At 33.3% G+C, this 72089-nt stretch overlaps 1 protein-coding gene across 7 annotated transcripts; it reads left to right on the forward strand.

Annotated features, from left to right (window-relative positions):
• Positions 1–28917: 28917 nt before the first annotated feature.
• Positions 28918–57093, forward strand: LOC108328700 (chromatin modification-related protein EAF1 B). Of its 7 annotated transcripts, none has more exons than XM_052873801.1 (23): positions 28918–29356; positions 30756–30944; positions 31049–31103; positions 31186–31283; positions 31419–32817; positions 32917–33036; positions 33174–33434; positions 34220–34393; positions 34988–35068; positions 35231–35288; positions 35384–35895; positions 36052–36105; positions 41349–41406; positions 41504–41700; positions 41798–41851; positions 41961–42041; positions 45569–45751; positions 45856–45975; positions 50107–50198; positions 50387–50599; positions 50701–51085; positions 51349–53128; positions 56707–57093. In XM_052873801.1, the coding sequence occupies exons 2-22, from the start codon at positions 30802–30804 to the stop codon at positions 53038–53040; spliced, it is 6030 nt and encodes a 2009-aa protein (XP_052729761.1). In that variant the 5' UTR covers positions 28918–29356; positions 30756–30801; the 3' UTR covers positions 53041–53128; positions 56707–57093. The 7 variants fall into 7 exon arrangements, with proteins under 7 accessions (XP_052729761.1, XP_052729760.1, XP_052729759.1 ...); XM_052873800.1 differs by having other exon boundaries at positions 28919–29356; positions 30753–30944; positions 51349–53122; XM_052873799.1 differs by having other exon boundaries at positions 28919–29356; positions 51349–53122.
• Positions 57094–72089: the final 14996 nt, after the last annotated feature.

Genomic DNA, 72089 nt, shown 5'->3' on the forward strand with positions numbered 1-72089 from the left:
AATTGGCGAATGCAATTCTTTGTTCCTGTCTATCATGTTTGATTCCATGCTTAAGTCTGATTTTAGTTTTACAGTCTAAGATGGCGAATAACTTTAATAATTTGACTTCGATTCATATATAAAAGAATTCGACAATTTTGATCTTTATAACTTTAATTGTTGAACTTTGATTTCAACATGTATTAATACTTTTACCATTGATAAACAAAAAAAATTAGCCAATTTTTTTAATATGCAAGTAACTTGTTATGTTTTTTATTATTAATATGAAATAGTCTGTTAGCTATATAAATACACTAAATAGAGTTTACAAACTTTACGTAAAAAAATTATTTTGGAAATAAATTTCTTGTTTAGACCATCTAAAACATGATATTAATATATAGAAATAAAACAAATTTTATATGCATTTGTAGGTTGAGTTCTCTACCTGTGAGATAGACATGTGCATTACCTTTTTCATATGCATTGTATCATCTCAGGAACACATATATGGCAGACACTCTATTATGTATGAGCTGGTATATTTTTCAACCAATTTTGTGCATTTTGTTAAATTTAATGTAATGCAACTTTAATGCCTATGTTTCAACCAATTTTGTACATTTTGTTAAAGTTAGTATAATGCAACTTTAATAATGCCTATTAGTTTCTCACTAGAAACGTCGATTCTTTAAAACTTAACTATGTTTATTAACAAATAGTAATAGACTACATTAGTAGCTAATAGAATGTATATACTAAGACCATCTCGATCTAACATAATATGCTTAATTTGTCTGTATTTTGCATTAAATGACATATTTCGTAAGAAAATAAATAATTAATGTTACATATATGCTTATATGGCCCAAACTATATACCTTGGAATAAATTAGTATAAGGGTATTCCTATAAGAGAATTTCTTTTTTATATCTTTTATTTCTTAGATTAATTTTTTATACCTTTTTCCTTAGATTGATATAAGTCGTGAAACTGATGTAAATTTTACTTATGTAAAAATGTAAAAAAAAAATAACATATTAAAGGGTGTATTCAATTGACATAAAAGATTTTTAAAGACTTCCTTTTATTAAAATCGTATTGTAGAATTTAATTAAGATTTGTAAATATTAAAATAAATTTTATGGTATTCAATCAAGATTGTCATGATTTTTCTAGAGAAAAACAAAATTGGCAATATTCGATTAAGATTTTTAAAAAGTATGCAAATTTCAATGAATTATTTTGTTGATTGGAACTTTATGGATTTTGTGTGAACTTTTATTTGTGTTTACATTCTCGTGAAATTTTTCACTCGATAATGCTAGATGTTTCTATTCTCATGAAGACTTTTCTCAATATCACAACAATAATAGTAGAGTACTCTATTAAAATTTCAAACGTTTTGCTACGTGGAAGTCACTATTTTCTGTGTTTTGTTTTTACTTGAGTAGTTACTTTCTACCATGAATTCTATATGATTGTGCAATCAATTAAAATATTATTTTTCTTATTCAGCTTTATATGTGATGACGCTCTTTGACTTACTATTATTTTTAACATTATCCTGTAATAATAGTACTATCATGATTCAATTTAAGCAAAATGATACATCCTCGGTTATGTTCAAATAAGTTCAAAATTCTATTAAGAAATATGTGGAAAATAACAAACAAGAAGGAATAAATTAATAAAAATATATATTTAAATTATTTACATTTTTATTTTAAAAGTAAATTCTCTATAATAAAATTATCAATTGAGTCTTATTCTTACATGCTATCAAGATTTCTATGCTCATACTTCAATGTTTGAGATATAAAAGATATTTTTATATGGTTCAAGAAAGTATTTACCAACACTGAAGTTAGTTAATACGATCTAGGTAACTTATATATTTGTATTAAGCTAAAAGTAAAATTTATTTGATAGTAAGTTACCTTTATATACTTACTCTTTATCTAGCTAGGCTTACCATATCCATTTTAGGTTTTGTTTAGATATTACAGTAAATGTCGTATACTGTAATAAATATTGTATCATGACTTTAGATTGACATATTATTACCCTATATGGGTCGAGATGACCATGGCTAGTTTGGTCTAACATGATCTTCACTCATATGTAAAAGGTCTACTTGTAGGTCAAATGACCTTGATCCTACACAATACACTAGCCCTAAGCTCGCTATTGTACATTATAGTGTAATAAGAGTCTTGTACCGAAATAGCAGCTACTTATTTACAACAAATCATCTTTATCATTATATCTCATGAAATCGCTAATGACAAGTTTCCAGGATTTGAAAAAATGAAAAGGAAAATATTGACTTAATTAATACCTTGACAAAAGTGTTGTTTGATCGTGTAGGTCAGATGAAAGGTCAAAACATCCTGGCCATTAGATGAAGAAGATCTAACGATTGAAAAATGCCAGTATAATCTCTCCTTGTTGCAACTCTCGGCAATAGAATAAAAGTGGAGACATGAAGGTCCCCACCAACCCGATAGTAAAGGGAGCAAGCCGAGATAAAGTTGATTTTGTTTATCCATCAGGTATGTCGCAATCATCTACTACTTCTTGCAATTCTATATTGAGGTCTAAGGGTTTTGAGGATGAGGAGGCTATTCAAACGCCGACTTTATCCTCACTTACGGTAGCGATCATAGTCGCACATATAGCGATAGTGGTGTCAATGCCCTCCTTTGTACATATTATGAGTGGGTAAATCCCACGGTTAGTTACATGTGTGTGTTCCTTTTAATGAGTTTTCCATAGGGTGTTAAAGGTTTTAAATGTAGTGTGTACCCAATTGCACCCTAACAATTGGGCTTCATTGCAAGGATTTTGGATTCTTTGTTGAGTGGTTGACCTAAAACCTACACCCCAAGTGTTCCTTCATATTAAAGAATCCTCTTTTAGAGCCATGTACACCAACATTAACTACCTCTTGAATTTGCTCCAAATCTTCCTTGATTGATGTTGATAGGGGGAGCAATATGAGTGATGAACTCACTCCATGATGTGTTTGTTTTTTATGATGACAACACATTGACTGTAACAACACAGATGTTGTCATGTCACTACAGAAATATGTTTCTATGTGATGCATACTATTACTTAATGCTTATTGCTAAAAAATGCATATGTTAACATGTTGTTGGTTGTGCATACTATTGCTTATGATGTGTTTATATTTTTTTATGCATACTATATGTTATGTGTGATGAAAACCACAAGCACAAAAGCATATATGCATGACACGATTACATTATTGTTCTAATCAATTAAGGTCATCAGACAACTTATGTTTTGAAATGTGGCAAAACAGTAAGTTTGAATCGATTACATTAGTTCTTAAATCGATTAAAACTCGTGTCTTTGCATATATCATTTTCAAATGTGTTGTGATGAGTTTTTGAAGAGAAAAAGTTTTCAAAATCTGTGTCAAGCTTAATCGATTACAAATTTTATGTAATCAATTAAATCTGTTATCTTCTGAAAATTGTTTTTAGCTTAGTCATAACTACTATAACGGTCATATTTTTGAATATGTTTGACTAGCATTAAATGCAAATCGATTACATTAATTGTGCATTCAATTCAGAGCCGTGTTAGTTGTAATTTTGCCACACCTAGTTTTTATGTAACTCATTACATTACTAGCATAATCAATTATTTTGCATCTGATATGATGAAAACTATAAATTGACGCATTGCTTGTAATTAAGAAAGACTTTTGATCATTTACACACTTTCATATTTGATAGTTTTGATCTGAGAAAGATCTATAGATTACATAGACGCTCCAAGAATCAAGAAGTGAAGATCTTGAAGAAATTTGAAGGATTCTTGAGAGAAAATTTGAGAGCTTGACTGATTGATCTTATTCGCACTGCTGAGGTATATTTGTTGTAATCAGAAAAGGTTTCTGCACTTGTTGATTGTGTTGTGTCCCTGATCGTGCGCGACAGGAAGAAGAGTGAGGAGCTCTAGGAATTTGAGAGGGATTTCATAAAGGGTTTCTGCAGAAAGAATGTGTGATTCTGTGTGTGCAGGCGTTTTCTTTTCTATATTTGATTGTGAGTGGGAAAGGTGTTTACATTGTGAGAGTGTGTTTACTGTAAAACCTTTGGTGTAATTCTCAAATCATTATAGTGAAATATCCTTCAATCTAAGGTTGATTAGAAGGGTGACTGGATGTAGGCATTGAGGCCGAACTAGGATAAAAACCTTGTGTTTGTACTTCTTTCCTTATCTCTTTTACTTTAAACTGCATACACGTTTACTTACATCACAAGAAATTTTTAAAGATCATTCTAACTTTGCAAAAATATTTGAAAAGCATTCATTTTTATAAATGACCAATTCACCCCCCCCCCCCCCCTCTCTTGGTGTTCAACTACTAAGAAAGTGTATTGATATAAGTGCGTGCATGTGTGCTTGAATATGTTGTAACTATTGTGGAAGCCTCTAAATAGTCTTGCTCTATAATTTGGTATGTTGTGTAATAAGCTTATTCTATGAGAGAATGACGTCATTTGATATCTCAAGTATCCCCTTTTTTAGTGCAAGCTTAATCCTTTGAGAACTACTATGATTGTGAGCAATCATAATTAATATTCTTAGTGGATTAATAAGGTGCTCTATAGATGATCTTGCTTATAGGCTTTAAAAGTAATCTTTGTGTCGAATGTGAGTCCAGTAAAGAAGGTGTACCTTTGATCATACTCCTCTAACCCATGACTTGGAAATTTCTCAATAAATTTTGGAACCTTTCCCAAGCTTCTCCCACATTTTCTTGTTGATCAAAGGTGTTGGTGACAATTTGGGTCAACTTTACTTTCTTAGGAGGAAAATATTTCTCCAAGAATTTGTGGTCAAGTCTTCCCATCTAGTAAAATTGTTGCATTGAAAATACAACGACAATTAACATGCCTTCCTTATAAGAGAAAAGGCAACTACCACCAAATTGATAGTGGCATTAAGCACACCTTGATATTGTGTAATGTTGATAATCATGATGAACTAAGAATGATATACATAAGGATCTTTTAGGGAAATCATCCAGCTACAAAGCCTTTGGCTAAGAGGATAGAAGAAAATAAAACCGCAAGGAAGAAAACTCTACATTCGAAAAGGAGAACACTAGGATTTTCTTTTTTTCTTCTTAGTCTCGTACAAATTGTACAAATTGTATGTGTATTTTCTTCTTTTGCATTTTGTAAAATTTTATAAAAACGTAAGAGACTCTTGATAAGTGTGAAAAAGAGTTGTTTTTACACTTATAAATGATCTCAATCTTCTAATTATTCATGTTATTACTCAGTGAAATGTTGTAATAGGAAGTAGATTGTTTTGTAAATTATTGTACAGGAAAGGATGTATAGTTGGGAGCTGTCAGCCAATTTTCGCATAGCGCACCATTACTTATGCGCTGTGCGAATAACATCAGTTGAGAGGCAGCAGTTACACGAAATTCGCTTAGCGCACACACACCTGTGCGCTGTGCGAATTAATGAAGTTATTGGTTTTAAAAGACGTGACAGAAAGGCAGAAACCATCTTCTGACATACGGATAGAGAGAAAAAAGACTGGAGAACTCAGGAGACGATCAGGAGACCTTTCAAGACATCAAGACTTCACTTTATGCAAGGAATTGCTGTAAAGAGTACGTTTGAGATGTCTAGGATAGGCTAAATTTTCTGTTCATTGGAATTGGTTGTATGATGATACGTTAATGTAAATTTCCTGTGCAATATAAATTGTGTTCATATGCTTTTCTTGTTTACTTTTTATTTTATTTTACGGAAGTAAAACATACTTGTTTTTATATTCAAATTGTACTGGGAAGTAAATTTGAGTATTAACGCAAGAAAAGCAACCAGAAGGAAAGATGCTAGGAATAGTTTCATTCTCCTGGTCATCAATAACATCAGTTCTTAATGCAAAGTTTATGTTTAATTACTTAAGGAATTAATAATTAAACATAATTCTTTAGAACTTGTTTTAAGGAATTAAACCAAGATACTGTGATGTTGATGTTTGAATGCAAGTTATATTGCTCAGAATAGTTACTGTAATGTGGTCATGAAGTCAATTCCAATGAAGCTTTAATTAAATTTTAATTTCAATTTTAAATTGTCATCTACTTTGAAACTATTAATTCACTTATATTTTGCTGTTCAATTGACTTTGATAAATAATTTTTAATTGAAATACGTAACACAAATTCCCTTGGGAGAACGATACTCTTTTACTTATTCTGGTATTACTTGGAACGATTTGGTATACTTGCCAAAAAGTTATCAACTCTCCTTTAGGCCATAATTAAGCCTTGATTTGGCTTAAAAATTCATCCAAGAACACCTTAGAATCATGAAGTCTTAGACCAAATAAAATAAGCCTAAAATAAACTAATTTGGGGCATTAGTTCTGAGGCTCATATGTGTGACATCCCTAACTTGTTAGTTTCACATTTTTATGTGTCATGAAGTGCTAAGAGACTAGTGATAACGTTGTTGTTGATGCAGTCAAATTATCACTACTAAACCAAGACAACTTCAATATTGTCAAATTAACCGTTAACAAACTATATAGGATTAAGTTAACCCTAAGTTGTCTCTCCACGAACACAAAATTAATTTATAACAAATTAGTTCTTATAAAAACTATACAAAAAGTGTTTGTCAAATAAAATAAGAATTGTAATAAAAGAAGATAAAGATAAACAAAATAAATAAAAGATTAGATAAAAAAATTAAATAAATAAAAAGTAAAATTAAAAAAATAAAAAGAGAAAAAATAATAATAAAGAAAATATCTTGATTCCACTGTTTTTTTAAAATATGATTCATCATTGTTTATCTAAAATATTATTGTTCAATTAATTATTACCTTAGATTTTCAAATTAATCAATGTAAATTCTCAATTAATTTGTTGGTGTTCTCACTATTAACCAAATGACATTCTCAATTAAAAGCAAGAACTTTCTATATTGATCATAGTAAATTTAACCAAAGTACATTCTCAATTGAATATTACTATGCCTAATCATATATATTATTTTACCTGTTATATCAAATAAAAAAGCTAATTAATCAAAGTAAATTCTTGATTAATTCTTGTTAAAGTTTTCACCTTTAACCATAGTACATTCTCAATTATTGGCAAAAACTCATTCAATCACATGAAAGTTTCTAAATTTAATCAAAGTAAATTCTCAATTAAAATTAAAAATCCTTAGACTCATATGATTGATGTGTTATGTAGATTTAACACCGTGCTAATTATCTATAATGTAAAAATCATTACTTTTTACTTTATTAAAAGGCAAAATTCATAGATAAAAGTAAATCACAACAAGAATTAAAATAACAAACAAATTTATTCATCTAACCTTAGAATCCAATTAAGAAATTATAATAGAATCAACTCTAAAGGCTTAGAATTCCATGAAATGAAAGATATAACATAAAAATTAGAAGAATATATGGTGGAGAATGTGAAATATGGTGGAGAGGACGAAATTAGGTCCCCTAAAGAGTTCCTAAGCCCCCCTAATGTGTTTCTTAAGTCTCTTTATATAAAAATTGGATCGAACTTTGTTTTAAGTTTACCTGTTCCTGTAATCTTCTTTCTGATAATGTAATTTTCTCTATTTATCTTCTAAATAAACCAATATCTTCAAGATATATTTGTTGTTGTGGAGATCTAAAAATATTTAAGATATTTGCTAGATTCAACATTATTTTGCAAATATTATTTTTTTTATATTTACTAATATAGTTAAGTAACGTAATTATCTAAAAATATCAAATAAAATATTTAAAGATATATTTTCCCCAATTTATCTTTTATCATAAATATTTATCAATTTTCAAAGCCCTTTTCATAAAAAAAATAGAAAAAACAAAAAAGGTCCAATTTTTATTTCCCATTCCTTCTTCCTAACTTAGCCAAATTTCTTCCCTTTTACATGCTTTTCTTACCTTCTTCATGCAACTCTTCACTTGACTTATTATTTTGATTATTTTCTATTCTTAGATTTATCTTTAAAGTGTCATGAAATTTTAACTATTTTTTTCCACACCTTCATAAGCTCAACTTAGCTGTTATTGAACTAACACACCTCAAAATATCCAAAAAATATTTATGCAACTAAAAAGTTATCTTTAACATGTTTTTGTATCTCATGCTCGATAAATCTAAAATATCATTTTAAAGTACGAAAACCAATTAAGAATTCATGATTAAAGACATAAATATACATTCATCAATTCGACATCCTTAATCAATTTATAACTCACCTTAATTGAATGAAAATTGATTTCCTTAAAATGTTTATCTTTTTGTTTATATGGTCATACATAATAATAGTATTCTCCTAATTCTTCTTCAAAGATTGATGGGAGTCGCACCCCATATAAATTTGATGTGCAAATAAGAATGCAGTATAATACCAGGAAGTGACTCCTAGGTCGTCTCTCAAGGACCAAATGTGGTTCAGGACTTAAGTCAAACACGTAGTGGGGGGGGGGGGGGGGGGGGGGGGGGTTCAAAGTGTTTTTGTGACTAGAAATGAACTAAATTAAAGCATGAAAGAGAAGTGCAAAACATAAATACCGTACGGTCCTACAGTTGGAAACTAAAGTTCACCGAACGATCCTACAGATGACTGAACGGTCCTAACATGGAAACTAAAGCATGAATACCGAATAGTAAAAGTAAAACTAGACAGTACAGGAAAGGCCGAACGGTTCTACATGGAGACCGAACAGTGTGAAGGTAAAACTAGCTCATGGAAATGAAAATGAACACTTGAAACAAGCCGAACGGTGTTAAGGTTGACCGAATGGTATTAAACATAAACATAAGAAAGCCGAACGAAATAAAAGAAGGACTGAATGGAAATTAAAACTGGAGAACTAAACAAATGGACGCAGAACAAAGCCGAACGGTCTCTAACAGCAAAGCATGTTAGAGACCGAACAGTGCAAATCAAAGACTGAGCGGCATGCAGTAAAAGCAGAAACAGTAAACGTGCAAAATCAAAACGCAACAGAAACGAAATTTGCAGAAACAAAACGCTGAAACAGTGTAGAAAACGGAGAAAATGAAATTGTAGGAAACGTAACGACGCTGAATTAGAATGCACTAAATTAACTTAAACACAAAACGCAAGTCCAGAAACACCAAATAAGAACGAAGCAGCGATTGAAAAATGAAATGAACAATAAACATGAAACCAGAACGCAGCAATGCATGAAGATGGCAATGAATAGTAAAAGACCGAATGTATAGTAGAAATGAATAAATGAGCAATAGGAAATCAATTGGCAGCAGCAAGTGAACAATAAATGCAGGAACGATTTCAACTCTTAAATTGCACTGTAAACAAGATTTAATACATGAAAATGGAAATGAAAGCCAAAACCTAAACCACCCCCAAGGGGAAAAAGAAGAAGACACTCCCCAGAATAGAAAACTGAGTGGCGGCTGGGAGACGTTTTTTGATAAATCTGCTTTTACGATTTTATATGACCCAAAAGACCAAAATGCCCTCCTAATGGGCTTGTCCTCCCAAATGACCTAAAATTGGGCCTAAAGTCCTAAAGTTTGACCCAATCACCTTCTAAAACGAAACTACACTACTAACGTGGGCACCCTCTTGAAGTCCCAGAATGTGCTTTCAACATTGTTGTTGATCACTACATTAGATCGTTCGGTCATTAAGGGCTCAAACCGTTCGGTCATTCAGCAATGCTCTACAATCTCTTTCTGTGACCGCTCGGTGCAGGAATTATCAAATATCATTCGGTCATGCACTCTCACACAATAGCACTCTGTTGTTCAGTGTAGGCTCGCTCTTTGAGCATTCGATAGTTATCCATAGACTGTTCGGTTCTGTGGTTGTGCTCAACCATGCGGTGCGATGCTTCAGAAGATCGTTCGGCCCAGGCTTCACCACATCGTTCGGTACTCATTCACAGACCATTCGTATACTCTTCCATAGACCGTGCGGTGATTCATTGCTGCACCGTTCGACATAGGCGTTCCACAAACCGTGCGGTGCTCGGTCATTCAGTGCCTTAAACCATTCGGTCCTGGAGTGTTCTTCCATTCGGTTCAGTCCTGCTCGGCCAAAGTCCTTTGTCGTTCGGTTGAACAAGTACTGATGTAGGTCAGGAACTGGTGATCGGTGCAGACTTCAACAGACCGTTCGGTCAATACTCTCATGCAGCTTCCAAGATCGTTTGGTCAATCACAGACCGTTCGGTCAAGCAATGACCATTCGGTCAAGCCTTTGTGTGCAATAAGTTCTCTTCCTTTCAAACAGTGATTGTCCTGTAAAATATTAATTGAAAGAATTAAGCCCAAATAATTCAAATTAATTAGAATAAGAATTAGTCTTGAAATTAAGCCGAAACAGTGAAAATGCAACAATAATTAAGAATTAAGCACAATTCAATAACAAAATATGGTGCGAAAAGCTAAGTGAATAGTAGAAAATAATGACTCATCAAGAATCCTTCCTTGAAAAAAAAAATATGTGTTTCTTATAAGGAACTTGGTAATTTAATAATTTTCAATCTCTCTTAGAGTATTTCCAAAGGAAAAAAAAGGTTTAAAATATATATATATATATATATATATATATATATATATATATAAAAACATTTGAAACACTTAATCTTAGATTTCTTGAAGAATAATTAATTTTAAATATTGTGTTTTAATTGACATTTTTCCAAATAATATTAATCGAACTTTAAATAAAATCATTCACTAAAATTAACTTTGTAATCCATGTTAGATGATAAACATTCTAGATAGATGGGTTGCACTATATGCTCTTGTTAGATGACTCTAATTAGACAGTTTAGGTTGTTAAAAATAATTAGACAACTTGGTTAATCATCCATGAACATTGTTTTGATGATATTATAAATTACATAGAAGTTTCATGAACGTTCTAACATGTGTTTTATGTTGGTGAACAAGGTCATTAGTCGTCTATAAATAATACACTGATAGATTGTTTAGTGATCCTATAGACAATATTAGCAAGATGAATTAGATATTTTCATGGTTTAAAGATGTTGGGATTATAAGCTTAATGAATAAATAAAGTTTTCTTGAAGATTGAGAAGGGAAGATTGTACATGGCAAATCATTTAGGTTATGTGTTGCTAAAGTCGTTTAATTAGTGTATCATTGCAGCCATTTGATGCTGTGTATTATTGAAATCGTAATCAATTTATGGTTAGACTCGTCCACTATGTGTGAGATATTATACTCATCTAGTAAGTATACTGTTAGAATTTTCTATGCTTTAGATACTCATTGGATTTTGTATTGCTTTGAACCTTAAGAAAATAGAATTTGTTACTTGGGAAATCTTTTGAGTTGGATTTTTTTTGCACCAGATTGTATCAATTTGAATCATCCAAATCACTAAATCTCTTACAACAAAGGTTGTTTAGATTTCACTTCCATGTTGAATATTTACAGGAGAATTTAATAATAAGGATTGATGCAAAATCTCTTCAATTGAATTTGGTGACTTTGGATTGATTAAATCAAATCCCAATCTTTGCATCAATGAGAAAAAAATTTGATAACCAAAGATTACTATAAATAAATGTCCAACAAAGCTTGATCTATTAACCACCAACAATCCTTGTTTCACTTGTTAATGCATCATTGCATCATTGTTTACTTTCTTAATCGTAATTCCATGCGTTGTCTTCCACAATGAAGGTTACACCTTATAGACTGATTGTATTGTGATTTCATAGTTAACTTTCGGGTTATGTGTAATTAAAGTGTTGTTCATAGTTAACTTTGGGATTTTGATTTATGCTCTTAGGATTATTTTTAAGTGGTTTTTTATAATTCAATCTTATTCTTTAATTACTATTATTTTTATATTTTTTAAATTCTAATAACCACACGTTTAGATAAATAAGTAAAACTTCACATGTATACGCTTGAAATGTTTGAGATATAAACAAAACTTTGCTTATGTAAGCTTGGAACGAGTGAGCACCTTCAATATTGGTATGCTTGAAACATTGAAAGAAATTAATCAAGTGACGTTTGTGTGGTTGATTTAAACCTATGTATTTGTTTGTTTAATTTAAGAGGTAAAAGAATAAAACTTCGCTCATATACATTTCAAACGAATAAAATATAAATAAGAATTTCATTCATATATGCTTGGAATGGGTGATAGACTTAAAAAATTATTTGATGCTCCATTGGTTAGTTTGAGACTTGTTTATAACTTCAATGAAGAATAATTATTAATAATTGATGAAAAATTTAACTATGAATGAACTAGAGGATCAATCTGCCTTTATATATTTGTTTTCTTTTTTTAGACTTATTATAAACTCACTCTTTATTGTTATTTCATGTTCTTAACCTTATTGAAAATTCTTTTAAGCACCGGTTATATTAAAATTCCTATCGAATTGTTGGGAGATGACTTGAGTTAACTAAACCTATTTGTCTCATTTTGAATATAGTGGATGGTCTACTCTACTTAATTTGATCATAGGATCAACAATGACCAAGGTTCCATCATTTTGGCATAGGGAGCTAGGGTGGAAGTCTTCAAAAGATAAGTTGTCTTTTTTTCTCTTTCTTATTTAATTTCTTGTCTTGTTTTTATTTCCTTTGAGTTAATATGAAACTCAAAATCACACTTAGAATTTTATAAATCTAGCCATCCTAATGCAAGTTCCTCCAATATTGATACTCTTTCCCTCAGGCATAGTAATGACCTACTTATAATATTATTTACCAACTCAAAATATGTTGACTTAAAACCTTATTAAGAAAACTTTTGATATTAAGAACCTTTAAATTTTCAATTTTTCACCCATTCATGTATTTGATCAATGTTCATTGCATCAATTTGTTAGGTTCTTCTTAGGGAAACACTTGACATCAATAAGTCATAACACAAACATATAAGAGATCAAAATACCATTTTCAATATAAAACCTTAAGACAATTAGTTTATAGGTCTTATTTATTATATGTTACTTATCGTGCTCATTCCTACACAATTTGAGACTAAAACTTACACTTATAATTCTAATAATAATGTTAAATTTTCAAGGCCCACATTGTTCATATGATCAACCATGGTATGTCTCATTTGTGGAGGTTGCTCTTCTATCATTGTTCAAGTGTGGTGAGTGTAGTTTGCAAGGTCTTATATTGTCTTCTTTAGAGTGCATAGATCCCTCTAAAGGTATTCTAAATCTTAGAATCAAGAAGGAATTCAATACTTGCACATCTACCTTGCATAAATAAGAAAAACTACTAAAGGTATTCTAAATCTTAGAATCAAGAAGGAATTCAATACTTGCACATCTACCTTGGATAAATAAGAAAAACTACTAAGAGAAAAACAAGTGAGATACGATAACAAAAATTCAAACATTAGTAATTTAAAATACGTAAATAAATAAGTTCGTATATGTGCAAAAATTGAAATTAGATTATCAAACCCTATAAATTTTTTTTATAAATAATTATGTAGTTATGCAATGCAAGTCTAAGGCAACAACGTTAATAACTTATCAATGATTTGAAAAAAGTACCAAATTGTTGCAAGTAATAAATCGACAAAAGTCCAAGTATCAAATTCATATAGACTTAATATAATTATTTAATTATAGATAAAATTAAAATAGCAATATTCAAGATTTAAAAATAAAAGAAAATACAATAATAAAAAAGACTTGAATAAAAATATGATAAAGATCTAAATAGTTCAAATGTAAAGAAATATTAGAGTTTGACTTCACTAACTCATTCCATTCAATTCCTTTCTATCCTTATCCAATCATTTCAAGTACTTAGTTAAATCAAACATTAAGGTCAAAGACTTATAAATGACACTAGGCCTTACCTCCATTCATAGGGGTACATGGTATTAGTACTTTTATTGATCGTAATTAAAATATGGTTTCTTAACCTAAATTAAAGTTATAAAATCATAATTTAGAGTATTAGTCCAAATAAGTATTAAACGTAAAGTAAAAAATATAATTTAATCACTTAATCTTGTTGAAAGGAGAAAAAGAATCACATTGGCTAACGGAATCCTTTAGAGTTCATGAAGTCTATTAATTCAGTCTTAAAATATTCCCCTCCATTGTCTGATCCAATAACCTTAATAGATGTGTTAAATTGTGTAACGATCACATGATATAAGAAACGAACCACATCACATACATCACTTTTATGCTTAAGCAAATATATCCAGGTTACCCGAGTACAATCATCAACAAACTGAGAAACCATTTTTTTCATTATGTGTAGATTGTGGGGCAGGGCCCTAAACATTTATGTGAATTAATGAAAAGGGAAAATCAGTTTTGTTATTGCTTAACGGAAACACAAGTTTCACAAAAAAATCAGAAATATTGCATTTATGAAATAATGATGGAAATAATTTTTTTAAATAACCAAAAGAGGGATGTCCCAACTGTCTATGCCATAACCAAATATCCCTTTTGTTTTTAACATGTATGTGATCATTCGCAAGACAAGCCAACCCTCTTTTATGGGTTTGTTGTGAGACATTTTCAAGATAATATAGTCCTTCACTCTCTCTACCACTGGCAATCTTCTCCTTGGAAAGAATGTTCTGAAAAAGACAATGGGTTGGGTGAAACAAGGCAACACAAGAATGTGATTTGGTTAACAAGCTGACGGAGATAAGATTACAGTTTAATGTAAGAACAAATAAAACATCAGGAATCGATAAGGAGAGTGAGAGAGATACAAGACCTATACCTTTAATAGGAGATGAGATCCCATTGGAATTAATAATAACAGTTTTAGAACAATTAGAGGAAAATTAGTAAATATATGAGGATCACAAGTCATATGATTAGTAGCACCTGAATCAATTATCCAATCACTACCCTTAGTAACAACAGAAAGATTAAGGGCAGAGTTACATATGCCTGACTTGGTCACAAATCCAGCCGCAATAAAAATATAACTCTTGGAAGTCGCGGAAGTTCCAGAATCATGTTTCTCCGATTGATTTTTATTGGAAGAAGTCATCAGAAATATTTAATGACAAAAAGAAGCATTGATTCCTATATTGTAGAGGATAACGGTGTTTGGCTCTTAATACCATATTAAAAGGTTTAAAGAATAATTTTAATGTATTATTTCAAATAGTAGAGTACCCTATATATACATACAAGGATCCTATAATTCTTCCTCTATTAAAGGAATGATAGGTGCACAAATCTGCACAAATTATAATAATATATAAATTATAACTAACAATATATTTGATTGCCTTATATTCGTTAATAGAATATTTGACATATTTTAACATGTTGGAAGTCTCACATCGACTAGAGATAAGACCAATTTAAAGTATATAAGTGGGTGCAAACCTCACCTTACAAGCCAGTTTTGTGGGGTTGAGTTAAGCTTCAAGTCCACTTCTTAACATGGTATCAGAGTTATGGTTAGAGTCTATCCTAGCATTATTGGTTGTTTGTTGGGCATATTGTTCCACCCATTATCGGGCCGCTATTGGACCACCCATTAATGTCTAATCTCACGCTCGAGATGTATATACCTCGGTGTGAGGGGGGTGTGTTGGAAGTCTCACATCGACTAGAGATAAGGCCAAATTAAAGTATATAAGTGGGTGCAGACCTCACCTTACAAGCCGATTTTGTGGGGTTGAGTTAGGCTTAAAGTCCACTTCTTAACAGATCTATTCTCTAAACGATTTTGTCTTAACATGGTTAGGATTGAGAGGATCCCTTTTAATTGGTAGCTTAGTTAAGTGGTGAGTTCTTAATTTGTTGAAGTCAAAGAATGATTGACTCCTTCTGGGCATAGAACTCGTTGAACTACGTTTAGGTGTGCTTGATTGTGGATATTAGTTTCTTAGACTAGTTAGTGCAGAGGATGGCTAAATCCCACTAGTAAAAAATGACGTTTTAAACTCGGACATTATGACTCGGTTTTTATGGAACCGAAGCATATCAAAACGCGGTGGCAGTCTCGTAATTTTAAAAGCATTATATGTCTCGGTTGTTAAGCAACCGGTGTCTAAAGAAAATACTGATTCGGTTGCCAGAGTGAACCGAGGCCTAATCCTCACGTACCAAAGATACGGCCTCGGTTGGAAGATAGAACCGAGGCATATTGGGCTTGGACTAGGGGCCTTAAATCGAGAGAAACCAGTCTGGGTAGAAAAACTTTTCCCCAAAATTCTCCTCCTCTTCCCCTCTTCTCTTCCTCTTCTCTTCTCTTCTCCTGCGACGACCTCTTCTTCTCTTCCTCTTCTCCTGCGACGTGCGACGACGGTGGACGCGAGGACGCAACGAGGACGCGGCGGCGGCGAGGACGCTCTTCTCTTCCTCTTCTCTTCTCCTGCGACGACCTCTTCTTCTCTTCCTCTTCTTCTGTGACGTGCGACGACAGTGGACGCGAGGACGCAGCGGCGGCGAGGACGCGACGACGACGAGGACGCAGCGGTGACGGAAGGAGGTGACGGTGGGCAGATTTGCGCTCATGGAGGGGCGGCGGGCAGATCTGGGCGCATGGAGGGCAGATCTGCGCGCATGGAGGGGCGGAGGGCAGATCTGTGACGAGCGGAGAACCACCCGAGGACGGAGAATTCGTGGAAGGAGGGGGAGCAGAGGAAGTCAATGACGGTGGTGAGGAGGGTGGGGATGGCGGAGGATATGAACACAACAGCCTAATCTGGAGACTTGGAGGTGGCTCTTGAAGTGGTTGATGGTGGATGCTAGCAAGCTTCGTGGGGGAGATGGTGGTGGTCGGAGATGCTTCTGTCGACGGTTTAGGTGGCGCGAAGAAGCTTAACCACGCCGTTGGTGGTGGTCGGAACTGCATGGATAACTGGCCTCTAACCACGCCGTTGGGGGAAGAATAGAGAAACCTGGCTCTGTTTCACCATGTGCGAAGAGGAAGAAATTTGGGTATGCCCTTTGCTTTGTGACACGTATTTTGCTTCTCTGGCTTTGGACATGGATGATGTTGTGTTGCTGATTGAGTATGGACCGCTGTTTGATTGATTCCTGTTACAGTTTTCTTGTTTGTTTTAGATTTTTGAGCTGAAATTGGGAGAAATCTTGGGTTTGTTTGGCATGAGAAAATGATTGAGAATGAATGAACCGAATGAGAATGAATGAACCGTGAATGAACCGAGTCTGAAGTATGAAAAAATAAAAAAAAAATACACTCTACTGCCTCGGTTATCTAAGAACTGAGGCATATTCCTGTCTCGTTTTATCTCGACCTATAACCGAAGCATAAAGTTTAACCTTTTTACCTCGCCCAGATATTTCTCTGTTGTAGAATCGATGCCTATAAACATAAACAACCTATGCCTTTTCTCTTTATTGTACTAGTGTCCCTCTAGATAGGTAGCATTTTGAACTTATGGTGATGTGTGGAAGCTTAGGCTCTAGAGTGAATAGTTCAAAGGATGGTTGAATATCTCTGGACATGTAACTCCACAAACTAAGACGTTGGTGTGGTTTGTTATGAATAGTTATATATATATATATATATTTATTGTAATTTTGGTTTCCACTTAAAATAAACAACTGATCGTAGTGTTGAGGAAAATGCAAAAACACTAAAGAGATGGTTAATATTAGGAGATGTTTTAATCTTCTTTTTTTTCAATAAAATTTATGTTTGTAAAACAATGATTTTTATTGAGATTCCCAATAACCAACAATAAAAGTTTATTTTAATTATGTAATTCATGTTAATTATAAATTTTAGGACGAAAAAAAATTATGGCATTACATCTTTTGTATTAATTTTTGTTTTTGTCCTTATATTTATTTATAACATTCTAATCCACATCTAATTATTTATTTAAATTTCTTTTATGTACGTTATTATACTCTTATTTCTTGATCTAAGAGCATTCTTTAAGTTAATTATTAGCTTTATAAATATATCATAATTCAATTTTACTAAATTTGTTTCATTTTGTAATTTAAACATTGAGGCATAAATTCATCCATTTACATTGATTTTTTTAAGAGAAAGATAAAAAGGGATTATTTAACACATGCCAAATTGATGAAAATCAAGACTCAATCTTTTGTAACCCATTGGAGATGTGAAAGGTCAACAAGAAGTCGTCTTATGAAAATCATAAACTAATCAAATTAATTTCTAGAAGCCAATCTAGTTAAATTAAAGGCTAACAAATTTCAAGAATTATATTCCATATATTTTGTAATCATCAAATTAGTAAAAAGTTGAACTCCTCCAATCAATTTTATTTCATTCTAATTAATTTCAAGATTAGTTTATGTAATAATGCTTTTGGTCAGTCCTCTATAAACAGAGACTTAGAAACAAAACAAAATGTACACTACACTGGGTTAGGGCAAACTGCCTCTCTTCTTTATCCTTTATTTTCTTATAATTTTGAGTTGTATTGTTTAAGACAAATAACAAGGAACCTCAACTTCATAATTAGTTTTCTTATTAATATATTTTGCATTTTCTATTTAATCTTCTAGTTTTATATTATGTAAGTTGTTTTATTCATCCATGCTCTTGGTCTAGTTTTATATTATGTAAGTACTTTATTTTATATTTATTATATCCATAATTTATTTTATTATATTTAAACACAGTTTCCATATTTAATAATACATCATTTTTATACCTACGTCATTCACCATCAACTTTAATACATTGCAATCATTATCGAATTGATATCTAATTTATTTATTTATTTATTTATTTAATATTACACTCACTTTTCTGTTAACAATTTCAACGTTAGTTTCGTGTGCATTCAATTTTTCACATAATTGGATTTCAATAAATTTTCAACTTAATTTAAATTTATAATTATTTTATTAATTTTTATAGGTGGTCATTCAATTATTTCTAAACATCTTTATTTATTTATAATTTTTGGTTTATGTGAGAGCCGACAGATTTAAAGGAAATTGGAGCGGGACATGTGTATGCACTGGATTGGACCGTCCGGTTTTGAGAGTAGTATATAAATGAAAGTTTCAAATTTTGTCTCATTCTCTACATACACTCTCTCTCTCTCTCCAACTTTCTGATCTTCTCTTTTCTCCTCCTTCTCTTTAAATATCTTCATCAGTTAATCAACTATTCTTCGTTCAGGAGGAGTTTAAGTGATCCTTGAGCGGAAGGATTTCTTGTCAACCAGTTAATTCAGTAATTTGAGTCAGTAAGTTTCATATTCTCTTCTTAGTGTTTCGGTTTTCTGGTGCATGCAAAGGAAATTTCGTTGCATGTGTTCATTAGCTTCTTCTTCTCAATTCTTGAAGTTCAAACAATTTCCTAAAGGTGTAAAAGCTTTTTGTTCGGTCAAGAGGTAAGGGAAGCTAGTTAATTTAATTATTTGATTGATGATGGATGAAAATGATGTTTGATGGCTTTGCATGTGTGCAAAATTGAATGATTTTGTGTTTGGTATTGTTATTGAAGACTCTTAAGTGTTGTATTCATGTTGATTGTGATTCTGCATAATTCTAGTTCAGTGGCCGAGTGATATTGGGAGGAAGTGTGATAGTGAAGATGGAGAATTTGTGTTAGGTGTGAGTTTGGTCTGTATAATATAAATTGGGAGGATTAGAAGTTGGGAAAAACGAAGGAAATTGGTAAAGATTTGGTGTTGATCATAATTCTACAGTCATTCTGCAGAATTATGCAGTTCGCTGAGGGTCCTTCGTTGATCGTTCGACTTTCTTCTTGTGTTCGGTCTTAAATGAGTTCTACTTCTGTAGAGCTTTTCAGTTAATGACCGATCGGTCTTGTACTAGTATTCTATTTTAGTTATAACGATTGTTGTTAGTGAGGTGTGTGGTCTCTTAAGTAGCGATCGGTCTTTGTGGGTTGTGCGATCTCTTAAGTAGCGATCGGTCTTAGTGGGTTGTGGGATCTCTTAGTAGCAATCGATCTTAGTGGGTTGTGGGATCTCTTAGTAGTGATCGGTCTTAGTGGGTTGAGTGATATCTTAAGTAGCGATCGGTCTTAGTGGATTGTGTGGTCTCTTAGTAGCGCTCGTTCTTGCACTAGTGCTCAACCTCGTACTTGCATTCGGTCTAAAATGTGTTCGGCCTAAGTTATAGGTGTTCAGCCTAAGTCATAAGCGTTCGGTCTAAACTTAGTATTTGGACTAGTAGTAGTAATCGGGCATGATGTGGTACTCGGAATCCTCTAGTTGTCAGTCATTAATAGCGCTCGGTTTTCTATTCAGTTGTATCTATTATTGATTGTTCGGTCTCCAACATTCACAGGGTGTTTGATCTTATTATTCTATGTTGGTGATTTTTGTTTGGTTTATATTCATAGTTATTCCGGTGTGTTGTTTTAATTAAACGATTCAATTGCTTTGATGGCTTATGTATGTATTATCATAATGGTGTAAAAAGGAAAAGTATGGTATGATAATTGTAATATGAATGTGAAAGAGAATTCCAAGGAGGAATGTCTCAATAATTTGGTATCAAGGTGGTTGTAAAGTAGGAATATGGACAACGAAATCCATAGCGTTCATCCTGACATTCTAATGATTACCAAGTCTCAAGTAGAGATGGGTAAGTCATGTCATGAGAATAGCAGGAAGTCCTAGCCTATAGGGTCTTAGGTGAGTTATAACGGATTAACCCTAGGTGGCAGCGATAGTTTTCCAGTTACTACACCCCCGGGTGCACGAACTGCCCTAGCTACATATTCATACAATCCGGATGGTCAAGTCAAGTAGTCGGTCCTTGCATGAATTAATGTGTTCGGATTTGGTTTGTTTGAGTGGTCGGTCATTGCATGAAGTTGCTTAGTTGGATGTTACATAATTATGTATTTGTTGAACTTGCCTGATAACTTAATCAATTAAATTACTCTAGCTTACCCTTCTTTTCTATCTTGTTCATGTTTTCGTTCGGTACTCTTTAATAGCAATGATCACCTCGTGGGTGTGAGCAGAGGGAGGCGAGTGTTCGTTGGAGGAAGCACTGGACAGCGAAGACCCAGTGGTGTAGTCTATGACCGTTCGGTCATAAAAATATAGTATGTATAGACCGTTAGGTCATGTATATAGTTTTGTAGTTAGGGTAGATTTTTGTAAAGTTTAAATTTATAGTTATTTTGTGGATAACTGTAAGTTAACTTTATTTCTAGAAACTGTTCTACAATATTATGGTGAAATTAGTTTGGACTATATTTTTGGGATGTTACAATTTCAATTTAATTGAACATTTTAGATTAGTATTTTCATTCACTTTGTGGTTTCTTTCAGATTCTCGTAATCATTATAAATACATGTAGTTTTGTTTAAAATAAAGTAAAAGTAAATATTTTTTATATTTGGTGAACTTGGTTAAAAGAAAGCTATCTGCATGTTGCATTATTATTTTTATGCCTTTTGAATTTATTTGGAAGGTAAAAATTATTGGTCAAGGAAAAATGATTTGCTAACAGTGATCACATTTTGTGATCTTGAAAAATGTCCAAGAGTATATTAGTTGAGAAAGAGTCTTAGGTTTGGTTGTGATAGAGTTGAGATCAAACCAATGAATAAGTGTCTATGTTTGGGATGTCATAGTTTGGTACACTACAGGATGAAAGACAAAACCATTGTAGGGTCTAAGGAAGCTTTTACTAAGTAGGTGAATATCTAGATACTTTAGAATAGTATCTTGGACTAGGTTATTCATTAGGCAAATTTAAGACTATTTGATACTTGTTCAACATCACTAAGATTAGATGGTGAGTATATATCTCTTTTGTAGGCTAATACATAACTAATATATTAAAAATAAATATGATTGTATCAATACTTTTAATGAGAATTACACAATTACCTAATAATTTATATTGAGATTTGTTATAGTTTTACTATAGTTTTAGCTAAACACTAAGCAAACTTTAGTTCCCAATTGAGATTTAGTTTTCATGATTAAAGATTAATCGTTTATATTACATCTTTGATTGTCCGATCAAACAATTTAGAAAAATTATTTTTCATACTTTGTTATAATGTGTACATTGAAGTTTATTCTTAACTTTGATAAAATTGTGGTTGAGCCAGTTTTATGTTGTTCTTCGAATATGTATTTGACTGTGGTTATGAGTGAGTAGTTTTATTTTTGTGTTGTCTTGGGAATTAGATTTAATAGAATCATTAAGTGAATTGATCTTAGTTATATAATTGAGATCCAATAGTCTATGCTTAGCAATGTTAAAAATCTCAAGTGGATTCTTGGAAGAAATAAATGAAGCTCGAGAAAGGGATCAAATTTTATAAGAAAAGTTGACAACAAAAATAGAAGGAAAAGAATATGAATTTGAAAAGGATTTTAGTAGAATTATCATGTTTAGAGATAGAATTTCTATGCCAATAGAAGAAAAGCTTAGAAAACTAATAAAAGGGAGGAAGTTTATAATAGTAGCTTAAGTATTCATCCAAGCGCCCCCAAAAATGTGCAAGATAAAGAAAATCTTTTGGTGGTTTGGGACGAAGAACATAGTGATGGAGTTTGTTGCATGAATCCTTAGATGTTAGAAATGGGAAATCATATCCATAAATTTGTATGACATGTTTACCAAAGAATATGTTTGATCATGATGCAATTTGGATCATTGTGGATAGATTAACAAAGTCTACTAACTTTCTATATAGATTTTAGAATAGCTTATAAAGAGCCTTGGGAATAAAAGTCAGGCTTAATTCAACTTATCACGCTTAGATTGATGGATAATCTTGTAGACTATCCAATATTTAGAGGCCTTGTTGAGAGTCTATATTTTAGAAAAGTTTGAAGGTGGGATCAATTTAAACCAATAATAGAGTTTACTTATAACAATAGTTTCCGCTTAAGCATAAGAATGACTCCATATGGGGCTATATATGGGAGAAGATGTAGAATCGTATTGTGTTGGTATGAGAATGGACATTCCTTAATTTTGAGTTTAGATATAATTCAACAAGCAAATAATAAGATTAACATGATTGGGGGAAAAAATGAAAACTTCTCAAGATAGAAAAAATATTTATTATGACAAACGAAGGAAACTCCTTGAAGTTCAAGAAAGGAATTATGTTTTCTTGAAAGTTACACCTATAATTGGAGTTGGTAGAGCTCTCAAATTTATAATACTTTCACACGAATTTATAGGGCCTTGTCAAATCCTTAAATGGATTGGTTTTGTTACATATCAAATTGTTTTACATCAAAGCCTTTCGAAACTTCATAATGACTTTCATGTGTCTCAATTTCATCAATATATTCATGACCCTCTTGTTAGAATCAAATGAGACAAAACTCGTTAAATGAATTGTATTTAAAACTTTTGATGCAAATTGACACTATTATAATAATATTGTATTAACCAAATTATGTTTACTGCCCACACGATACAAATGTGAATAATAATGTTTACTCTCAAGAAGTTGAAGTAGTCGATCAGAAAATATATATCTCATGTATTGAACAAATAATATAATAATTTATTTTTTTAATATTTCGTTTAATCTAAAGTGTGTTCGTGCATTGACTAATGTTATTGACATAAATATTGGATATTGTTGCTAAATAACTATTACATGATTCATAAATTTTTCTCTAAGATAAAATTTTCTAAACGTTGGAGAGAAAATAAAATTAAAGTATTCTAAATCAAGCTCTCTCTAATTCATACAAGGAAGAAAAAAAATTAAAGCTTCAATGAAAATATGTTGAATTTGAAGATCAAATTGAAGAAATTATTAACCAATTCCTTCAAAAGCAAAATGATGAGAAGATGTTGGAAAATGTTAATGCCAAATCAAATCAATCAGATTCAACAATTTCCAACAAATACCATTTCAAGGACTATAATGTTAAAATTGTAATAGCTATTACCTTTCAACCAAGAAAGAGCTTAAATTAGTTACCTCAAAACTTTGACAATTTTCAACTTTCAAAACAATTTACAGTAATATCCTTCTTAACCAATTAACAAAATTTGTATCAGAAGCCTTAACAAGTTCCAAATATATTACAAAGTGATAAAGAAAGAAATTTTTAAGTAAGAAAAAAAAGCAAGACAAATTTTATACTGGTTTGATTTAGAAGAATCTACATCCGGTTTATTTCTAGCAACCTTAGGTAGAAATTGTTACTAGGATCAACCGTTTTTAGAATTATAGATTCACCTAAATAATCCTAAAACTAAGATCTAGATAAATTCTTAAAGAAACACTTTAAGAACCACATATCTAAATATGGGTGATGTTGCACTTAATCACCACACACTACACCTTAAGAGACGATTTACTACACAAAAGGAATGAAAATACAAGAAAAATATGAAAAAGATCACTTGATATGTAAATTTTACATATCAAACCTATGTCAAGCAAGAAGTCGTTCAAACAACTCAATCTTGGTTAAATCTGGGTGAACACATGAATTCTAGTTGATTTTTCTCTAAATATAACTTTATTCTCTTTCTTTAATGATTTTAATTTGGAAATGAGTTGGCTCACTAGCTCACTTAAATAATTTTTTTTAAATAAAAAAAATTACAAAGTTTCTATAATTCAAATCTAAACAAATTTCACTCTCAACATGGGTGTTTAATTAATTTTGAAAATAAGGAATTTAAATAATTTTTTCAAGCAAAAAAAAATAATAAATATTTTTTTATAAAATTAAAACTAAATTTTAATACAATAAAATTAGGTAGGTGGGTTGGTGGGCCAACCCAGCCCACCACGGGTTCAACCCGCATGAGCCGGGTTTAAATGAGTCGGGTTGAAATCTGATTCGCATAAAAAAAATACAATTTTTTAAAACTCAACCCGACTCAACCCGACTCGAACCCGTGGTGGTCCGGGTTGACCCGTGGGTTGTGACCCATTTTGACAGCTTTAATATGGATGATACTATATTAATACTTTGTAAAAAAAAAAAAAAGCTAAAAATTAAAATTGAAGCAAAGTAATTTAAAACTGAAGCAAAGTAGTGAGGCTCAGATTTCATATAATGTATCGGATATGAAAAGAGAACATAAGATGTCGAAATCCGATTCTTCCTTTATCGGATTTCGATATTTAATATTTTGATTTTCGGATTTTGATATTCGATTCATTTTTTTTACGATTAGATTTTAATATTCGATTCTTTATTCATCGGATTGACATATCCGACTAGATTTACGACTTTTAATATAAATTTATGCACTTTTTGACGTGAGAATATGAAGAAAAACACTCTCAACTCGAATGCCAACCACTACCTCCAACTATCTCGAACCATCACTAGATGCCTCAAACACAAACAACCTTAACAAAAATCCTCTCAAATATCTCTCAATCTTATTACTAAACGTAGGAAGGAGAAGAAATGAAATGGGGTGCAAGCTCGAGTCTTCGTGAAGATTGAAATATATATTCAACGTTGCTTCAATCAATGTATCTTAACCATTTCGGTCAAAAAAATTAATGCACAACGACCTTATTAGTTAGGAGGGCATTTGTGGAAATTAGGGGTGCAGGGTGAAACCTTTGAAGGTACGGGTGAAACGTATAAAGCCAAAAAGCCCCTTATTAGAAAAGCCAACAAAGATAAAATATCCCCAAAAGCCTTATTGGTCAAGGTCAGCTCATGGGTATTTTTTTTTGAAAAAAAAATTAATATTCATTTTGAATAAAAAAAAATACAATTAACTCCTAATCTATTATAAATATAATTATTTTTAATTTGTCAAATATTTTTAATTTATCAAAGAACTGTGTACAAATAATCACCTCATATAACTTCAAATCTAAAAATCAATACACATAATATTTTACATTTATTTAATATTACCATTTTTTATTATTTTTCTTTCTAAAAATATAATAATTTTCTCTTTTAGGATTATTTTACCTTTATAATATATCTCAAATAAATATAAATATATATAACTTTACTTCTCCAAATGTAAGAAAAAAATAAACGTTAATTAAAAAATCAACGAGAACAAAAGTTCACAAAAATGGGTTAGGGTTGGCCCATAGGCCATGGGTCAATTTGACACCTCTAAGCTAAGAAAGTTTGTACTAAATAGGTAAATAACTGAATAATTCACAATGACACGCTAGATTAGGATATTCATAGGTCAAACTTAGGATTATCTGATACCTTCGTAGCGTCATCAATGTCAGGTAGTGAGTGTATATCTTTTATGTGGGCTGATAAATGGTTGATATTCTCAAGAAAGAAATAGTTATAATTGTATCAATATGTTTATTGAGAAATACTTAACTACCTAACTTCCCAACATAACTTTTGATGTTCATAGTAGATCATTAAAAGTGAAATATGTATCCATATGTGTAATAAAATGAGATCGAGTAAGATGATTGTAAGTAATCCTAGGACTCTATCTTCTGTATTGTTTGTTGAGTTTATTGAGATTGATATTTAAGGTTAACAAATAACATACTCATTTTCATATGTTTTCTTTCACATGTACTTTTATAAGTAAAGGGAAATAATAAGTTTTGGTCAATTTAATCAAAACTAGGTAGAGTGTATTAGGAAAAGCAAGGTGATCACATAAAAGATCAAAATCTAAAAAAAAAATTGAAGCTTGGAGGATTCTATGCAAAGCTTATCTAATGTTACATAAAGCACTAAGTGATGCAAAGTTCAAATGACCCTATGCATAAGTTGTTCTAGAATGTAAGTGACTAGATGAATTGCAAGCTAAAATGAAGACTAAATGCTACACAAAGTCTAGAAGACATCAATATGATAAGTAGATGTAGTGTACATATGGAATCATAAGAACAAATTTGGATTGTTTAATTTTATACTTGTTGACTCATATCTCAAAATGATTCTAACTAAATGAACTAAATTTTTGAGTTTGTATGTTCATTTTGATAATGCTGGTACTATGAAGAGTTGCAAAAATTAAAGATATCCTACACAAAATATATTGACTACTACAACAAAATATATTAGCCAAAAGACAATATACTTTGACAAAGCATTGTCACAAGGATGTTAAGTAATTTTACATGAATTTATTATTGTGCAAACAACATTTTTATATATGAAGTTTTCAATTTTGCCACACACATACGTGTGGAAAGGTAGTTATTGGCAAGACGTTGTAAAACTCCTTATAAGAAATGTTCATGGCTTTGTTTGTAGACTATGTTGAAGGAGAGAAAGGACATTACCATGCATTTACTATTATTTAATAGTTTTCACCCACTTGCTTTATTTACACTACAAAACGATATGTTTACTTTATTGCACTTAATAACAACTATCTTTCTCTTTTTTCATGGGAATGAATGAAGAAAATCATTTAAAAAAATAACAATAAGTGATAGTTATAGGTTTTCATATTAATTTACCAACATCAATAACAATAAAAACTACCTAAATTAGCTATACTTTTGACTTTTATATAAGGTAACTAAACACTTCAAAATAATTATTACAAGTGTTAAATTAAAATTTTGCGAGATAAATTTATCTTATAATACCAAATAAAAAAAATTTTAATTAGCATCCCTTATAAAGAACTTTTTTACAAACCATCCCGCCATCACTTCAATTATCCTTATCACTAAAAGTAAACCTATGCAATGATAAGTAGAAAAGGTAATTAAGTAATAAAGATTGGTTAAAAATGAAAGAGGAGAGGGAAGAGAGGTGGCGGGAAGAGAGGAGTGAAGTTTATTTTAGGAAAGAAAATAGAAAAAATAAAAAAGAATGAATAATTTCAAATTATAAAAAAAAAATTTAAACTTTCCATGATAACAAACACTTTAAGATAGTCTAATGTAGTTAAACTCCTAACTCAAGTTAAGATACTGCTTTACTAACATTCCTAATGTCACATTCATTATCTAATTTTTTATGATAACATGTCTCTTAAAGTCAGTAGAAAACATAGTTACGAAAATGTACATAAAAAATCATTTAAGAATTATCAATTATTTTGATAGATTTTATATGCTTCACTTCATTCATTACTAAAACTACTTAATTACTATTATTATCATTTAAAATTGGATAATCCAACACTTCAAACTTTTTATCACAAACTACTTTAATTACCCTTATCACTAAAAGTAGACTAATGCAAGGTTTAAGTAAAAAATGAGAGGGGAGTAAGGTGATTGGTAGTGGAGGAATGAAGGATAATTTAAGAAATAAAAAAAGAAGTAAAAATAAAATAAAAAATTTCGAATTATAATTTTTTTTAAAACTTCAATTATTAAAGCAATATGTTCCAGGATGGAAAACATAAGATCCTTTTAATGTAATAAAACTTTTTATTTAAGATGCTGTTTTACTAACTTACTAATGTCTTATTCATCATATATTTACTTGGATAATCAACAATATTTATAAAAGTATAAATAAATAAAAGAAAATTATTTTAAAAAAATTATCAAGGATTTTCATGGAGTTCGCTCTCATCATTGATTACTAAAACTACTTAATTACTATTATTATTATTTAAAATTGGATACTCCAACACTCCAAAATTCTAATAATTTTAAGTTTATGATTCAAAATTTTAACAGATAAGTTTCACTGAAGGATGAACATAAAAGAATGTTAGTGATCTAGATTACTAAAAATTAGGCAATCCAATAATTTTTTTAGTTGATAATAATGAATTTTGGACTCTAATAATAATATTGTAATAAAGATATGAGAAAGATTATGTAGTTTTGGCGTATGACATCGTCGTCTTCGATGCAATAAAACGAAACCTAATAAATGAAAACCTTTGTCCTAATTGACAAGATCAGAAGCAAGATTAGAAGAACTAAACGAAATTAATTAAACCTATTTTGATTCTGAATCACACAAACTTCTGATGAAAAGAAAAAGTGCACAATAAAAAGCCCAAAATGAACGTCCATTTTCTTACGAGCCCTCTCCTCTGTGAATCATCGTGTTCATGCCCCAAAGCCCACAACACTCTACCAGAGGTTGCATAGTCCCTCTTTCTTTCTCTCACCCCGCAACATCATCAACGACAACCCGTAACACCAAAACGACCTTCCTCTTTCTACAAATTCTAGAGAGAGAAACTCAACGCAACCCCAATTGCTCGACCACGCAAACACACACTTCCTTGCCGAGGGAACAAAACAAAACAAAACCTTCTTCCATGGCTCTCACATTCGTTGCCTTACGCGTTAGGTTTTAGGGCAAATTCGCCATCGTTGCCCCTCTGAGCGAAGGGACCCTAATTTCCAAAACCCTAGGAGAGAGGAATTTCAACTCAGGACGCGCCTGAATTGTGCCCTAGGTTCCCATTTCCGCGTTCAGGTGCTATTTCTCGCCCTAATTGTTGTTTTATTGCCATTACTCGAAACCCTAGAATTGTGAAATTGGGGAAATTGCTGGAAATGGTCGAGGTTAGGGTTTCGAATGTTTGGGCGAATTATGGAGCGCTGTGTGTGCTATGCATTGTGTTAGAATGGAATGGCTTGGTGCCTCGAGTTTGTGTCTGCTAATGTGGTGCTGCATTGTTCTGTTAAAAAACTTGGTAGTTTTGGTTTTTAACACTTACCGGGTAGCAAATTAGAATGCCGGTGTTTAAGTGGGGAGCTAGTAATTTGAACTATACATGTGGGGATAGTTATCTCACTTTAAAAATTTGGAGGGAATAATTGGTGGCAACCTTTTCATGTATGTAATGGTTACCGAATATAGGTGTTAATGACTTTACGTTTCATTACTTTATTTTTACATGTTCCTATTATAATATTAGTTGGTATGTTTCTAATGGACGTGGTTGTGCTGTTAGTGTGGTTCTTATGTCTGGTCTCAAATTTCATGTCCCGTGCAAACATTTTAAGCTTGTGAGGTTGCCTTATTCTTTCAAAACCTGGACATATTCTGACTTTTCCTACAATTTGTTTAGTTGTATGTATGTTATTCTTGTCCTTTAAACTGTTCATACAATCTGGTGACTTATGTGAGGATAACTATGGTATTTTATTTCATTATGTAACTATGTTGTAGATACTTTCTAGCATGCATCTCAGAATGTTTTTGGGGGATTTGATTATAAGGTGAATTTTTCGATCGGGAAATGGTTTAGATAATTGTTTTTCTTCTTTGGTTACATCTCCTTTTTAAAGTTATACTTATATGTGGCTCATGTGGAATGATCATCACTTATCAATTGTCATTTATTCACTCAGTGGAAGCAGATGTAACCTTTGTGTTAAAAAAATTTCAGAATCTCAATTGCAATGGAAATGAAAAATTATATTCGATCGATAATATATGCTGCGAGTAATTAGTATATTCATCTTGAATTAAGATGGTTAACTGTTTTCGGAAAACTGTCTATGATCTCAACCATCCTAACCGATTTATTTTGTAATAAAAAATTGATCATAAACCCAATTGCAATGTTTGAAATTCAGGAGATCCAAGTTCTGAACATCGTATGTAACAGGCTTGCATTGAGTATGTCACATTTTCAATATGGGGGAATCTTTTTGATAGTGATTAATTCTTGCTAAAAAGTTCACTTATTTCAACTTGTTTTTAAATACGTTTGTACATCACAAGATGAAATTACTGTCTATGCTTCGAGTGTTGATTAATTGTTAGCGTTTCTAATGTTTGATCAGTGAGGAAATTTATAGGCCTTAATGGACACTTAGTACTTGGATCTACATCTTTAATTTGCTGTTTTTTCTAAAATTAGCAGATTCTTTGATAAATGGAAAGTGACATTCTTAGACATTAAGAGTGGGATGCATGGATGTAACTCAGGATCTGTCTTCCTTGTAAATGCTGAGGTTGATTCCATGGGAGGTGTTGTTGATGGCGGAGTTGGTATAGGTTTGAAAACCTCTCCGTGTCGAGTAGCTATTGAGAAGGCTCAGGCAGAGCTCAGGTGAAGGGAAAACTGTTTCTGCTCTTGCATTATTTTTCTGATTGTGTTTTTTGAGTGCCAATTTAATCATGTGCATGAAGAGTAACTCATGCATGTTGATACAGACTGGAATATGATGTTCGTGAAGAAAGAAGAAGGGAACTAGAATTTCTTGAAAAAGTAAGAAGATTTGTTCTTTTGCAATCTTGTATCAGTAGATTTTCTCTGTAAATGATGAGCTGCTTAACTGTTGTAATTTCAGGGAGGCAATCCTTTGGACTTTAAATTAGGGAATGCTGCTTCAGTTAGTGTTCAGTCTACTTCACTCACTGATCAGCACCAAGAGCAGTTTGTGACCAGGTTGGCAATTATTTTATTGTTTTTTCTTTTTATCACCAGTCCGAGTAAGTTGTTTATGAATATCTACTGCGTATTAATTCACTTAATGGTGTTCTATCACCTCCTTTTTCTTGTCCGCCTCCTAATATGATTCAGTGAAGCAAAAGGTAGTTTTGTATTGACTGCCTCCCCTCATGGTGACTCTGTCGACAGTAGTGCTAGACCAGGGGTCCCTTCTCTTAGTGAACCAAATACTGCTGATAACCTCTTACTTTTTGACGGTGAGAACGAGTTGCCTGAAGGAGAAAAGAGGTCTCTACATTCAACTAAAAGAACTAATATTGCTCCTTCAGAACAGTCTTCTCGAATTGGGGGGAGTCAGAATGCAAAGGAGACTGAAGATTCTGCTATTTTCCGGCCATATGCTCGAAGGAACAGGTCCAAACCAAATCATGGTCCTCGTGGGGCTTCAAGAGATGCTAAGGGATTGTTATCTGATACAAACAAACAGAAGGACAACAATGTGCTTTCTGTTTCTAAGCCAAAGCCTACAAGTTTAAATGGGGAGGTGCTTTCTAAAGATCCAACATCTAATAAATCAGTGGATAATGAATTGGATGGTGTCCAAGCATGTCAAACAGGTAGTGGCAGTGCTAGTGTTCCTGAGGACAAATTGGACAGTGCCGTGAATAAAAAATTTAAAGAAGATCAACGAATTATGCCTTCTCAAGATGATATTATACAAAATCCAGTTGTCTTGGCTTCTGGGGAAGCTAAAGCGGTTGGAGAAAGGGACCTGGGAGCATCAGTTGATCTTGAGCATGAGCCTTGTGCATCTACTAAACAACCTGGAAATGAATCTTGTTCTGGTCAACCAAATGGGTTTGGCAACATAAAAGTAGACAGGAAAGGTGTAGCAAATGGAGATACAAATTGCAGTGCTGCGTTAGGCATGAAGAATTTTGATTCGGAGTCTTCCTGTGCACAAACTAGTTTAGCTAGAGATGTAAATAATAATAACATGTGTAGTAATTCTAAAAATATTGATGCAAATGGAAATACTATGGAACAAACATCAGAATTTGAGAAGAAGCTGAATTTAACGGGCTATGAAGTTGTTAAAGAAGGAATTAATACCAATACTGGTGAAAGTGGTGCTACTTCCAACAATGAACATGCTACTGCTTATGTAAACCATTCTAGTAGTGGTAACATGGTCAAAAGTGAGGAAAACATCCTTACTAATGGTTCTTGCATGCAAAATAAGGTGAAAGATTCCTCCAATATTAAAGGACTGCCTCACAATGAAAGCAGCATATCAAATGCTGATAAAGAGGAAAGGGGTGTCCTGTTGGATCATCCTAATTGTATCAGGGAAGACAACTGTGAAAGACTTAAAGTTCCTACTGATGTTTCAATTTCAACTCCGCAAATTGCTCTTGTTGAAAAGGTTAATACTACTGCATCTGAATGTCAACCATGTTCCACACACAACTTGAAGTTACCAGACAAGGCTCATGAGGATTCTATATTGGAAGAGGCTAAAATTATAGAGGTCTTAAATTTTTGTTTTCATTTCTACTGATAATTGTTCTTGTAAATTTTATGGGTTTGTCAGTAAACTATAAACTTCTGACATCATATGTTAATGCAGGTCAAGCGCAAGAGGATTGCAGAGTTATCTGTTCGCACATTGCCATCACAGATCCATAGAAAATCTCACTGGGGTTTTGTCCTTGAGGAAATGACGTGGTTGGCGAATGATTTTGCGCAGGTTATATTCTCTAGGCCTACTTGAGATTCTCTGCTCTATCATAATTATAAGGACTTGAAGAATATGAACCTTTGTTATATCAAATTAATAACTGATTCTTGATACATCCTTTTATTCCCTCTAAATTGTGTTTGTAGGAGCGTCTTTGGAAGATAACTGCCGCTGCACAATTGTCTCAACAGGCATCTTTTGCTTCTCGGTTAAGATTTGAAAAACAAAGTAAACATCTTGGGGTGAAAATTTTGTCTCACAACATGGCAAAGGCTGTCATGCAGTTCTGGAATTCAATTGAGCACCATTTACTCAATGATGACCGTAACTGTGTTGATGGTTCAGTTAGTTCTTTGAACATTGATTCCAATGAAGCTTCTAGGGACAAGAGGAGCAATTGCGAGATGGTGCTGGTTATTTACATTGTTCTTTTACTGTCGTACTTTTAAATTAGTGTTTATTTTGGCTGGCCGCAAGATTGGCTGGTGTTGTGATAGGACTAAACTTATATACAATTGCAAACTCATTTAGTTAGTTGCTGTCGAGTGAATACCCTTTTAGAGTAAAGTGATGCTACAACAAACTATTCAATTGTTAACGGTTATTTTGCTTTTAGAAATGTACTATGATCATGTAAACTTGAAAGAGCAACCTAGATCTTATGCTTTGTGGAATCTTTAATGTAGTGCTTCAGATATAAAAATGGTTTAGATGAGTAGTTACTAGTGTTCTGGTTTATTGTTGATTTGTTTTATGTATCAGCTATTGTTTTCTGGATGAACTTTATTATACTTTATTTGACTAGGTACTCCTATTATTTCTCCTAATATTTGAAAGACTAAATTTCACAATATATTTTAGTGCTATTTGAAGATGTAGTTTAAGAACGTTCAGTATTAAAACATTTGTATAGTAGTTTTTATTATAGTATTCTTGGCCTTTTCAGTTTGGTTTGCTCATTGTAGTCATCCTTGTTGATGTATGTTTAATTGACATTATTTTTTAAAATTATTACATTATTTAGATTTAGAAGCATGTGAGTCTCGTTTCTATTGCAAGATTTGAATGTTTTTGTAGTGCTTATGATCTGGATGTTTCTAAATACTTCTAAATTTTCCCAGCTTTAGGTTTCAATAGTAATTATTTTAGGTATTGGTTACTGATGCTTAATTATTGGTGGTTTTGGTCACAGGATGAACAAACGACCACTAAACAGGCAGTACATAAGGTGCATAGTTATGCTGTGAGATTTTTAAAGGACAGTAGGTCTCGTGGAATTTCCAGTCAAGCAGAAGCACCGACAACACCTGACAAAGTATTGGACTTGGGCATTGTTGATATGTCATGGGATGATCATCTTACTGAAGTATGGGCCAAGTTACCTTATCCTTATTTGATTAGCTTATTAGTTTGTACGTTAGTGACCTTTCTCTTGTTTATTTTCACTTTTCTCCAAATCAAAATCTTGTCTTTGAAGTCTATTGAATGTTGCCATTTTAATATGATTTAATAGATGATTTTGTGGTTTACTTTCATTATTTGTTTGTTATAGTAAGCTATTTTCCTTTATCCAGACGCTTCTTTTACATGCTGTATGTATCACCCATGTGTTTCACTGTAAAATTAAATATTACTAATAATATAAAATGTGTTAAATTATGGATTTTTAAATTTAGTAGAGGAGATATTGTTATAAAAATGTCCAATTAAATGAGATAAAAAGTACTTGTAATGAGAAAATATTTATCTATAAATTGATGTAAATTGTTAAGGTAAACTTTACGAATATTAAATATGAACAATTATGACACCATTAATTCTTATAGTTATTGATTACTTTGGACTGAATAATTTATATATGGAATAGATGATTTTATGGTTTACTTTTTCCATTTTGTTTGTTATAGCTAGCAATTGCTTTTTACCTGGTCACCTCTTTTACATGTATCTTAATTTCCAGGAAAGCTTATTCTATACAGTTCCTCCTACTGCAATGGAAATGTACAGGAAGTCTATTGAATCTCACTTTCTACAATATGAGGTAGATTTATGCTCTTAAATGCTCTACTTTTGCTACCTTATGTTACCCAAAGGTTTAATGTTTCATGACTGCTGCTGATGTTTTACTAGTTTGAAGATACTTGGTGTCACTGTTGTTATTTTAATTCTTATTTATACTTTTGATGATACAAATTATCCTCAGAAAACTGGTAGTAGCATTCAAGAGGAAGTTGATACATCTATGTATGATACTGCAGCAGGTACTTTTGGGAATATTTAGATTATTTGATTTATATGTGCTTTGTCGATCATTCTGGAATCAATCACAATTTCTTTTCCTCAAATTTATATCTAGAGTTTGGGCATGAAGAGGGTGCATATGATGAGGACGAAGGAGAAACTAGCACTTATTATTTGCCTGGTGTATATGAGGGTAGTAGATCATCAAAATCATTGCACAAGAAACACAAAAATAGAATGAAGTTTTACACTCCTAAGCCCAGTGAAATTGGGACTGATTTGCCTTATGGGCATTATTCAACTGGAGCTCAACCATCCATGCTTCTTGGAAAAAGGTCATCAAGTTTAAATGTTGGAACAATACCAACAAAACGCATGCGTACAGCTTCTAGGCAGAGAGTTGTGAGTCCTTTTGCTGTGGTCTCTGGGACAATACAGGCTCAAGCTAAGACGGATGCTTCAAGTGGAGATACCAATTCCTTTCCAGATGACCAGAGTACTTTACATGTTGGACCACAGATTCAGAAAAGTGTGGAGGTGGAGTCGGTTCGAGAATTTGAAAAGCAATTACCTTATGATTGTGGAGAAACGTCAGTTAAAACCAAGAAGAAGAAGCCCAAGAATCTGGTAATCAAAATCTGTATTCATCTATATGTTTGCACACTTTTGGAACTTCTGGATATATATATATATATATATATATATATATATATATATATATATATATATATATATATTTTAATCTGTATTTCTGTTGTAGTTTCTTAACAGTTATATGTACAGGGTTCTGCATATGATCAGGGATGGCAATTGGATTCTGTTGTCCTAAGTGAACAGGTATTTTTTTAAATAATTTTCCACTTATGACATTACTTAAAAAGTGTACTTTAAGCTTAATTCAATTTTACCAAACTTCCTTATAAGATGAGGTTGATACCCACTTTATATATTACAATTTAGTTATATCCCTAGTTGATGTTAGATCTCCAATATACCTTTTCATGTTGATGATTGAACATTTTTAGTGTGGGAATAAATAGTTTTGGGTGGTGCAATAAGCCTAATAGTCCTTATTGGGATAAACTTACATATCATCGATCCTGTTTTATAGGAACAGATTCAACTACTGTTATTATTTGTGCCCAACCCAATGAACTATATCCGCATTTTGGAAGCCCAGGTGGAATAGTTAAACCTGTCCATCCTCTCAGTATTTACAATTGTTAGAGAAAAATGGGAGAATCTGTTGAGTGGTGCTGGAAGACACTTTGTTTCTTGAAATTTGGAAAATAATAATAATATTAAAATAACCTAAGATGAGAGGGGGAAAAAGTTGCATGTGAGGGCACATTGATGGGTGCTAGTGTTGGTGTTTGGACGGTTGGATAGGTTGGTGCAACACGATCTCAACCTTATGTGTGCCAAAGAAAATGATGGTAGCTGAAAACTGTCGGAAAACTCATTGGAGAAGGTACTGGAAGAATAAAAGTTCAGTTTGGAGAAAGGTTGGATAAAGAAAAACCTTGAGGTTTACCGGCTGATACAATTTTGAAAAAGGTTCTTGATACTAGTTAGAAAGGAGACTTTAAGCTAGACCTAACAAAATCAATTTGTTAGGCGAGATTTGAGCCTATATATTTTAATTTGGTCACATCTTTAGATGATGTGTGATCTCTAACAGTATTCATCTTTCCACTTAGCCATGATGAAACTTCACTTTTCTAATTCTGTAATTAGATTGATATGATGCATGGTACTTCAATTTGTGTCATGTATTGTGTTAGATTTGTATTCGTATGATAGCTTAGAATACTTTATTGATACTTATCAATAAAGTATCTAACGTATGAAGTAGTAATACTTTTATGATGATAATAATTTATAATTTTTTATTTTGACTATGTTTAATATATATGATTTTAATTTTGATTCACACAATGACAATCAGATATTTTTCATGTTTTTAAGAATTTTTGTACATTTTCCAATTTGTATATATCATGTATCATATCCTATTATTTTTAAAATAAGTGTATCGGCAAATTAGATCCTTGTTGTATCCTATACACTTATCACATTCGTGCATTATAGGGCAGAAGTAAATTGTATCTACAAACATGTCATTATATTAATGTGAAGTCTTGCGAGTGCTTCCAATTTATTTGATGTTTATGTTTCTCTATTATGTCATCATTATATTATGATGTTCCACTATAGTGGTTTGGGGTTGTCGGGTCTACTCTGTTTACATGGTTATCTAATTCTCTGATGGCATATATTGTTCTTCCTTTGTGTAAGCAAATATGTTTTTATAATTTGGTGTGTTTGGTTGGAATGTTTAACAATAACGAAGCTCTTATTCGATTAGGTGGGATTGGTTAGATAAATCAGCAGATGGCTATAGCCTTGACCATAGAGACTAAACTAAACTATTGATTGATTTTATTTGTTTTTTTTTTTCTATTCAGTGCTCCCCCAATATCTTCTTTTTTACAATCATGCGTACCATGTCCTCTCTTGTGTTGGCATCGTCTGTTTGTCACATTCTCATTTCTATTTCCACTTCTTCTCTTTTTTTAAAGCCAAACATTCATCAAACGAGACCTATCATTAGCAGGGGTATACATGTGATGACAGAAGAATATAGATGGGATGTGGGTACTGATGTAACTCACTCACCAAATGGTTATTACAAATTCAGTTGTAATCTGTAGAATAGATTTTTAGAGTGGGAGGGTGTTTTTATAGGCTTCATTGGGAGGGTTTCTAGGCACTTTGGAATTGCTCCTAGTTTTTCACATTCTCTTTCTCTCGGATCCCACTGATCTGGAGGAGTCATCATAGAAAAATTGTCATTCTTTGTTCTCAATATCTAAATTTCTCCAAATTACCTGTTGGTTTTATCAATTCACTACCAATAGTATAATGAAATGTATACTAGTATGGTAAAACTTTCCCGTGGACTTGATGTGTACTTTGTGATCACAAATAATGATAATGCCTTTCCTCATCTTTACGGTTGGAAGTTCCACATCGACTAGAGATAAGGCCAATTCATAGTTTATAAGTGGGTGCAAACCTCACTCTACAAGCCGGTTTTGTGGGGTTGAGTTAGCCTTAAAGGCCACTTCTAACATAGTATCAGAGCCATGGTTAGAGTCTATCCTAGCGATATTTGTTGTTTGTTGGGCATATTGTTCCACTCGTTATCGGGCCGCTATCGGACCACCCATTAAAAATGTCTAATTCCACGCTCGAGATGTATATACCTCGACGTGAGGGGGGTGTGTTGGAAGTCCCACATCGATTAGAGATAAGGTCAATTCATAGTTTATAAGTGGGTGCAAACCTCACCCTACAAGCCGGTTTTGTGGAGTTGAGTTAGGCTTAAAGTCCACTTCTAACATTTACCATTTGTCCTTGTCTTTTGTGTAGCCTGTTTGCTAATTTCCTCCTCTTTGTAGTATTGATCCCAATTATTTAAACAGGGATTTGTGGTATGACATTTTCTTTACTTTTTACTTCGTAGTCAAATTTCCTCATCCCTTCCTAAATTGCAATGAATATACTGTTTTATACTTCTACTTAAGTGAAAACTCTTTGTGTGTAATTTGGTTGGAACATTATGCCTAGATTGTTGAGAATGTGTCAACAGTTCAGGGGTTGGTTATGGATAAGAATAGATGTTTGGCTTGTATTTGGCGAAAAATCAACTGCCCTAAGATTTCTTGAGGTTATGTTTGAGTTGAGGATTTCGAAATGGAAAATTTTGGATAGTTTTAAGTGGCTGTTTAATTAGAAATGAAAATAGAAACAGTGAAACCGGAATGCCATAATCTTTTTTTTCACTGTTTTCTATATAAATATTTGATGATAGAATACAGCATTTTTGTAATTAAAGGGAAAATAAAATAGTGAAATCTGAAGGCATTTGTTTCGAGTCAATAAATATTTTTATATAAATAATCTTTTTTTTTCACTGTTTTCTATATAAATATTTGATAATAGAATACAAAATAAAATGGCATTTTTGTAATTAAAGGGAAAACAAAATAGTGAAATCTGAAGGCATTTTTTTCAAGTCAAATAGCTCCTAAGTAAATCCTTTCTTTGTTTGGGGTGGGAGTTGAAATTACGGGAGGAAAATGGGGATTGTCTTGTAAACCTTCAATCACATGCATTTCGCTTCTGCCAAAAATTCCTCTTCAAATACACTTTTTTACTCTCTGTTGTCTTATAATTCTTTTCCATTCCAACTCCCAAACATAGCCTAGGTATGTGGAGAGACTTGGTAGCTTAGCTCCATTGATGTTTTTCTGCTGCTTTACTTTGTGTTTTCTTTTGATGATGGGGATCTATTATCCTTCGAATTCCTTGTACTTTCTGTCCATTATGATTAATTTTTTAACCCTTCTTATCCTCTGATATGAAGAACAAAGGATTAAAAGAAAAGTTAACATGAAACTGAAAATAATGTAATAAATATGGAAAGAATAGATAAGCATTCTATTTCATTATCGTCTTCCTGTTTGTAGTTTAAAACAGAAATTCATAGTCATCAATTTCGATGTTTAGTCTCTCCACACACAGGTAAATCTTTTGCTGAAAATTTAGAGCTTCCTTTTTCTCCGTAATATATTATGGGATAGCACAGTAATTGTCAAAAGTTTGGAACTGTGATTTCATTGAGGTGAACTGAAATTTGGGGGATGATACTTCTGAAGTTTCACATTTGGTCTGTGAATGATTGGTGATGGAAGACGGATTGGAATTTAATGGTATTATGTTTCATCTTTTGGATTGGTAAGATGAGGATGGAATATAATTGAATCTGGTGAAACCTATCCCAATTTGGGAGGAGTGAGATGAAGCTAGCTAGAAGTCTCTCTTTGTACAATTATGAAGTTACAGTTCTATCTTTACCCTAATTATCAATGAATTGTTTCAGCCCAACATTTCTTCTTTGCTCTTTTTCCTCTATTTTTGACACTTCTCACCTTGCTTGCTCTCAACTATTTTAGTGTATTTCAATGACACATATGTGCCTGTTACCAATATTATTATATTTTTCAATTTTCAATGTGGGAAAAATCCAAATTATATTAAAAATTAAAATTTACCTAGGACCCTAATTTATATCTTGGATTACTTATTAAAATTATTTTCATTTTTTTATCTAAGTAATTGGTATTTTTAAAGTAAAGATGATACGGAAATAAAAAGGTTATCACTAATTTCATCAAAAACGATCAAGAACAATGTTTTCCAACCAAGACTAGTCATTGAACAAGTAAAACATTGGTTCAAGGTTCAGCCATGGTCAAACTGGTATGGAAAAAATAAAACTAATAATTAAATAATGTGTAAAATAATATTAAAAGAAGATAATACCATACCTTTATAATTCTAACAACTAAAACATAACTGTATAGTTTTTAGCATTTAAAGTACATACAAAAGCTGAAATAAAATATCTTATGAGACTTAATTGTTAACATTAATTAACAATGTTAAGTATAGGTTTAGAATAAAATTATTAGATTGATTTTCCTTCTTCTTTTTAACAGAAAATCAAAATGTTGTATTAAGTTTTTTCCCATTATCTTGGGAATTGTGGTTTTTTTTACCAGATTTACTGATGTTTTAGGGTTTTCCGTTTCTTTGTATGGTTTTTCTCGGAGTCTATTTTTATGGTTTGTTTGAGCTTGTCACTGGACTGGTTCACCAGTTTTTGTGACAGTTGGTTCGGTCTAGTTTTAAAAAATTTGATCGAAAACTTTATTTCCATTCCATTGTAAAATGTTTTCACAATGAAATCAATGTTATTTTCCATTAGGTTCTGTTTCACCCATTCCAATTTTACCCGATTTCTTTCATTTCATTTCCCTCTTACCAATTAAAATAAAATGGATAATTTCTACTGGGAAAAGTGGTTGCATCAATAATGTCTAGATTGGTATGGTGTTTTTACCGTGTAATGCTCAATTTTGCTTTGGTAGATATATTGGAAAACTTTACATTTGTTCTCAATATTTTCTACAGTACTTATCCTGTGGTGTTTTAATGTATTCATAATGCAGAGGGATCATTCTAAAAAGAGATTGGATAGTCATAACATTGAATCTAATGGAGTTAGTGGTAAGTTGCCTTGTTATCTGTAGCACTTTTATTTGTTTTCCTTGGTCAATATTATATTTTTACCATGTTTGACGAAATCAACTGTCCTGTTTTGCAGGTTTGTATGGGCAGCATAGTGTGAAGAAGATGAAGACATCAAAGCAATCCCTTGATAATTTTGACAATGTTGCCCCAATAACTAATTCTATTCCCTCCCCTGCTGCTTCACAAATGAGTAACATGTCTAATCCAAGTAAATTTATTAGAATCATTAGTGGTGGACGAGATAGGGGCAGGAAAGCCAAAGCACTCAAGGTAAGTTTGTTCGGAACAAAGATGGTTGTGTGGTGGCAAAGTGTCTCCTGTCACTGTACTGATATATTTATTTTTCTTTTTGTTTTACTGATTATAGGTTTCAGCGGGACAGTCTGGTTCTGGAACTCCATGGTCACTATTTGAAGACCAGGTTGTTTGTTGTTCATAGTTATCTCACTTAACTCTAATGTCCTTTTTCGTAATACATATTTCAACATCATGACATACATTAAGTGGGTATCTGTTCTTATCTGTTGCAGGCTCTTGTTGTCTTGGTGCATGATATGGGTCAAAACTGGGAGCTTGTTAGTGATGCTATCAACAGTACTATACAATTCAAGGTATTTTATTTGCTGATATAGTTAATCAGATAGGAAAGGTTCTATGATTGCAGGACATAAATAAATCTGCAATTGTCTTCTATTGTTGTTACATTCTATCACACAAGTTTTTATTTTAAAATATAATGCCTGTTTTTATTGTTATTCACCAAGATGGGAAAGCTCAGAGATTCAGTGTCTCTCATTTAATGCTGAGTAAGAATCGTGCTGTTAAAGAATGGTTATGGCCACCATGGTGGTAGGGTATGCCATCTTGGAGTGTCTCTTCCATTTTCCATGTCACTTTTAATAGCATCATCTGCAATTAATGTCAGCATGATATTCGTGTGGTGTCAATTGCATGTGTGCGGCAGCTATTACATAAGCTATAAGATTTATCAAGGAAAAATAAATTGTTTGGGTACCAAAGGCCCAATATTAACCGTAAGATCTAAGAAAAGAAGTTTGTGCCATGTTTAACAAAACCCTAATAGAAGTCTTGTATTCTTGAGATACAAAACTATGACCCACTAACCTAACACTTGTGCCTCAACAACTGTGAGGAGTTCTTCAGAGATAACCTCAGCAAAGCAACAATCATCTCCATTAAAATTGATTTTTTTTTTTCAAATTTTATTTTGCTTAATTAGTAATTTGGTCCCTATATTTAAGCCTTTGATTCATTTTACTCCATATATATATTTTGACTCAATTGAGTCTATTTTTTTAAAAGATGTGGTCTAACCTAACACTTGTGCCTCAACAACTGTGAGGAATTCTTCAGAGATAACGTCAGCAAATTAACAATCATCTCCATTAAAATTGATTTCTCTTTTTCAAGTTTGGTCCTTCTTTGATTCGTTTTAGTCCATATATATTTTTTGACTCAATTGAGTCTATTTTTTTTAAAAGATGTGGTCCCCTATTTTTTTAAAAAGACTCAATGTGGTTCGGTTAGGTTTCTTTGTGTCAAGAAACCTAGATACTATCTCAGAATAAATAATCACAACAGATTTATGAATCCTCATAGTGAGGAAACAATTTTATTGAATGGAAATACACAATCAACAGCAGTCAAGGGAAAACATTCCCTTACATAGGATGGATCCTGTTTCTGTAATAAAACACTCAACAACCACCAAAATATGCACCCCCTCCTTAAAAGACATAAATGAAACCATAACAAACAAAGGAAACCATCAACTACCAAAGAAAAACTACCCCTAACTGTTATGAAACTCCTCCTAACTCCCCCAACCACCTCTTACTAACTGCCATGTTTATTTATTTCTGATGTAAACCTATCAGGTTCGTTATGTTAAAATGGTGTTAACTCGTTTGCAAGGTGTTGTAACAAAATCAGGGTGACCTTTTACCTTGGATCTCCTTTGTTTTTTTTTTCTCCCTCCTCTTCCTTCACCTCCTTCCACCTCTCTTCACTTCCCACCACCTTCCTCCACCTTTCTCAATCTCCCTCCACCTTTCTCCAGCTCCTTCCATCTCCCTCCACCTCTACTACCTTCCAAACGCAAGGTTGGCCAGCCTAAACCTAAATCAGAAAGGCCTCAAACAGATTGAATTCAACAAAAAGTTGCTAGATGCTGGGATGGAGGAAGGTCGTGGGAGGTGATGAGAAAAAAAGCCCTAGGGGTTATAAGGGAGATGATTTAGATTTTGACATGTGACGCTTTCAAATGGCGTTAATGTCAATTTAATGGATTTAACGGAAGATACTATATTGAGTCATTCCAAAAATAATGAGGATTCAATTGAGTGACAAAAAATTATAGGGCCAAAATGAATTAAAGGCTAAAATATAAGGACCAAATTACTAATGAAGCCTTCTATTTTCTTTTGGTTGTTCTCTACTTCTACTCATTTTTTCCCCTTTATTTAATCTGTTCTTTTCTTTGCTTTTCTTACGGATGAACATTAGTTGGTTTGGATCTAGTTCAGGGAATTTTTTTATTTATTTATTTGAGCCTGTCAATTTTAGTTGGTTCTGCTCAGATTATTTTTCCCCCCTTATTTGTGTCTCCAACTCAAACCGGGCCAATCTGTCTATGGTTGGATTGTCTTCTCAAATTTATTTCTAAAATAAAAAAAATGAAAATATATGTTAATTAAGAAATTGACTAAGTGTGATGTGTGAACTGAAAATTGAAAAATTTAAATAAATAGGGGAAGACTATGCTTTAAAGTCTAAAAGACTTAATTTAAAGGTTAATAATAAAAATATAAAGATATTTTTAATTTGGTGGATTGCATTTGTTTGGGTTTTCCAAATCAAATTCCGAGATCCAAATCAAATTGACAGAATTACATTATTTCAATCCTATTCTAACCAATGTTCCAAACCCATCCGTGGTTTTGTTTCATTAGGTTCAGATAGTCAATAGTAGGTCCAAACCCAATTGACGGAAGTTCATCACTTCATTCCCATTCTAACCAATGTTCCAAACCCATCCGAATTTTTTGGTTTGTTTTCATTGGGTTCTGGTAGTCAATAGTGCATGTAGTGGCCACTATTGCGATGGAGTGATGCTGCATTGTGATGAAGACTTCATGGCATCGTGTCTTGAAGCAGAGTGTGGGATGAGATAAGGAGCTGTTTAGGTTTTTGGATCTGAAATTTGGGTGAAAATCTGAAAAAGACCTCACTTTTAAATTCTAGTGAGGGTAGTTTTGGGTATTTGCATTCCTTTTGAGTTTTACTATACGCCTAAAGCACCCCTGTGCAGAATCCATAGATTTGATAACTGACTTCTATGCAATCTCTCCAACGACCCAGCCTCCTTCTGTCCCTAATCCGCTCAGCTTTGTTCTCCGGTGTACCATTACACTATGGTGATCCTTCAGTTTTTTTTTTCCTCGATGTTTTTTTTTCTTATGAATATAAAGTCTGAACCATTACAGTTTATATTCCCCAGTCTTTGCTCTGTGGACCCCCTTTACTTGTTTTCCTTTTAGAAACTGTTTAGACTTAATGTTCAGAAGGAAAAAAAATGAAAATCTGAAAAAGAAAAGAAAGGAAATAAAATAGAAAAGAACAATGAAACTGAAGGAGGATATCTATCATCATTTGTGCATGGATCATGTTAGTTTTCAATTTTGTAGACTTTATATACGTTAATAATAAAGAAAGGAAAGAAAAAAAGAAAAATAAAAATCGGCAATAGGATAGTATGATTGTGAATGGATTTTTAATTGTTTTTCTGTTTTTGAAATTTTATATGTATATATATATATATATATATTATTAATTATTTAATATATTTAAAAACTATTAGCATAGTGGTTATCCTGCTATCCATACTCTGCTAGCTGGGAATGGAAACTATGATTAGGTTATTGGATTGATCCAAATCCTTAGTCCAATAAACATTTAGGGATTGATGGTGGTGGTATCTTCCACCAGATAGTGGAGTGGAGTGGTCTACGCCAAAATCATTGTTTTCATTCCCAAATTGTGGTATTGTCCAAATATATCGGAAGGAGAAAATAGAGAATTCAGAAGTGTTCTTTCTTTTCTCTCCTTTATTTTTCAGGTTTCTTTTTCATGGGTCTGTAATTCAATTTTGCAATATTTCCAGTGTATCTTTCGGAAGCCAAAAGAGTGCAAGGAGCGTCACAAAATTTTGATGGATAGAAGTGCTGGGGACGGTGCAGATAGTGCTGAAGACTCAGGATCTTCTCAGTCTTATCCATCTACACTGCCTGGGATTCCACAGGCATGGATACTTCTATTATTTATTTCATGCTATGCCTTAACATATTAGTGGATCCTCATTGTTGGAAAAGTTTTCAACTTTGGTTGGTTATTTTCTATCTTTAGCAGGGCAGTGCCAGGCAGTTGTTTCAGCGTTTGCAAGGACCAATGGAGGAGGATACTCTGAAGTCTCATTTTGATAAAATTATCAAGATTGGGCAGAAGCAACGTTTCAATAGGAATCAGGTTTTAAGCAAAAGCTTTTATGTTAGGTGGTTTCTAATGTGCAAGACATTTGAAGATGGTATTTATTATACATCAATAACATTTATGACCAATTAAATCAGAGGATTAGTGGTTAATTCAATCAACAATGATGAACTTAATTGATTACAGTAGAATTTTTGTGAGTCAACTTCAATTGAACACTAGTTGCAGTTTAATGAAAGTGACATTCAGATCTAGTTTTATTACAGCTTATGATTTGAAAACTAGACTGGACTGGTTGGTTCAGCTGGAAATCTGGTCATGCATCCAGTCCAATTAGACCAGCAAACCTTCCTGTGAATCAACTGGTTTAAACCACAATAAATTTATATAGTCTTCTCACTATTTTTCAATTATGAGTTTATATCGTGGTGTTTTCTTTTTAAAATTTAGATTCAAACTAAGATGACTTAAGATTCAAACTGAGAGAGAATATATTTTTAGAGGGCTTAAATGACCGCTCTCACAATCTTTTACTTTATAATGTAAAAATTGATACAAGAATACATGGAAGATTAAGGGAACTACCCTAGACACCTAGGTGCAAAACTAGGTACGATTGTAGGTACAATTGATAGATGTATCCAACACTCCACCCTTTATGCCTAGACTTAATGATAATACATAGATGTAACACTCTCGTGAAGCATACAAATTATATGTACCATGCTTGGAATAAAAGCTCAATCTTAATTCTCCCTAAGGACTTGGTAAGCATATTTGGAAGTTGGTCATTTGATCCAACAAACTCAATACAAATTTCCTTGGACAACAGTTTTTCCCGAACAAAATGGTAGTAAATTTCTATGAGTTTAGTCCTCTCATGAAACACTGTATTTAATTTAAAGTGGAGAGTAGTTTGGTTGTCACAATACATCTTCATGGTCTGAATTTCACAGTAATTAAGTTCTTGAAGAAATTGTTTTACCCTTGAGTTTACAAGTAAGAGACGCCATTGCCCAATATTCAACTTTAGTAGTTGCTCGGGCCACTACATTTTTGCTTCTTACTTTTCCATGAGATAATATATTCTCCAAGGAAGACACAATATCCCGCATTAGAATGTATGTCAATAGGGGAGCCTCCCCATTAGCATCATAGTACCCCCGAGACTTGAACATTTCCTTTATCTTCTTATATCAAACCTTGTCTTGGAGCCTTCTTGAGGTACCTTAAAATACGAATGATGGCTTTCCAATGGCCAATACATGAAGCCTGCATAAACTGACTAACCACTCCAACTGTAAAAGATAGATCAAGCCTCGTAATAGTAAGATAAATTAACTTTCCAACTTGCCGCCTACATCTTCATGGACTAGGGAATGATTCACCTTCTTCCGTCATTAGTTTTTGATCCCGGTCCATAGGACTATCTATTGGCTTATAATCAAGCATACCTCTCTCTTGTTAGATGTCAAGAGTGTACTTCCTTTGAGAGATTACAACCCCATTTTTTGATTGAGCTACCTCAATACCCAAAAAATATTTGAGACTTCCAAGATCCTTGGTTTGAAAATGTTTGCAGAAGTACTCCTTCAATTGAGAAATTCTAGCAACATCATTTCTTGTAATGACTATATCATCAATATAGACTATAGGTAAATACATTTCCCAATAGGTGTATTATAATAAACTAAATGATCTGCTTCCTTGAATTTTAGCCCAAAAGTTTGAACAACTAAGATGATTTTACCAAACCAAGCACGTGGAGATTGCTTGAGGTCATAGAGAGAGCAACACAACTTACGAACCTTACCAAATTCCTTTGCAAGATCGCTATGTAGAAAGGCATTTTCAATATTCAATTGATGGAGTGGCCAATGACGAATTGCTGCCATGGCAAAGAAGAGGTAAATAGTAGTCATCTTGGCCACTAGAGAGAAAGTATCACTATAATCTCGACCATAAACTTGAGTGTACCCTTTTGCAACTAATCAAGCCTTGAGACGAGGGAGAAGAATTTGAAGTAGAGGATTGACCTTGTTCTTGAATAACTAGACCATCCATTGAGGTCCTGTGTTGAAGGAGATCAATAGGTGGTGAGGATTGTCCAGGAGGACTCTAATAAAGACTAGAATTGGTTGAAACACCTAGAAATACAAGACTTAACCATTGGTATAGGAATAACTTGCTATATGACAAGGACATCTTGAACAAACGGAGAGAAATAAGGAGTTTGTTCAAAGAATGTAACATTGGCAGACATATAGTACTTCTTGGTTTTAGGAGAGTATCATCAATACCATTTTTGAAGTCGAGAATAACCCAAGAAGATGCACTTGATTGCAGACAGGCTGGAGACATGTCATGAACAAAGCAAATACTACCAAACACACGAGGAAAAATGTGAAATCGATGATCATTTGGAAAAATAATTGTAAAAGGAACCTTATTATTGAGAGAGGAGGATAACATCCTGTTAATAAGAAAACATGCAGTTTGGATGACATCTCCCCAATGAGGGACAGGATATTTGCACCAAGCGATAGGGTATGAGTAGTCTCAACTAAGTGTCTATTTTTTCTTTATGCGGTACTATTTTGCTGCGGTGTGTGGGGGGACAAGTAGATTGATGTAATATGCTATGTGAACTCAAGATAGTAGAGAAGTTGGATGATAAATACTCTTTGACATTATCACTTCTAATTATGATTACTTGACCGAATTGATTCTTGATTTTACTCAAAAGATGTGAAGATGGACAACAATTCAGTAGAGTCTTTCATAAGATAATAGATGTTTCCTCCTCAATAATATTCAATAATATTTATCACTAAATGTAACAAAATACTTAAAACAAAAAGAAGAGACTCGACTAGATCCTCATATATCATAATCAATAATAGAAAAACTAGAATTACATCTTAATTCAAAACTAGGTACGATTGTAGGTATAGCTAATAGATGTTTCCAACACTTTACACCCTATGCTTAGACTTAATGATAATACATAGATGTAATTATTCTAACAAGATGTTCTGTTTCTTTGATAATATTTGTATCTATTTTCAATTTTTTTTAACATAGGTTCAACAATGATTCAATGAGAGTTGGACATTGATTATTGAACAATTGTCTTGATTGGTTCTATTACCTGTTCAGTTGTAAAACCATTATTAACATTCTTGTCAAGAACTTGTTCTGTGATTTTAGAAATCTGTGCTTGCATAATCTACCTTTACATTTGACCATTCAAATTTTTTATAATTTCATGCTTTGTTATTGTTGGGAGCCAAGAACAGAAAAAAAGAGAGAAATCTCTCGGCCTCTACTTTATACTGGATTTCTCCTTTTACAAAGAACTATTTGTCAACTTACAAATGATAACAGATTTGAATGCATTCCCTCTCATATGCTCCAATTTGTTCATTAGTTACTACAACAAACTAATATTCTAACTATCCTTTCTTGGTCTTCCTCACAATGCTAAGAATACTCTGTGCATCCCAACAGTCAACTTTTCTTCTCAAGGTTGAATGGAGCCAAATGATAACAGATAAATTGCATGATACTTTTTCCCCAAACCTTACGTGTGCAGTATTGCATGATTGCATTTTCATCCCAAGACACATCTTCTGTCGAAAGATTGTCACTAAAAGTCAACTGAAAACCACTGCTGTTACCCTGTTATTTTTCCCTCATCTGAGTTCAGTGTCGGGCCAAATTTGCTCATGATTGGGCTCAATGCAGCTTCAAATAAAATTGTGCTGGGTAAAGTTGTTACACTTGATTCTGAGTGTTGTTTGAGGTCCACTGCTCGAGTTACAAATAAATCCAATTCAGGCTTTTGGGGGTTTCTGATTTGAGACTCAAGACCAAGTCTTCCTACTTATTTATTACTTTCTCAAACAAACTAATATCCAGCTATCCTAATTAACTTCCCCTTCCTGCTGTTGTAAGGTTAACCTTTTGAGAATTGGCCTTTGCCATATCTAATGATTTATTTCCTGGATGATTCCAAAAGTGCAGTTATTTCTGAGGATGTTGGACATTTAATTGTAACTGTCGTTTTTATAATCATAAACTTTTTGTTAACCATTTTATTTCCTGTCCCCTTCCCTTCTTTCAATTTCTGACTACTAATTTGAAATGCCTTTTGTTTGTATGTAGAATGATAACCAACCATTAGTACCTGTCCATAATTCGCATGTGTTTGCTCTTTCCCAAATCTGTCCGAACAACTTGAATGGGAGTATTTTGACGTAAGTTGTGTTTGTTTTGTGGGGGTGGGGGTGTACTTTGAAGTTTGAAATTTTGAATATTATTAAATTACTGTTTATTCTCATTTAGCACAGCATGTCTTGTCTACTAATTTTCACATTCGGGCTGTACATTGTTTTTTCTAGCACAACTGCTCTAGTATTTTAATCATATTTGATTTCTGGTAAAGGCCACTTGATCTTTGTGATTCAAATCAAACAAGCCCAGATGGTCTGTCCCTTGGTTATCAAGGATCTCATACTGGTGGTTTACCAATGTCAAATCATAGTTCTGTTCCTCCTGTGCATCCTTCAGCTGGGTTGAATTCATCTATTCCATCATCTTCTGGTGTGAATCTTGGCAGTAACTTATCATCTTCTGGTCCATTGGGGGCCTCTGCCAGGTTAGAATATTTTATAACTAGAGTTTCTTGCTGTCCAATTATTAAATGTTGGAATATTAGTTATCAGTTATTCAATGTTTGGGAATCACATGTGTTTTTAGGGATAGTAGATTCGGAGTTTCACGAACTCCACCTTTATCAGTTGATGAACAGCAGAGAATGCAACAATATAATCAGATGTTGTCTAGTAGAAGCATGCAGCAATCTACCATTTCCGTGCCTGGGTCTCTTTCAGGAAGTGATCGAGGTGGTGGGAGAATATTGCCTGGCAGTAATGGTATGGGCATGATGAGTGGGATCAACAGAAGCATGACAATGACTAGGCCAGGGTTTCCAGGAATTCCATCATCATCTATGCTTAGTTCTGGGGGCATGCTTTCTTCTAGTATGGTGGGGATGCCAAGCCCTGTAAATATTCACTCTGGAGTTGGTGCTGGACAAAGCAACTCAATGCTGAGACCACGGGAGACTGTACACATGATGAGGGTGAGAAGTGTTCATATTCTCTCTTAGAATTTAATTTGGGTTCTATGGATAACAGTTAACATTTAGAAGTTGGAATTTCTTGTGGCATTATCCATCCAACTAGTATACTAGCTTTTTAACGTTGTTTCTAATAGCTTCTATTGACTTGGCAATTTTCAGCAAGTTGGTTCTATTTTGAATGATTTCGCCTTGTGCATCAGTCAACATTGTTTTTGTGATCCTATTTTATTCTGACTAATAATATTTCTTCCGATTTTCTTTAGCCTGGCCATAATCAAGAACACCAAAGACAAACCATGGTTCCAGAACTTCCTACGATGCAGGTTACACAAGGAAACAGTCAAGGCATTCCTGCTTTTAGTGGGATGAGTTCTGCCTTTAATAATCAGACAACTCTACCATCAGTTCAGTCTTATGCAGGGCATGCCCAGCAGTCACATCAATTATCTCAGCAACAGTCCCATCTCAGCAATCCCCGTCCCCTTCAAGGTTCAAATCATGCTACTAATCCACAACAGGCCTACGCCATCCGATTGGCAAAGGAAAGACACTTGCAGCAACATCAGCGATATCTGCAGCACCAACAGCAGCAGCTTGCTGCGTCGAGTGCCTTGATTCAACATGGTCAGACGCAGTCCCAACTTCCTATACCATCCCCTGTGCAAAATAATTCCCAGGCACAACCTCAAAATTCATCGCAGCAAGTATCTCTTTCGCCTGTAACACCAACATCCCCTTTGACTCCCATTTCTTCTCAGCAACAACAGCAGAAACATCACCTACCACATGGTTTCAGCAGGAATCCTGGTGCTAGTGCATTGACTAACCAAGCAGCAAAACAACGGCAGCGGCAACCACAGCAGCGGCAGTATCCACAGCCAGGTCGGCAGCATCCTAATCAGCCACAGCATGCACAGGCTCAACAGCAGGCAAAACTTCTGAAAGGACTAGGAAGGGGAAACATGGTGGTCCATCAGAACAACTCTGTTGATTCTTCTCATCTAAATGGGTTATCTGTACCTCCAGGAAGCCAAACTGTTGAGAAAGGGGACCAAATCATGTCCATGATGCAAGGTCAAAACTTATATCCTGGATCTGGTAATCCAAATCAACCACCCAAGCCGGTAGTTCCTTCTCATTCTTCAAATCATTCCCAGTTGCAGCAAAAGCTACATTCTGGACCAACAAACACTTCTTTGAAACAACTTCAGCCAGTGGTATCTCCATCTGATAATAGCATTCCAGGAAATGTTTTATCAGTTACTGCTGGCCATATGGCATCATCTCCACAGACAGCTGTTGCTTCTAACCATCATCAACTGCCACTGCAATCCCAGCCACAGTGTAAGCAAAGTAACCAAACTCAATCAAATGTTCAAAGAATCTTACAACAAAACTGTCAGGTGCATTCTGAGTTGTCAAACTTGTCTCAATCTGATTCACCTAAAGTTGATCAACATCCTGCAAACAGTGCTTCCCAAGTTGGGACAAACACTGCAATGTCTCCAGGTTGTATGGATGCAGCTAATGTAACTGTTCCTGCTGCATCTTCTCAGTGGAAAACGTCAGAATCACCATTTGATTCCAGTGTGGCCAATCCAGTTACTCAAGTGAGCTCTCTAGGCAGTACAACACATGTTGGAAATGAGAAACCGACTATTAATCAAGGGATGGGACCACAGCAATTACCAACTAGCGTACCTTCTCATACACATAATTCTGGAGGGCAGTGGCAGCAGCAGTCAATGACTCTCCAACAACAAACTTTACCACAGCCTATCCCAACTCAACAGTCATATCAGTCTCCAGAACATCAGCAGCAACAGGAGCAGGAGCAGGAGCAGCATTCTCCAAAAGATGTAGCTTTGCAACATCAACCTCAGCAACAAGTGAAACATATGCAACAGGGACAGAGCAGTTTGCTTATCCGGCCACCCAATTCTAAGGTGGAATGATGATGTTTAACTGATGGAGCAGCTGAGTGTGCTTGGTTCTGTCTGGATTGGAGTCTTATACCCTTTTACTACCGTTGTACAGGTACAGGTATTTTTATGTTCTATGCCCTTGTGTTATGAAAATTTAGTGACTACTGAAATACATATTTTACTGAATCCTGTTTGTGGAGGATGGCCTAAAATTGATAACTTTTCATGGTAGGAATATGTAAAATTGTAGCTTGAAAATTTATTTATTGAAAGTTTGTGAAGAGTTTTCCCTCATGGTAATCTTGGTATATGATTATCCACTTGGACAACAGTGACATTGTGACAGAAACCTGGAATTTTAAAAATAGGAGATATATCCCCTGAATATAGCTACAAACTTGAATGCATTTATAGGGTTTGCACCTCCCTACTTCAGAGACTGCAATCCAACTTAGTAATTGTTACTAATTGATGGAGTTGTCAACACATTCTTCTCAATAATACATATATAATTTAGATATATTTTATTATAAAAGATCTGCACCTCATAGACTTGAACATTTTGGCCAATTGTTCAGTAGAGTTGACAAAATTTGGTAATGTCTCCAGATTTCAACTTTTCTCTCATGAAATGATAATCTATCTCATTTTGTTTGGTCTTCTCATGAAAGACATTATCGAAGGCAATGTGTAATGCTGCTTGGTTGTCACATGTAAGGTGCAGTTGGGAATTTTCTTCAAATTTAATCCCTTAGAGGAGTTGCTATAGCCAATTGAGCTCACAAGTGACTACGGTCATTAACTTGTATTTTGCTTTTGCATTTGGTCTTGGTACTGTTCTGCAATATTAAATTACATCCAACAACGAAACAACAACCTATCGTGGAGAATCTATCACTCTGGTGACCTTCCCAATTAGCGATGGAATACCCAACAAAGGTTTTTCTTTTCTTTTTTAATAAGGCCTTTTCTAGGAGCATTCTTAATATACTTTAGGATTTGTACTGCTATTTCACAAGGATCTTGACTAGGAGGGTTACAAAATTGACTTACTATGCTCAATTGTCTAACTCTTTGGCCTCTTCTGTCTTCCTTTCTAACCTCATTTCGTTGTTTTGATGTACTTTGGTGTTGGGACACATTCTCCCTTTCAAGGTCTTAGGGTTCCTCTTCTCTCTTCTCAAGTTTGGTTGTTGTTCTTCATCTTTGAGATGGCTTCAATAGGCTCTGCTCCTATTATTTCTGCTACTGCTACCATTACAAGTGCAAGATTCAATTAGAAAAATTATTGGCCTTGGTTTGCCTATGTGGAGTTGTGGTTTCTTGGTCAAGGATATCACAACCATTTAGAATCTAAAGTCAGCTCTATTCTTGATTCAAATAGATTTGAGTGGCTAAAGATTGACTTCCAACCATGTGCTGTTTTATGGTAGTTAGCTGACCCTGATGTTTTTAGAAATGCTTAGATCCTTCAAAATAAATTTCTCTCTTTGGAAGAATGTGCAAGACATTTTTTGGTAATGATATTTAGCCTATCTTTGATGCAACTCAGAGTATCTTCTCCCAAAAAGACTAAGCATGATATGGTGTCACGTGACAAAGGTTAGGGTTGTAGAAGTTAAGATTTATAGTGGTGAACTCACTAGAGGATCTCAACAAGAAACTTGATAGATATTATATGGTCTTGATATTGAGAAGCCTACATAGGATTTTGATCATGTTTGTGAGTAGATACTAGCCAGTGGTCAAATATCTTCTATGGATGTTTTAATCACTAGACTCATCCATGTGCCTAACTTAATGAACGATGGCAATCAAATTGAAGTTATTGAAACTTTTGCTATGACAATACCTAGTGAAGGAGGAGGAAGTTGGAACATGAGGACCTTGTGTTAGGAGTGGTTGTCCTCAACGCTCATATAAGAGAATGGGTCATCTATGAATACGAATACTGACATGAACATTGGACACGAGACAAACACGAACACTTCGACATGTGTTGTCTCCACAATTCTCATACTATAAGAGAATGGGTCATCTCTGAGCACGAATACTGACATGATCATTGGACACGACACAAATGCTTTGTCACGTGTTTTCTCTAAAATGTAGGATACAAGGACACATATCTATATATTAGATCATTATGAATTATTTAATTTAACAACCGATACTTAAATACTCAAAAGTCTATGTAGTGCGGATACTAACATGAATAATAGACACATAGACAAGGACACTTTCGCATCCGTAGTCTCCAAAATATAGAACATAGGGACACAAATCTATATATTAAAGCATTATGAATTATTTAATTTAATAACCAATATTTGTATACTCAAACTTATCTATAAACACGGTTAGTCAAATTTAATAGTCTAAACATATTGTTATGCAAACAAAAAAGAATCTAATCCATATATCTATTATCCAAAAAGTGAAAGTAGTAATATAAGATTTGCTCCTTATATCCGTAAGCATAGTAGAAACTTGTGCAATAAGTTTACAAGTTTATGGGCTTTTAAAAAATCATTGTATTTATCTTATCATGTCAAAATTATGTCGGAGAAAAAAAAGTCTTTCAAATTTTCCCTAGAGAAGTCACGTGCAAGATCTCCCGATTCCCATGCATGCAAATCATTCCAAAATTAACTAAAGAAAATGGAAAAAGAGCAACTTACTTAGAAAGAACTTCTGATTTGACAAACTTGCTCTCTTCTCCATCTGGATTCCTATGATAGCTCTAATATACAGAAGAATGAGTAGATTTCCAGAGAGAAGTCAAAGAAGGTAAAGATAAAGTGTTTCCAGAGATATGAATTTTCTGAAATGAAGGTTGAGTAGTTAATTTTTTCTATTTCTAAGCTATATGCTTTAATAATAAAATATGCATACTTCATCTTGGGTATACCATTTTTACTCTTAAAACAATTTCTAGGTCCTTACAATTGTTAACGTAAATTGTGACTTGTTTATAATGAATTTCTTTAATTTTGGGTAATTATTTGTTTAGTATGTGAGGTATAAATATTTAGTTCATATTGTAGCAACCACCCTATTTGTGCGATTATGATGTTGTCATTTTAGGGGATGGTCCCTTTTATGTGTGACATTGTTAACTATATCCAGCTATGTATTTAATGACAATGGAATTTTTTAAATGCAAATAATAATTCTTTTTGATGTTGGAATGGTAAAACTAAATCAATGTCGGTACTGAAGTAGAGCTTTATCCGAGGTATTAATCTCTTAGGGCTGCGACCCAAGAAAATGAAAAGGGAGACCACCCCTTTCCTAAGGAAGAGCCAGCTTGTTCACTCAGGGTAGCCAATATTGATACGAATTCCCCCTCCTTCAATCACATTCACGTATTCCACTCCTCACATCTGCCTTTCACTTCCCTGCCACTACCATACCCATACATACTTGGCCCCTCGAATGACTTTTACATGTAAATAGTATTTCGTTTGACTTACATTTATGCTTAACGTGGTGATTGTGTCTCCTTTAGAATTCACTGATGAATATGTACTCTTTTGTTATATGTATTGCTTAATATCGGATTCCTATTAATTATGCATTCTTTTTTCCCTTGTGTGGATCTGACCTTCTATTTTATTTTTCTGGTGCATATTTATCTATATTTCTCATGGCAGTATGCAAAGAAGACTTCAATTTTGTTTGGTTTGTCTGCAGATGATGCTGGTCATACATGAGGGCTTTGGAATATGGAGATAGATATCCATTGTTTTCAGTAGGTCCTGTTACAAATTAGGAAAAATTGTATTGGTAGGCATCATTGCTTACTTATTCATTTCACAGGTCTTGTATATTACCGCTGTTTTTAGAGGGTATTTTTACTATTTTCTTAGGAAAGAGACGAATATAGAGGTATGTGTACAGCGTCGTCTCTTCCTTGTAACCCCCTCCCTACTTTTCGTTTTTTTTGTCTTGTTTTCTCCGCCCTTGTGCAGAGGAACTCGTTATTTTTGTTCTAGATTAGTGAATGTATTATTAGCCTGTTAGATAATTGGGATAGGAATCATTTTTATGAGTAAAGGCCAATTCAAAGTTTTGTGAATATCTGCTATTGGTGTATGCAAATATTTTGATATTACAAGTTTGTAACCAATTTTAGTTTCTGAAATTGGGCAAAAAACTGTTTGAGGAAGAACTTGATATGTTATTTTTGCATATATGTATTATTTGTTTGATGTACAACAAGCAAATTTTAGAATTTGATTCAATTCGTAGATGATTACTTAATTCCTTGTTGTAAAAGATCGTAAACTTTGATATTTATGTCTTATTTAAATTAATATTATTTCTACTGATTATTTTATTCAGTGTACTGGTATTGAGTTTGACGGTGACCAATCCTTGCCAAATTATGTTTATGTTTTTAGAAGTTTGTATTGTATATCAAGTGTCAAATTGAGCCTAAGATCATTGAAAAAAAAATTCAGAAAAGTGAATTGTGAATCACGCCCAATGAAAATTAGACAAATAATGAAACCTACTTGCATATTATACAAAATAGGCATTATGTTGCATTTATGTCTTTTCTTTTTAATTGTATAAGTCAACAACATATCTTTAATTTTGTTTTATGTGAGAATGTTTCTTGTTATTCTTGAGATTAAGAAGGTGTAGTGTGTGCTCGTTGTAATAATTTGATTGATTAATAAAATCTCTTAGACTACGTAACTTATGAATTTGATGAATCAATATAAAATCTTCCATCTTGATCTTTTGTGAACTAAATAGTCTAGTTAGAACTATACGAAAAAGTTTAAAGCTCCATTCAACACCCACTCTCCTTCTTGAGTCAGTTGTTTTTATCAGGTTCAATCTTATCTATAAAGTGATAACTAGGACACCGAAACACCTTCAACATTGAGTAGCCAACATATTCTTCTTACTACATCTCAATTGAAGTCTTGAAATGAATGTTGTGGACAGAGAATGTAACACTTCGACTATTATTTAAGTAATTTTTATTTAATTAGATATATGAGTAATTTTTATTAAATTAATAAAGTTTCTACATGAAAATATAAAACTATTTATATATTTAATATCTGTGGAGAATATTAAAACTAAGTTGTTCATCAATCAATATCTAAGGGAAGATCTTTTGAATTTTTTTAGAACAATTCTTAATGAACAAGTTGTTAGAATAATAAGGGAGGTTGAACAAAAACAAGGGGGAAGGGGGTTGAATAGGTATGGAATTAAATATTTCATTTTTAAAGCTTTTTAGTTATTCAAAACTTACTTTAAATAAACCTTAAGTTTATATTAAGTTGTAAGAGCAAATATCAGAGTATTAAACCCTTAAAAAGGATGTAAAACTTTAATTTTGCAAACAAAAATTTTATATTGACAATAACGATCCCACATCCAGTGGTTAATCACCTCAAAGAGAGTGATTACAAATTATTATCTTGAACTGATAAAGGATAAAAAAACTCCTTTTCAGAACCCACAAGAGGTGAAAGAAACCTTCTTCCATAAACCACAACAAAAGATAAATACCTTTCTTGAAAACACAGGAGATGAAGAACATTTCCCTTAATAAACCTTAAGGGATGAACCAAGCTTCAAACGTTAGTAACAGCGATACATTATTTCATAAGAGCACTCTTGGAAAAACTTAAAAGTCACTCTTTTTAAAACTAGGTTAAACCAAAGCTTACTACAAAACTATTTCACACTTTCACTTTTGTTTTTGAAACCAAAGAGCTCTACTCAATATATAGAGAAAAAAAAATCATGTTTTGAGGCAATTAAAAAAAGCCCATTTCAAAAAATGATTAGAATAATCCATTAATATTTATGATAATCGATTCGTCGAAGATAATCTGAAAGGAAATTTCTGCTGGGATAATCAATTATTTTAGAGATAATCAATTATCTCATTCCACAAAAGTTTTTTAATCGATCATTAAAAGTGATAATTGATTATCACGAAAAAATATTTTCTACTTTGGAGAATGTTTTATCAAGATTCTTAAGAAGAGTACAAATCTCTTCATGCTTGTTATCTTCAAGATTAAATCTCTTAAGAGGTAGATTTAGAATATCATCCATCCTTCTGTAAATATTATCTTTTAGAGAAGGGGATAGTGCTTAAGAAGTGCAAAAGCAACAACACGTATGTCTTGATTTATGTCTTCATCTTCTTGGGGTACTTCACCCTTGGAAAGAAATTTCCAAAATTCATAATAATCAATTACTTGTGAGATAACTTATTAATCGATTAATACAGTAAACCTCTAAGCTAATAATCGATTATAATAATCGATTATTATAGAGTGAAATTACATATACACAAAATTAATTATTTAAGCTTATATCCATTTAGAGAATCATCATTTATAATGTCTAAATCTCTTCTAAGACGAAAGAATCTATCTCTTACCAAAGGTTTTGTGAAGATATTAGCTAATGAGTGCTTAATATTTATGTACTATATAATATAATCTCTTTTGATAATATGATCTCTAATGAAATGATGTCTTATTTCTCTGTGTTTGGTCCTAGCACTAGTGCAAAAACAACGTATAACGTCACACGTTCAACGTCGAACAACTCAATAACCACCGTTAAAAGTGACCGGTGGCATTTTTGTAAATAAATAAAATTATTAAACGTCGTTTAGAATTGTAATTCGACGTAAAATGATATAAAACGTCGAATACCCCAGCGTTAGACGTCAAAAGGTTAGTGAATTCAATAAAAATTTGAGCGGGAGATTGAAAATTCATTCATTTTATCCTAGCGCATGAGACCCTCTTCTCTAGTCAAACTTTTCTCGAACGAAGTTTGACGACCATCACATGTAATATTTCTTTCATTTGATACAAATGCATGTTAATTTACTATTTTAGGTATGATTTTCGTTTGTTTTGACTGATTATTTTCGTGTTCTTGTCCTTCATAGGCGCATTCTATTTTCTCTCTCACTTGTGGCAATACTTTATTCCGATGAACCAAGGTTAGTTTTCGTTTTCGTTTTGAAAAACTTATTTGTTGTTATTTTTTGTTCAACTTGTTTGTTGTTATTGTTTGGTTGAACTTGTTTGTTGTTGTTTGATTGAACTTGTTTGTTGTTTGTCATTGTTGTTTGTTGTTTATATTATATTACACGTTCATAGTTCAGGCTTTACAAAATACTAAAAACTGAATTTTGTTGTTTTTTTACTTTTCAGGTATCGTAGAGATGTAAAAAAGGATCACAGTTAATTAAAAAAATTAAAAAAATTGATTAACGTCGTTTATTGATAGAATTCGAAGTTAAATTTAACGTCGAATTTTTTAAATTTGACGTCAATTTAATGTCTCTCGATATAACGTCGTTCTCGAATTCGACGTGAAAGACCCAAAATATTCGACGTTGTACGCTATTTTTGTACTAGTGTAGAGTGCATGATGAGATTTCTAGTAAGGTCTATGGAATTTGTCCTATCACCCTTCAATGGTATATGATCTAAGAAAATGTTGAAATCCTTTAACTGTTGTTTCATCTATAAAATTTGAACACAAAAATTCCAACTACAATATAAACAACTTTTGTGGTTGAAAGGGCTACACAAGCTTGCTTCTCAGATAATACTTGCTTCTATCAATTTTACACCCTCAATAGTCGAATCAGAATATCCAATTAAATTAGGTGATGCTCTAAAAGGATACCATAAGCCATAAGATTTTATTCCTCTAAGGCACTTTAGAATTATTTTTACAATCTTAAAGTGAGATTCTTTGAGATTTGATTGAAACCTAGAACAAATACATTCACTTTGCATAATATCTAGTTTACTTGGAGTAAGGTATAAAAGAGAATCAATTTCTTTAAAACTTCATTACAATATTTTGATTGAAAAATGAATATTCCATTATTTTCTTGTTTAATTTGCAATCTAAGAATGAAAGTTAACTCTCCCATCATTAACATTTCAAACTCCCCCCACATTAGGCTAGTAAATTATTGACAAAGAGCTTTCTTAGTTGATCCAAAAATAATATCATCAACATATATTTGAACAATTAACATATGTTTATCAGTCTTTTTAATGAAAAACAGTATAATCAACTTTACCTCTTATAAAATGTCTATTAATTAATAAATTACTTAGCCTTTCATACCATGATCTTAGGGCTTGTTCGAGACCACATATGGCTTTATTTAATTTATAAACATGGTTATGATATTTAAAATATTAAAATCCAGGAGGTTGTTCTAAATAAACTTCCTGCTTGAAATATTAATTAAAAAAACACTTTTTACATTCATTTGAAAAAGTTTAAACCTATTGTTGATAGAGGGACCTATACCTACCCTATATATCTATATTTTTGATGATGAACAAGAAAATGGTTTTATGGTTTCTTGAACAACAAATGACATGACAATTGCTTTATCCTTATTGTGTTTGTGCTTGATGTGCTTAATATATGTGTTGTTGAGATTGGTATCGCGTAGCTGTTAACCCTCGACAAGTGTACCGAATCGTATCAAGTAATAATAAAATGGTAAGACCAAGTATCGTTTCCCAAAGGACTCACGACCTAAATAGTTATGTGATTTGTTGATTATCTTAGACTTGTAACCGAAAATATTGTTGTTGAACTATGAAAAATAAACATGAATGCAAAGTTTTGATCAATGGACTTGAAAGATGCAAAAATGGTTGATGTATAATATGAATGATTATGTTGTTGGGGTTTCCGAGTCATCCTATCCACTCTCATGTATTCAAGAATTCATCTTTCTTCATTAATGTTAATGCCACTTTCTAATTTACCTTAAACCCGATGTCTCGGTGAAGAAAGCCTACTCCTAATCACTAGTTTACAATGTCTTGTCTCCCTAGCAATTATTCATGCATTACATTCGCACAGAAGCTTAAAGGCAACCAATCCTCCTATCCCTATGTCTAGGCAATATTGCTCTTGGGAGAATTTCTTCAGTTCTAGATTTACTTATATATGTCCATACAAATAACATCAATGATCATGCAATTGAATGAGTTAAACAAAGCATGCATAGAGTATAGAAGAAAAACCCTAACCATTAATGAAAGAAAGCATATAGATTAAAGAACCAATTCAATACATGAGAGTTTCAAAGGATTACATCGGTTCCCCAACAACAATGAAGGTTTAGTTCACCATAGAAATGGTGAAACTAGATGAAAAACAATGAAAGAATGAAAGATAGAACCCTAGAAGTTGAAGAATAGAGCTTGAGCATCCAAAATCCTCCTCCAAGGGGTGAAGAAAGTGTGATTTCGCCTCTTTATGTCCAAAGATACTAACCCTAATTCGGCTAAAACCTTATATAGATTCCTAAAAATTACAGAAAATAGGCCCAAGCCCAAACTAAATGGCGCTCAACGGTAATTAGAGCTCAACGGTAAGTGCGGTTCTTCTATTTTGACGCTCAACTGCAGTTTTGCCCCTTAGTGTTGACTGCGAGACTTCAGAGTACCGTTCAGCGGTAAAAGTGGCGCTGAGCGGTGACTGCGACTCTTCTTAAGCATTTTCACTTCCTTTCTTGAGTCCAGCTCCTCACTACTTCAACTTCTTTCCTCTAATTCATCTCAATTCCTGCAAAACAAGGAAAACCAAGCATAAAACCCATCCAACTCTATTATTTCCAAAACATAAGCAAAAGCATGATTCCAAGCTAGTTTCTAAGTCATAAAGGTTGTTTTTGATGTCAAAATTAAGTATAAAAATAACAGTTTTTCAACTGTTATCAGTAGCGGAATGTTTAAAAGCGTGAAAACAATCAATAACCAAGAGGGGAGGGGTGAATTGGTTCTTTTTAAAAAACTATAATTTTCTTTCGCAACCTTTATAGAAAACGTGATAATTTATTATCCTTAGTGATAATCGATTATTGCCGAGCCTTGGGCAATATCGAAACTGGTAGTGATAATCGATTATCCCCTTATGATAATCGATTATCGCCTGTGATAATCGATTATTGCCGCGAGCAACCCTTTTTCTGTTTTAGCTTGTGATAATCGATTATCCCCTATGATAATCGATTATTGCCGTAAAGACTCACTAGTTTATGAAAATTCTAAATGTTTTTACAATTGCAAAATGATTCCTATACAATGATTTCTACAATGAATGCTTTTAACAGTTACAATATAGACTCTTCAAGTCTTCAAGTGTATCATCATCAAAATCACTTCAAGGCCTTAATGCTCCTCATTGGTAACAATCTTCCCCTTTCTAATGATGATAAAAAATCTCTTTGTTAAAATCATTTCTATTTATCTGCATAGTCTTAAACTTACAAACAACATAAAGATGTTAGTAGCTTTAAATAATAATAGCTCTTATTATCATGTTTCTCCTCCTTTTTAATCATAAACAAAAAGGTTACAAGAAGGAGAGACTCCCCCTCAAATTTTTCTCCCCTCAACAAAATAAAGATGCAATCCAAAAGATGAGAAAACTGTAAATTTCATAAAAGCAAGGTCAAGTACATCAAAAATAAAAAATACAAGAAAAAAAGCATTCAAACATTAAGACATCTAAATTTAAAAAGTAGGACTAGGTAGTTGATCAGGAGGTTGAAGGTTGAGAGGCTCCTTAATGTTTCCTAGCCTAATATCGAAATCTTCAAGACGCTCAGTAACATAACTGTAATGAGATTGATGCATCTCAAGGAGTTCTTCCTGCCTTGTTTGATGAAGCATACTCATCTCTTCCATTTGCCTTGAGAGATTGGAAAAATGCTCTTCCATGGATAAGGATGAGGAGGAAGGAATAACTGAAGGACCGGCTGTAGATGGATCAACTTCATTTACTGGTTCCGCCATGTGAGCATTAATATCTTCATCTGCATCATCTTGATTAGCTTCATCTTTGTGGAGAAAAATATTACCATTAGTTACAACTCCCATTTAGCGCAAAGTGGTTTCCCGAATTTTTGAATCAACAGCTTGAATAGCTTGAGTATTTTCGCCATCTACATTTACCCTTTTGTATTCAGGAATGCGAGATATAAGGAGGGTATAGGGAAGATGGTAGGTTGAGTACTTTTGTGCCTTCAACATGGTATCTATGATAATAGAAGGCCAATAAATGTGAATATGATTTAAAAGACCATAAATGATGAGAAGGTCTTGTTTAGAACACTGAGCATGGTTTGTTGCATGAGGGCAACGAACCCAAACTATCAGGTAGTGGATCAATCTTTTGTCAACCTTAAATCCTCCCACCAATAATTGTCGGTGACTAGTTTGTTGTTGAGGATTCCGAAGATATGATTAAAAGGTGAGAAGACGATTGAAACCGTCAATGCTAAGATGAACCTTGACAGCGTCATCCCAGATGGTCATCATAGCCATATTAGTCAAAATATCATCATCAAGAATTATTCGAACACCTTTGACCTTTATAGTTGCAACTCCATCACGAACACGGAGGTTGTAGTAGAAGACTTTGATAAGGTCTAGATAGATGTATGTTTTCTGCTTTACAAGATGTGTCAAACTTTGAGCTTCAAACAGATTCGGAAATTGGAAGCCATAGAATCTGTAATATCTCAATCTGACATATTTGCATGCCATGATTTTCCTTTCTTACCAGAAATGAGAGAATTCGGCTTGCTTCTCGGGGTTAGAAACCCAACCTTCAAGAGTTGTAGGTCGAGAAGCACGAGGACGAGAAGAAGAAGAACCAACAATTATCCTGCAATAGGCATTTTTCGTCTTGCATTAGCCATGAAGATGTAGAATAAGGAGATGTGAAGAGGAAAATGCAAAGAGGATATAGGAAAAAATAGACAAAAACTTGGTATATCTTGAATTGGGCAGAGTTTGGGTGCAAATGTGGGTTTTAATCGATTATGAATTAGTATTTATAGAGGAAATTGAAAAACTAGTTGTTTATGGTCATCTGTAGCCAATTTAGACCGTTACAACAACTACTTTTTGAAATAACGTCGACTGATAATCGATTATCACTAACGATAATTGATTATCGCTTCAAAAGATTTTCCCAGAAATGCACTAATAATTGATTATCACTAACGATAATCGATTATGACCGTATGAAAACCTAGATTCATAGAAACTCTTGAGATAATCGATTATTCCCTGCAATAATCGATTAAAATAATCGATTATTTGCGAATCAAAAGATGTTTCTTTTGATAGAGATAATCTATTATGACCTTTTCTAAAGTCATAAAATTGATGGATGGGTAATGCCTTAGTGAAAATATCAGCCAATTGATGGATTGTGTCAATGTATTCTATGGTACAATCACCTTTTTGAATGCGATCTCTTAAGAAGTGGTGTCTAATTTCAATGTGTTTGGTTCTAGAATGAATTATGGGGTTCTTAGTCAAGTTTATTGCACTTGTGTTGTCACATTTTAAAGGAATGTGATCAAGATATATATCAAAATCTTCAAGTTGTTGTTTCATCCAAAGTATTCGGGCACAACAATTTCCAACAGTTATGTATTCTGCTTCAGTGGTAGACAAGGCTACGCACGCTTGTTTCTTTGAGTGCCAACAAACTAAGGAAAAACCTAGGAAGTGGAGAGTTCCACTAGTGCTTTTTCTATCAATTTTACAACCCCCATAATCAGCATCTGAATAACCTATTATACTAGGTGTTGCATCAGAAGGATACCATAATCCAAAAGAAGTAGTGCCTTTAAGGTATTTTAGAATTCTCTTAACAACTATGAGGTGAGATTCTTTGCGATTGGCTTGATACCTAGCACATACACATACACTCTGCATTATATCAGGTCTACTGGCTGTAAGATAGAGCAATGATCCTATCATTCCTCTAAACATAGTTTGATTTACTTCTACCCCTGATTCATCCTTTTCTAAATAACACGAAGTGCTCGTGGGAGTGTTGGCCTCTTTGGAAGTATCCATTCCAAATTTCTTAAGGACTTCTCTACAATATTTGGTTTGGGAAATAAAGGTTCCCCCATTCATTTGTTTTATCTGTAAGCCTAAGAAAAATGTCAACTCCCCCATCATAGACATTTCAAATTCCTCTTGCATTATGATAGCAAATCCTTCACAAAGGGAATTATCAGTTGACCTAAATATTATATCATCTACATAAACTTGTACAAGAAAAATATGAATTCTTACTTTCTTAATGAACAAGGTTGAATCAACCTTTCCTCTAGAGAAGTCATTTTCAATAAGAAAAGTACTAAGTTTCTCATACCAAGACCTAGGTGTCTGTTTAAGGCCATACAAAGCTTTCTTTAATTTGTAAACATGATTAGGAAACTTAAAATCTTCAAAACCAGGAGGTTAATCAACATACACTTCCTCCTTAATAAAACCATTCAGAAAAGCACTTTTCACATTCATTTGATATAATTTGAATTTCATCAAAGAGGCATAAGCAAGTAATAATCTAATTGCTTCTAACCTGGCTACCGGTGACTAGGTTTCATCATAGTCTATATCTTCTTCTTGACAGTAGCATTTAGCAACTAACCTTGCTTTGTTCTTTGTGATATTTCCTTCTTCATCCAACGTGTTTCTGAAGACCCATTTGGTACCAATCACTTGGTAAGGTTCTTCTCTAGGAATGAGTTCCCAAACTTCATTTCTTTCAAATTGGTTCAGCTCTTCTTGCATAATAATACACCATTTGCCATCTTGAAGAGCTTCACCTATGTTTTTGGGTTCTATTTGTGATACAAAAGCAACAGCTAAGTAGAAATTATTCAAATTGTGTCTAGTGGTTACCCCTTTAGAAATATATCCAATAATGTTGTCCATAGAGAGGCCTCGTGGTTATTGATAGCTTCTATGTTCAACTTCTTGTTGCACATTTGGAACTTTAGAGAGAGTATTCTCATTGAAATACATTTCTTCAAGTGCATCCCTTGGATAATCTTCCTCACCTGCAATGAGCTTATTTGACTCAAGAGGGTTCTCCTCAAGGTCCACTATTTCATAAAACCAGCATGCATGGACTCTTTAATGATCAAAGTTCTTCTATTGAATACTCTATATGCTTCGCTTGTTAGTGAATAACCTAAGAATTTTGCTTCATTAGATTTAGCATCACATTTTCTTAAGTTACCTTCACCATTGTTCAATGCAAAACATTTACAACCAAATATTTTTAAATGAGATACATTTATCTTTCTTCCTCTAAACAATTCATAAGGAGTTAGCTTTAGTATTGGTCTAATGAGCATCCTATTTAAGACATATCAAGCAATACTAACTGCATCAACCAAAGTATTTTGGTACATCTGAACATTTTGTACTCCTAGATTAATGTGTTTTTTCTAGCTCATTTCACGTCATTTGTACCTTCATGAGTGAGCCTGAGGACTTCCCACATTTCTTGTGTTGTCTTACAAACTGAAATTCTATACAACTCATCAAGCACAACAATAGAAAATATTATATTGCAAGCTTTAATATCAAACTGAGGTATTCTTCTTTCCTCAATAATCCAATTTAAATAAGGTTTTTCTTGCTCTACACCATCAACAATTCTCATGGGAATAAATAGATCATTTTCAACTGCTTCCCAGATGCCTCTGTCAACAGACCCCATAAAGATTTGCATTTTTAGTTTCTAGAAGTCATAATTATCACCAATAAAAAGTGGTGGTCTGTTGATGGAAGCATCCTCAGCATACTTGGTTATGACCGGCCATTTTCGAAATACTTGAAAAACTATCAAAGCAAGCTCTAATACCAATTGTTGAGATTGGTATCGCGTAATGGAATGTTTAAAAGCGTGAAAACAATCAATAACCAAGAGGGGAAGGGTGAATTGGTTCTTTTTAAAGAATTATGATTTTATTTCGCAACTTTTATCGGACAAAATTTATAAGAAAGAGTTAGAGAGTTAAAGAAAATCACACAAAAGATTTTATCCTGGTTTGAATCAACAAATTCTATGTCCAGTCATTAATCACTATAAAGAGTGATTAACCTTTCTCACTAAAAATCTATATGAGATTACAAAGAGAATAATAAAGCAATAGGAATAGATTACACCTTCCTTCGCCACACGATTGAAAGAAACCAACTCAATCAACTTCAAGAGAACCGCTTGGACCTTAGATGCACTAAACACAAGCTTCTCCTTTTCACAAGACTTGAATGAACTCACACTTAAACTTAGAGAACTTCCTCAGAATTGATCTGTGCTCTCAAGTAGTTTAGGTAACCTCTTAAAGGTTTAGAAGGGTTGTATATATAGTCTAGGGGTCAGAAAATGAAAAGCCTGCTCGCAGGTGCCAGTGATAATCAATTACCATAAGTCATAATCGATTATTGAAGATCGTTATGGGGTTTAGAAATGTGATAATTGAACCAAATTTTGGTCATTTTTGGTGAGGCCCAATTGTAGGGGCTGATTCACTTACCTAGGTTTGAGTGCCAAAATAAGGGGGCAGACCCTAGAGACACATTCATTCTCCTAGCTTATACTCCATTTTATTGCTGACTTTTCAAATTTAATCGAGGTCGTACCTGAATCAAATTAATGAGCAATAAAATACAGTATAAGCTAGGAGAATGACCCCTAGGTCGTCTCTCAAGAACCAAATATGCTTCAAGAATTAGATCAAACACGTGGTGGGGAGTGGTTTATGGGCAGTTTGTGACTAGAATTAACAAACCAAAACACGAAATTCAACACAATGCAAAGACAAGTTGGTGTTTAGCTGAGTTACAATGCTTCTAATCATTGATTAGCAATAAATTAAACACTGCTCTTACCCTATTCCAACACTAATCAACCAACTAAGCAAAGATTAATTGGGTTGTCTTAAATTCGAATTAAGCAAACCAATTGCACATGATTAATTGGTTATATACATTATGGATTAATTAAATAAGCGAGAACGAAGCCCAATTAAACCAGTAAGCGTGTTCTAATTGCAAGTGCAAAACTGATTCAACATGGTGCAAAGCAAGGCAGTTACATCAATGTTAAGACCCTGACAAGTATACCAAATCCTATCAAGTAATAAATCGGTAAGACCAAATATCGTATCCCAAGAGACTTGTGTGACACTAAACAATTGTATAATGACTTAACTAATTAAGACTAAAAAATGATCCCAATGAATGAAATTTAAATTCAATGAAATTAAAGATGATACTTTAAATGTAAATTGATCTTTTGTAGCTAAAACAAGAGTGAATGAATGAAATTAATATGATATGAGATGATGATGTTGGGGTTAGATTTCACCTACTTCACTATCATGCATCTTAGAACTCGTCTTCTTCATTAAAATGCTAATCCCAACTTACTGGATTACTTAAAACCCAATTCCTTGGTGTAGAAAGCCTAGACTCGCTTATTAGATAATAATTTCTTGAAAAACCCTAATAATCAATTCTGCAGTAAGAAAAGAAGTTTGACAACTAAAGGTCCTATCTCTATTTCTAGATAATATTTCCATTAGGTAGATTACTCTAAGTCACGGTTCATAAGCTATTTTCCAATAACCAATAAATTCAAACATCGAGTTATGAATGGCCAAAAACATAACAAGCATTAAGAACAGGAGAAAATCAATGGCATCTAATGAAAGAAGCTTAAAATATTCAAAACATGTTCAAATACATGAAGTTCATAGGTTACATCTTTCCCCAACAACAAATGAATTTAGCTCTCCATTTTCATGGAGAACCTTGGCTTACAATGGAAGAATGTTGAAGGGATGGAAACCCAAGGAAGAGAAAGGGATAGCTCCCACGCAACCAATCTTGCTCCCAGAGGTCGAAATTAGGGTTTATGTGCTTCTACAATCAAAAGACATCCACCCCATCACGTAAAAGCCTTTAAATAGGTCAAAAGTGTCATGTCAGTAAGTTTCACGCTCAGCGCCCAGACAGGAGAGCGCCAGGCATAACTTCAGCAAAAGTTATTGACGCTCAGCGCCCTAGTTGGGGCGCCCAGGCGTGGCTACGCGATGATTGACATTTAGCCCCCTGGAGGTGGCGCCCAAGCGTAGCTGCATAGTGAGTGGCGCTCAACGCCCCCTAAGTGGGCTCCCGAGCGTCCTTGCGCGACACATGCCCCTCAACGCCCCTTGAATGGGCGCCCAAGCGTGCCTGCACCTTCTTCAGCCTTCTAGTTTGGTGCTTTTTGCTGTTCTTTCTGGGTTCCAACTCCGTGGTAATTTGATCCTCTTCCAAAACATACCAATAACCTAGAAAATTAAGGGAATTAGTAATGAAAATCATTAAGTATAACCTCAACTGACTTATACAAAAAATTCAGATAAAAGCGAGAATTTAAGCAAGCTTCAAGCTCAAAGAGAGTTGATTTGGTATCCAAAATGCACCATAGATAATGGTGAGATCTACCGTTATCTACAACACCAAACTTGAAACTGTGCTTGTCCTCAAGCAAAATGTAACCTGGCTTAAATAAAACAGCCCTACTACAATGATCTAGCAACACCAGAAAGCAGTTTCTGTTAAAACAAGTAAATCACTCATGTTTGCTCATCATGAAAAGATCAGTCAAGAGATAATATAGCTTTAGCAAATCAAGCTTGAACTATGGTGCTCACAGAACAGAGATTACAAGACAGATGCAAAGGTTTTATGAATGACCAACAAACAGAGCAAAATGTTTTCCTATAATGAATGGAACCAGTCCTCACCAAAGAAAGTGTTTCACTCAAGCATAAAGGTGTATAATGAGGTGTCTCTTTCACTCTACCATCACAATCTCACACAAATCAACTTTGCCTTTCATTTCAACAACATCAAACACCTTCACAAGCAAGTTATCATCACAAGGACTTTTTAAGGTTTGTATTGTGGCTAGGCTAAGAAGGAAAATTGGTTTTTCCTGATAGAAAACACCTTGAGTCAAGAGAGCATACTAATCAAAACATGATAACATAATTCTCTCTTTTGCTTCAAAACAAATGAAACCAATTCTCAACTCATTTTCCAACTTTCATTCATTGAATTTTTTTTCTTGATCTTGTTCTTCTTTCTTCTTTTTCTTTTCTTTCTTTTCTTGTTTTTGTCAATGATCCTTTGTAGCATGATTTCCCCAACTACCCCAAACTTAAACCATTCTCCTATACCACACATGCATGCTCTACTCAACTTAAGGCAAGGATTTCAAGAGTTTTTCAGATTAAGCTCAAGGTTTAAAGGATAAAACGATTCTTTTTCTTTTTGGGTCAAAGTGTTGGCATCGGCTTATTTTGCTTAAAATATAGAAAACAAAATGAGAAAAATAGATGGCCTTTAGCATTTGTAACAAGCAAGCAAATAGTTCAACAGAGAAACTCAGGATAAATCAACTGTGATTCCAAAGTAATAACATTTAACAATTAGCTCTGGAGCACAACATCTCACAGGTTAACTCACGGTTCCAAAATTTGATAAACATCATGCCAAGAATATTGATCACCATTGAAACCAAACACTTATCTTAACTGAGCAACCAACATTTGTTCTTAAAAGCTCAACCAATCCCATCTCAACATCAATCACAAGAAATCAACCCAAACACAAGAGATTTTTCATTCTCACAATCACACAGTCTAATTACTCAGTACCAAACCATTGCAACAAACTATCTATTTAGCCAAGTTTTAAATTGAAAACATAAAATAAGACTAGAATTAGAAACAAAATAATCAAAAATAAATCAAGCATAAAATAAAGGAAAGTCCTGATCTATAAACATTAAGAGACGTTGTCATCACTCTCGTTTGAGTCATCTGATTCTTCCTCCAAATTATCTTCTTCTTCATCCTCTTCCTCATCTTCATCATCCTCTGCCATTGCTTCAGCTCCGGACGTGCCACCTCCCCCACTGGTTTGGGCTTGGTCTCTAGGGCAAATGACAAACTCATCAAACTTAGTAGCAAGATTCAGAAACTAAAGTAAAGGCACATTCTTATTAAAAACTGGAGAAAGCTTTTAGACAACCACTGTACAACCACATTTACATGAGTACAAAACCTAGAAAGACTCAAAATAGGGATTAGAAACATATAATTGCACAAGGACACACCATAAAAAGGTAAATGAGGCAAAATGGTCCTGGCT

The sequence above is a fragment of the Vigna angularis genome, chromosome 2 (genome assembly GCF_016808095.1).
Source record: "Vigna angularis cultivar LongXiaoDou No.4 chromosome 2, ASM1680809v1, whole genome shotgun sequence".
In the NCBI taxonomy this organism is placed as follows: domain Eukaryota; kingdom Viridiplantae; phylum Streptophyta; class Magnoliopsida; order Fabales; family Fabaceae; genus Vigna; species Vigna angularis.

Excerpts from the sequence above, each read along its gene's own strand:
- LOC108328700 (XM_052873801.1), top strand. The coding sequence starts at position 30,802 with ATGCATGGATGTAACTCAGGATCTGTCTTCCTTGTAAATGCTGAGGTT. Across the intron at positions 30,945-31,048 it reads AAGGCTCAGGCAGAGCTCAG|ACTGGAATATGATGTTCGTG; the intron begins GTGAAGGGAAAA and ends ATGTTGATACAG. Across the intron at positions 35,069-35,230 it reads CTCACTTTCTACAATATGAG|AAAACTGGTAGTAGCATTCA; the intron begins GTAGATTTATGC and ends AATTATCCTCAG.